The 60,948-nt window shown below is 42.5% G+C and overlaps 3 protein-coding genes across 4 annotated transcripts; 2 read left to right on the top strand and 1 right to left on the bottom strand.

Annotated features, from left to right (window-relative positions):
- The first annotated feature begins 380 nt into the window (after positions 1-380).
- Positions 381-7,608, top strand: LOC129863705 (ankyrin repeat family A protein 2-like). The gene is made up of 8 exons (XM_055935893.1): positions 381-1,314; positions 2,520-2,678; positions 2,900-2,965; positions 3,130-3,227; positions 3,448-3,573; positions 3,741-3,807; positions 3,980-4,060; positions 7,218-7,608. The coding sequence occupies exons 1-8, from the start codon at positions 1,032-1,034 to the stop codon at positions 7,271-7,273; spliced, it is 936 nt and encodes a 311-aa protein (XP_055791868.1). The 5' UTR covers positions 381-1,031; the 3' UTR covers positions 7,274-7,608.
- An 881-nt stretch (positions 7,609-8,489) lies between these two features.
- Positions 8,490-15,509, bottom strand: btf3 (basic transcription factor 3). Of its 2 annotated transcripts, none has more exons than XM_055935894.1 (6): positions 15,390-15,509; positions 14,208-14,276; positions 13,912-14,025; positions 13,488-13,689; positions 13,007-13,063; positions 8,490-8,810 (listed from the first exon to the last, which is right to left on the bottom strand). In XM_055935894.1, the coding sequence occupies exons 1-6, from the start codon at positions 15,492-15,494 to the stop codon at positions 8,764-8,766; spliced, it is 594 nt and encodes a 197-aa protein (XP_055791869.1). In that variant the 5' UTR covers positions 15,495-15,509; the 3' UTR covers positions 8,490-8,763. The 2 variants fall into 2 exon arrangements, with proteins under 2 accessions (XP_055791869.1, XP_055791870.1); XM_055935895.1 differs by lacking the exon at positions 15,390-15,509 and adding an exon at positions 15,239-15,383.
- An 11,322-nt stretch (positions 15,510-26,831) lies between these two features.
- On the top strand, positions 26,832-28,647 carry LOC129863704 (forkhead box protein D1-like). The gene has a single exon (XM_055935892.1). The coding sequence runs from the start codon at positions 27,112-27,114 to the stop codon at positions 28,129-28,131; it is 1,020 nt and encodes a 339-aa protein (XP_055791867.1). The 5' UTR covers positions 26,832-27,111; the 3' UTR covers positions 28,132-28,647.
- The last annotated feature ends 32,301 nt before the right edge of the window (positions 28,648-60,948 follow it).

Below are 60,948 nucleotides of genomic sequence, written 5' to 3'. Positions count from 1 at the left end.
CTCACAGCAGAGTAACCAGTGTAGCCTAATCTATTATCCAAGCTTTCGTATTAAAATGGATTAACAAAAACATTGCAAAATGTCATGGTAAAACTTTAATTCACCCAGGTTAGGTTTTTGGAGCTGACACACAAGTAAAACACAGGTCCCCAAGGCCTCAAAGATTTGCATGCGATTAGCCTCCACCACCAGAATATGGACAACAAAAGAGGATTGGTTATTAAGTGTCATTCATTGTCAAATTTCCTAAAATATAAAATATTTTTCTGTATGTTTTCAATAATTGTAGGTGTCGCGCTAGAATAAAGCATGTTATCGACTGTTTTAGGGTTCATATACCTGGTTTTACAGTCTGGCACTTTATGAAAAAAATAAAAACAACCTTTAGTGCTCATGCGCGAGAAACAAGTGAAAAGCCAGCTATCAAATCCTTGTACCATCGGTGGACATTACATAAAATGTGTTAGCTACTTAGTAAGAAATTATTATTAATAAATGTAAATCACTAACAACGGTGTTAGTTGTGCTTCTAATCAGTACGTTAGGTTGCATGCAATGGATTATACTGGGTCTGTTAGCTAGCTTGCTAACACTTAGCTAGCTAACGTTACGTTAGCTAGCTCTCGTTCAACGAGTTGGCCCATCTTGCGCTAGCTAACACTAGTCAGTCAGTTCGGTTTCGTCTATTTATTTCAAAGTATTAGCTAACTACCAGTAATGGTAAGTCAGACAGCATTTGGTAGTAGCTAGCTAGGCCCTAGAATTGAACGATGTAAGCCTCTGGACTGATTTGATCCTATGTTGTTAATTAGGAATGATCCTTGTCTGTTTTCTTGCAACCACTCTCCTGTGGGTTTACGCATATTAGCACTAACCCTCGGCCTACCCAATGCTGATGTTACGTTTTAATTCATTCTAGCTTTCACTGACTTCTCTTATGGCACACCCGATGTGGTATACAAAGCCTTTATTAACCAGACAGTCGCCATCACATCCACCTAGCACTGAGTCGACCCTCTGACTACTCAGTCATGGACAAAGGTTTGGTACCAGGTAGGACCAGTTCGGTCTCAGAGGAGATGGAGGGGATATGTGTGATGCCAGATATGAGTGGCATCAAGTTGGAACACCCGGGTGGGAGTGCGGGCAACACAGGTGCACAGAACGTGGCCATGGGGATCAAGTTCATTCTGCCCAACCGCTTCGATATGAACGTGTGCTCAAGATTCGTCAAGTCACTCAACGAGGAGGACAGCAAAAACATCCAGGACCAGGTCAACTCCGATTTGGAGGTGGCTTCTGTTTTATTTAAAGGTACCAACTAACTACCAACTGTTGAAGCACTCATTGGTATTACAATGCAATTTCTATATATCACCCTTCACTGGTCACGATGGCTACACCCACCCGTAGCACGCGCTCCAGCAGGTGTATCTCACTGATCATCCCTAAAGCCAAAACCTCATTTGGACGCCTTTCCTTCCAGTTCTCTGCTGCCTGCGACTGGAACGAATTGCAAAAATCCCTGAAGTTGGAGACTTTTATCTCCCTCAACAACTTTAAAAATCTGCTATCCGAGCAGCTAACCGATTGCTGCAGCTGTACATAGTCCATCTGTAAACTACCCACCCAATTTACCTACCTCACCCCCCATACTGCTTTTATTTATTTACTTTTCTGCTCTTTTGCACACCAGTATCTCTTCTTGCACATGATCATCTGATGATTTATCACTCCAGTGTTAATCTGCTAAATTGTAATTATTCGATGTATTGCCTACCTCATGCCTTTTGCACACATTGTATATAGATTCTCTTTTTTTCTACCATGTTATTGACTTGTTTATTGTTTACTCCATGTGTAACTCTGTGTTGTCTGTTCACACTGCTATGCTTTATCTTGGCCAGGTCGCAGTTGCAAATGAGAACTTGTTCTCAACTAGCCTACCTGGTTAAATAAAGGTGAAATAAAATAAAAAATTTAAAAAAACTCAGTACTCAGTGCCTACCGTTACTCCTCAGTCAAGGTCCAAAGCCCTTTCATATCACATTAAAATTATTTCACAAACGCTAAATATAACCGGCTTTCTCACAGTTGCAAGCCGACCGTATTTTCACTGACATGTTTCTGGCGGCCTTCTTCCGTTAGCGTTACACACAGGTGTTCGGAGCATGCTAGATAACGAATTAGAACAGGTGGTCCTTCGGTCTTCCTCAAAACACGCGCTGTAACATGGAGAAATGGCCACGTAGGAACACTAACCCTATAAAAGTTAACAATTATATAATTTTTCTCACTGATATGCTTACAAACCCTTAGCGCAAGGGATGCGTGTTAATGTTCAGGCCGAGCGTTGGGGGTCTTAGAAGACGCCTTCGTCCAATGACTTAGTTATGTGTAATGTAGTGGAACTGAGAACCATGATCTTAGGCTAATTTTATCCCAGTTAAATCAACAGGTATTTTGCTGCTCAATTGAACTAAGCTAATGGTTGATGCTGTCTCTTTTCCCTCTTTCAGCCGAGTGTAATATTCAGACGTCACCCTCACCGGGGTTACAAGTGCGTCATGTTTATACCCCGTCCACCACCAAACACTTCTCTCCCATCAAACAGTCGACAACACTCACCAACAAGCACCGTGGTAACGAGGTGTCCTCCACACCTCTTCTGGTCCACTGTAAGTACCTGAGCTCATCTTAAACTAAAGGTGGTTTCTTTGTCCAATGTACACAGACTTCCAACCCCTCTGAAAGATAGAGGTCGGAACAGTGGGCAGCTATATGACTGCGTTCGTCCTAGATTTGTCACACATCACTTAGCCTCAAACATGACTACAACACAAAACATACCTGAATCGAACGATGGCTGCTTGACCTCTGACCTATGATGTCTTTCCAGCTCTGTCCATTCACCAGCTAGCAGCACAGGGCGAAATGGTTTTCCTGGCCAGCAGGATTGAACAAGGTGAGGATGTCCTCAAGGTGGAGTTATAGAACCATGCAGAGGCACATAATTAACAGTTGGTAAGAACAATATGCACTCGAGAATGTCTATAATAGGGCTCTCACTGGTTGACTTGAAAGATGTGGAACATGTTGCTGATTGCATTAGTGTTTGTATGGCTGTAGAGAGCGTGATTAACCTGCAGGATGAGGAAGGCTTCACCCCCCTGATGTGGGCTGCAGCACACGGACAGATTGCAGTCGTAGAGTTCCTGCTCCAGAACGTAAGCACAATGACATGTTGAGACCAATAACTCAGCAAATTACTCAATTTATTTGAACATGGTACAGAAATATGCAGCAAAATAGTCCCGATATTGTTACAAAATGCACATACTACATAAAACAGCAAAATATATTGTTGAAATCACGTTTTGACTAATAAATGGGCCGCTTAGACCTGACTCTTTTCTCACTTATGGTCTCCATGTTCTCTTCCTTTAGGGAGCGGACCCCAACCTGTTGGCTAAAGGCAGAGAGAGTGCTCTGTCTCTGGCATGCAGTAAGGGATACACAGACATCGTGAAGATGCTGGTCGACTGTGGGGTGGACGTCAATGAATATGACTGGGTAGGAAAGTTAGCCGATTCAGGATTTTAAACTGAATTCTTGTGTCTGGCTTATGTAAACAAATGGATATGCATCCCCCAAATGAGTGATGTGAATGTGGTGAGCTTACCTTTCTGGAGGCTATCACATTGCCCGAATGTGACGCAGTGTTTGTGGGTTGGTTTCAGAACGGCGGGGCTCCCGTGCTCTACGCTGTCCATGGGAACCATGTGCCCTGTGTGGAAATGCTCCTGGGTAAGGACTGACTGGCTGACTGACCTTCCACTCAGCAGACATACTGTACTTATCAACAGCAGTGGCGGTTCTGAAACGGACTTTTAATGTTTTGGTAAATTATGTTTAGATGTAGGCTGTATTTGTGTAGACAGGTCTGTCATCTGATGAATTCAAACCTTTACTGTCACAGAAAGTGGAGCCGACCCCACCATTGAGTCCGACTCTGGCTTCAACGCTATGGATATGGCTGTGGCAATGGGCCATAGGAATGGTATACAAATATGCATTTCATATCATTTTAAGGCTATATACACTGCTCAAAAAAATAAAGGGAACACTTAAACAACACAATGTAACTCCCAAGTCAATCACACTTCTGTGAAATCAAACTGTCCACTTAGGAAGCAACACTGATTGACAATAAATTTCACATGCTGTTGTGCAAATGGAATAGACAAAAGGTGGAAGTTATAAGCAAGTAGTAAGACACCCCCAATATAGGAGTGGTTCTGCAGGTGGTGACCACAGACCACTTCTCAGTTCCTATGCTTCCTGGCTGATGTTTTGGTCACTTTTGAATGCTGGCGGTGCTTTCACTCTAGTGGTAGCATGAGACGGAGTCTACAACCCACACAAGTGGCTCAGGTAGTGCAGCTCATCCAGGATGGCACATCAGTGCGAGCTGTGGCAAGAAGGTTTGCTGTGTCTGTCAGCGTAGTGTCCAGAGCATGGAGGCGCTACCAGGAGACAGGCCAGTACATCAGGAGACGTGGAGGAGGCCGTAGAAGGGCAACAACCCAGCAGCAGGACCGCTACCTCCACCTTTGTGCAAGGAGGAGCAGGAGGAGCACTGCCAGAGCCCTGCAAAATGACCTCCAGCAGGCCACAAATGTGCATGTGTCTGCTCAAACGGTCAGAAACAGACTCCATGAGGGTGGTATGAGGGCCCGACGTCCACAGGTGGGGGTTGTGCTTACAGCCCATCACCGTGCAGGACGTTTGGCATTTGCCAGAGAACACCAAGATTGGCAAATTCGCCACTGGCGCCCTGTGCTCTTCACAGATGAAAGCAGGTTCACACTGAGCACATGTGACAGAGTCTGGAGACGCCGTGGAGAACGTTCTGCTGCCTGCAACATCCTCCAGCATGACCGGTTTGGCGGTGGGTCAGTCATGGTGTGGGGTGGCATTTCTTTGTGGGGCCGCACAGCCCTCCATGTGCTCGCCAGAGGTAGCCTGACTGCCATTAGGTACCGAGATGAGATCCTCAGACCCCTTGTGAGACCATATGCTGACACATGCACATTTGTGGCCTGCTGGAAGTCATTTTGCAGGGCTCTGGCAGTGCTCCTCCTTGCACAAAGGCAGAGGTAGCGGTCCTGCTGCTGGGTTGTTGCCCTCCTACGGCCTCCTCCACGTCTCCTGATGTACTGGCCTGTCTCCTGGTAGCGCCTCCATGCTCTGGACACTACGCTGAGACACAGCAAACCTTCTTGCCACAGCTCGCATTGATGTGCCATCCTGGATGAGCTGCACTACCTGAGCCACTTGTGTGGGTTGTAGACTCCGTCTCATGCTACCACTAGAGTGAGAGCACCGCCAGCATTCAAAAGTGACCAAAACATCAACCAGGAAGCATAGGAACTGAGAAGTGGTCTGTGGTCACCACCTGCAGAACCACTCCTTTATTGGGGGTGTCTTGCTAATTGCCTTTAATCTCCACCTTTTGTCTATTCCATTTGCACAACAGCATGTGAAATGTATTGTCAATCAGTGTTGCTTCCTAAGTGGACAGTTTGATTTCACAGAAGTGTGATTGACTTGGAGTTACATTGTGTTGTTTAAGTGTTCCCTTTATTTTTTTGAGCAGTGTACTTATCATGAACAGGTTGAAATATCATGAATCTTTTCACGAAAGAGGTATTGTACTCTATGCAAACACAGGCTACATAAAGCAGAAATGTAGCAGTTCATTACTCGTCTTTTGCCAGGTCTACTTTCATAAAGATACATATGGTGCAGACAGACAACTCTATTAACTACATATTAGAAAATTTTGAAAGAAACAAGGGTATTTGGTGAAAGTTCCTTCTAGTCAGTGTATAACAATAGGCAGGTTTCCATTGACCCTGGTTTATTTGACAAAAGCAATGTCGCAAAAAAACACTGACATGTGTACTGGAAACAGCAGCTATAGGAGAAATATTCTAAAGACCGACTTGTATTTGTTCGACGGGTGGATGTTTAATTTGTCAAACGTTTTATTTATTTATTATTTTTAGAGAAACAAATAAACTTAAATGCTGATTGCAGAATAATTTAGAAGGTACACGGGGCACGTGATGTCATCACATAACTACAAAGCTCCACTCAACATTTAATTCTTAAAATGCATACTGCTTGCTAAATATGTAACTACTGAACAAAAATAAACATGTAAAGTGTTGGTTTCTTGAGCTGAAATAAGATTACAGAAATGTTCCATGCGCACAAATTTGTTTACATCCCTGTTAGTGAGCAGTTATTTGTCAAGCTAGTCCATCCACCTGACCGGAGTGGCATATCAAGAAGCTGATTGAAACAGCATGATCATTACACAGATGCACCGTGCCAATACGTTGGCACATGAGAATTAGAAAGTCAATTCTTGCATTCTAGTCATGCTGGCTTTCCCAGTGTACCTGAGACAAAGCCTGTATGCCCTGCCACCACCTGTCGGCAATTTAATGCACAATTTTCCTAAATGGATAATGTTAACACTCCACCACTATTTTTATTAGACACTAGGTTTTTGCGAGTATTATTTTTAGGTGTGACATTACATCCAGCTGTTTTTAGTGACACAAGACCGGTCAATGGAAATGCACCGTATCCGGCAATTGTCACATCTATTTTCTGTCAATTTTTCTAACAATTAAAATCGCTGGACAAGTTAGTGGAAACATAGCTTGTAACCCCCCGCCCTCCCCTACCACATCCTCTTCCGCAATCAGACTTTGTGTTTTGATACATTTATGTGTAAATTAGCTAGCTCAGAATGATCACCTTCTGATTCTGGGTCTGTTTCACTAGACCTGACTAGGATCAGTCAAACCAGGAAGTTAACAGTTCATGGTGCTGTGTATGCCGAGGCTAGACATGTCATCTGTTATGGAAACATATCCCAATCAAGCCATGCTCAAACTAACCCAGTAGCTGTTACAATTTCATGACTTGGATATTTGTACTCTGGTAATAAAGAGACGTAAAATTTCAAATGGCTGCATTTTGGAGCTGTGATCTGAGGATAGCATTCTGTCCTCTTTGTCAGTTCAGGTTTTAAGCAACCTAGCTTTCCTATTTACCTTTAACCAACTCTACAGGATACTTGCCTTTTTGATTTCGTACAATACTCAAACTTTCATGGAACGCCTCTATGCTCTGATCAGTTCAACAGGTGATGGAGGCCCATCTACTGAAGCTGCTTATGGGGATGCGAGATTGACCAGATCCCAGGGAAAAGCCACTAACCTGGGGGACATGAAGGACTGCCTGGGAATGGAAATACAGTATACGCCATAATGAATTAAGAAATATGTCTGAGGACAAACGTGAAGCACGTCTACGAGACTCACCTGTTAGGCTCATGTGTGAAACGTTTAGGAAGAATGTGTGTGAGTATTTAGGCACCCCATGTATGTTTTGGGTAGACATCCTATTGAGTTTTGTATCAAACCATGTAAATAACTTCTGAGCAAAATGCCAATGTGAGAAACTAGTGCATAAACCCAAACGTCTACACTAATCATGCATTAATAAATGGGGGATGTTGAAAGTGGAGTTAATTGCACACGTCATTTGAGAATTCTGCCCCTCATGAAAAGGGTATTAGCATGAAAGTAAACAGCCTAGTGTGTCAACTGCTGCAACTATTAAGAGTGTCAACTTTTATGCTGTTTTGGTGCCCTAGCTCCCACGTAATGGCATTCAGCGAACCCGTGCACATACTGTGTGTGACGGAACAAAGTCTTGCATCTCAATATCTGCAGTGCTGCTCGTGGTAACGTCATTTCACGGGCTACTTTTAACACTAAAGTTGTGGTGAAATGAAGTACATCGAACAATAAATATAAAAATCAACAAATTGTTGGTCCCATGTTTCATGAGCTGGGAAAAAAATATATACATTTTCCATAGCCACAAAAAGCTTCTCAAATTGTGTCCAGAAAAAAGAAACCCGCACACTGCTCTTGGTAGTATCACTGCTCTTTATTAAGCTTTACGTATCGGCCTCATTCAGAGCTTTTTCAAATATACGTAAAGCTTAATAAAGAGCGGTGATTCCAAAGGGGAGAAATCCTGCTGTAGGTAGGTTGTAGTTTAATGTATATTTGTGTTTATCTGAGCGACTTCATTGGAAGATATGGTTGAAATGCCATCCCAGGGTACATTAGTGTTGTAGAATGTTCCTTCAGATCTTTGCTGGTGCTGCTTTATTGTAAATAAACAGTGTAAACCATCTTCACCAAATGTACTGCACAGATCATGTCCCATTTATCTGTACACGTCATTTATTCAAAGTAAATGCTGTGCACGTCGGCGCAAGTGTAAATGACCTTTAAGTCACATTGTCGGCAGTCCAGCGCACTGCTCTGTACCATGCCTTAGTTGACCATGGGGTGCAATTAAAGTGTTTTTTTACAGTAATCGGAGATAAAATATAAATTGACAATAGCAAATGTTTATTCCAGATATGGTTTCAGCCAGACTGCAAAGAAATCAGGTTCAGTAACATGGAAGAAACAGCTGAAGAGAATATGAAGAGCACGAACCTCAGACAACCCGTACAATCTCTCACGGACTCAAACTGGACACAGACACCACAGTGCACAAAATAGCATTTCAGAAATAAAAATACAAACAAAAAATAACTCCTAGTGCCCCTATCCAACCCAGTCCTGTTGAGACTCCTGAAGGTCTGTTTTTTTTTCTTCTTTAGTTTGCCTCATCCTTGGAAGCCTCATCGAAATTCTCCACCAGATCTAAAAACAACACAAGAGCCAATGGTGGGTAAGTGACGTGTCAGTAAGGTTAAGAAACAGGCCTAACTACAAACATACATGCCTCTTTCTACTAATCTCAGATCACTCAAGGAAAAAAGGACAGTGTTTATCTGAAACATGATCCCAGGTACAACCCCCCCCCCCCCACACACAAACAGCTCTCCCTTTAGACTCAGAACGAGTCTCGCTCTGCAAGGGGAAGGTACACAGAACTCCAGAAAACAGATGGAAAAATCATGGCACTGAGGATCAAAAAGGGGACTGAGGATCACAAGGAGGGTCCTACTTTTTCAATGAAGACTGAAATCTGGCAAGTCCATATTTGTCTCAGAGGGGTTGAGGGTTCAAATGGAAACAATTCCGACGGTCTGAATATAATATATTTTAGTGGGGGGGGTGGACACAAAGGGAAACTAAACACCAGTAATAACATGATGGCATAGACATAGACTGTCATCGGGCTTCAACCATTCCCCACACTGAACGGGAGTGTAATCGTTTGAGAAAACTTTGGGTTACGGGAAAAGGATAGCCCTGGGAAAAGCTGTGGGTAATTGTAATGGCAACCGCATGTGTTTGGACCCATTTTCTCCAACAAAGAAAAGCAAACTGCTTTCAGAACTCATAAACAACGAACACAACGTTTCAAACACTAAACCCACCACCCCGACTCCCACCCATCACCAATTACTCTAGTCATTGTTGGATCCCCTGAGCATGACCCCCTTCAATTCCCAAAAATAAGCAAACCTGGCAAGGTTTTATTAATCAGAGGGAAAGTAAATGCCCAGATGTAACTTATTCTGGAGTCAGACTTCAGAGAAAGTATAACATGTATACTAACTAGACATGTGGGTGATGTTGAGTCACTGAGCAAATTTACAAGAGGCCAAGAACATGGTTCATTATTGAATATACCTACACAATCCCTATGGTCAAGTAGAAATATGCAGGGAGGAGAATAACCAATAACTAGAGATGTGTCCATCCATGCCAAGAGGGTGGGAGTGGGACAGCGTCATATGTACTGCCAGAGGCTGGTGTGATTCTCACACACGGATGCCTCCATTGCTACACTTCCACCTAAAGTGCTCCACACAGTATGCAACGGATCTGACATTGCTTTGTTTGCTTAGTACCACGTACTTTTGCGCAGCCGAAATTTTGGGATCGCTCCGTTTGCAGAGACTGAAATGACTGGAGAGCTCTTAAAGGAATGATTCACCAATTTTGAATGTTCAATTGTTTTTGTGCATCTGAGTGATGTTCTATCGATTCCCTGGGTCATTTCATGTTTGAGTTATTGGCATTCAAGCAGGCAGAAATCCAGACGGTATGACGAGGCACTGTGATAGTTGCTCTCGCTACACTAGGAAGGTAATAGGAAAACGACTTTTAGATTGCGAAAAGGTCTGTCATACATGTCAGACTTCAATACTGGCCAATGTCATAACTCGGGAGGATGTCTTCTCTCGAATGAGCCATTGATCATATTTTTGCAATATTCCTACCTCAAGATATGTGTAATTTAACAGAGGGTCTAGCACAGTTTTCCTATTTGTCTGCCTCTTCAGTCCAGGGTGCATATCATGGTGCAGTTGCCAGAGATACCAGAAAGGCGATAGGAATCCAATGAAGGAAGGAGCGTAAACTCAACAAAAAAAGAAACATCCCATTTTCAGGACCCTGTCTTTCAAAGACAATTTGTAAAAATCCAAATAACTTCACAGATCTTCATTGTAAACGGTTTAAACACTATTTCTCATGCTTGTTCAATGAACCATAAACAATTAATGAACATGCAACCTGTGGAGCGGTCGTTAAGAAACTAACAGCTTACAAACGGTAGGCAATTAAGGTCACAGTTAAGACACTAAAGAGGCCTTTCTACTGACTCAGAAAAACACCAAAAGAAAGATGCCCAGGGTCCCTGCTCATTTGCATGAACATGCCTTAGGCATGCTGCAAGGAGGCATGAGGACTGCAGTTGTGGCCAGGGCAATACATTGCAATGTCCGTACTGTGAGACGCCTAAGACAGCGCTACAGGGAGACAGGACAGACAGCTGATCGTCCTTCGAAGTGGCAGAACACGTGTAACACCTGCACAGGATCGGTACATCCAAACATCACACCTGCTGGACAGGTACAGGATGGCAACAACTGCCTGAGTTACACCAGGAACGCACAATCCCTCTACCAGTGCTCAGACTGTCCGCAATAGGCTGGACTGAGGGCCTGTAGGCCTGTCGTAAGGCCTGGTCCTCACCGGCAACAACGTCACCTATGGGCACAAACCCACCGTCGCTGGACCAGACGGGACTGGCAAAAAGTGCTCTTCACTGACGAGTCGCGGTTTTGTCTAACCAGGGGTGATGGTTGGGTTCACATTTATTGTCGAAGAAATGAGCGTTACACCGAGGCCTGTACTCTGGAGCGGGATCGATTTGGAGGTGGAGGGTCCGTCATGTCTGGGGCGGTGTGTCACAGCATCGTCAGACTGAGCTTGTTGTCATTGCAGGCAATCTCAACGCTGTGCGTTACAGGGAAGACATCCTCCTCCCTCATGTGGTACCCTTCCTGCAGGCTCATCCTGACATGACCCTCCAGCATGACAACGCCACCAGTCATACTGCTTGCTCTGTGCGTGATTTCCTGCAAGACAGAAATGGCAGTGTTCTGCCATGGCCAGCAAAGAACCTGTATCTCAATCCCATTTAGCATGTCTGAGACCTGTTGGATCGGGGAGGTGAGGGCTAGGGCCATTCCCCCCAGAAATGTCCGGGAAATTACAGGTGCCTTGGTGGAAGAGTGGGGTAACATCTGGCAAATCTGGTGCAGTCCATGAGGATAAGATGCACTGCAGTACTTAATGCAGCTGGTGGCCACACCAGATACTGACTTACTTTTAATTTTGACCCTTTTAGTTAACGGACACAATATTCCATTTCTGTTAGTCACATGTCTGTGGAACTTGATCAATTTGTCTCAGTTGTTGAATCGTGTTATGTCATACAAATATTTACACAAGTTAAGTTTGCTGATTATAAACACAGTTGACAGTGAGAGGACATTTCTTTTTTTGCTGAGTTAACGCCCCACCAATTGCGTTCACGTTGTCATGCTGCGTCCCGCAGTTGCTAAGCTAATCGTTACGTAATCCCTTCTCAAACTGACTTTGTCGAGAAACGTGCCAATTTTCCTCGAGAACGCAACGACACAAATCCAAAGTTACACGATATTACAGATAGCAAGTTAATTCTCACATCTTGGACAAGATTTGTAATGTTGTACTTCTTCATGAAATTGGTGCCAATGTTGGGTTTTTGAGTTAGCGCCCAATAGACTCCCATTCACTCCTTGAAGAGCGCTCGTCCCAGAATCGCTCAGAGCGCACCGCTCGGTCCATTGACGTAGCATGGGCAACGTTTCCCCATCTCCTCAAAAGTATATCTGCTGTTGCGAATGTCCGACTCCACTGAACAACATCGATCTGCAGGTTGAACATGGTGAGTTTGTTGACTCTTAAATTGATAGTGCAGTTGGTTTAGGCGATTTTACAGCTAACTAGCTCCTTCACATGCTGATATTGTCTTTGGTATTATTGTGTAGCTACATTTGCTAGCTAGCCCATAGAGAGCATTGTTTTGACGATTTTGTAGTCGACCTGAGCTGCAACAGACTTCCACAACGATTTCCCATGTTGCTACCAACCTTATTGCAATGCCAAAATGAAACATTTGTTCACAAAAAAATTATGTTCTCACTGTAAATTAAAGGAATGAGTGGTTTTGAGGGGGGGGGGTTCCTCTAAGACTTAACCCACACCAGTGTGTCACTAGTGCTTCTTGTTAATGAAAGCTCTAGTGTAATTGTGTTTCCACCAGGAGTGTGACTAAAGACTTGGGGTGAGCAGAATCAACTACTTTTACATCAAGACAGTTACTTTGTGAGAAAGTGTTAAAGTTCAGCTAGCCATTTTTATGCGAATGCCAGAGGAAAAGTACCAATGGCCTGACTTTGGCATAAAGTCAGAGCAGGTTTGCCGGAGCCACGGGCTAGTGAGAAACAGGTGCCCGCCCACATGAATGGAAACAGAAGTCTGAGCTAAATCTCAGATTGAAACTCAAACAATCACAACCTCAGCACGTTGAGACTGCTCTTCATATAACCCACCTGGAACATCATCATCCTCTTCCTCTATGGGGGCAATTGGTGCTTTTCCATCTCCAGCTGTGAGGAAGAAATAAGAAATGTTACAAACTTCTTGCAGAGCAATGTACAAATGCCTTGCGTCTTCAGGAAGATTTATCCAACCATGAAGAATAAGTAAAACAAATTGCATTTCTATTACAATGTCAGTGCCTGCACAGTGATCAAAATTCATCAAAGAAACTCCAGCCCTACTTCAAATCCCAAACATTACAATTACAAGTGCAAAAACGTTCAAATTATTACTGTGCATTTCTGTCTGTTTCGATTACCAATCCACCTCCTCACACACTAACACTACAGAAGTCTCTGGTACCTGTGGCCAAATCAAACAGATGAGGTGAAGACTATTTTTGAAATGTCCCCCAGACGCATGTACCCTGTTTGGGCAGCGCCTCGGCCAGTACCCCCTCACCATCCAGCTACCTCCCCCAGGAACACGTACCCTGTTTGGGTAGAGCCTCAGCCAGTCTCCGGAGGCTTGTCAGGCTGTCTGCTCCCAGCTGGTTGAGGATGCTGGGCAGCATCTCTGTCAGCTGCTTGGTCTCGGCGTGGCCAGTGATGGTGAAGGTGTTGGCTGCCAGGGAGGCCTGCACTTTGGGGTTGTTGAAGTGGATCACTGTCCCCTGGTTCGTAAACATGTTCACCTGCGAGGAATGAGAATGGTTATGCCATGTTACTTGCAGTCGCACTAGACATCTCCATTTCTGAAAACTCACAGACCACAGCTAGCTAAGTTGTGCCTTGAAAATAACCCTCTGCTTTCAAAGAAATCAACGCGTTCCAATTCAAGTACTCTGGCATACATTTAAAAAGAGATGGTTACAGAGAGTTTATGGGTCAGTCTTTAACCATTGACCAGACCTTACCTCTTCGATACCAGAGATGTTGTTGACGCCTAGTTTCTTTAGGGAGAACTGAAGTTTCTTGTCATCTGCTGTTGCGGTTCTGTGCACGACCTTCTTCTTTCTGCGAGCGGTGCCCTGTATAACAGAAGACAGATCCAAGTGCATGCTCTTTTAACACCAGGTGCAAGATGAGCTTTACAATGACATGTTATTTTTCTAAACATACTGTTTTAAATAGTGCTGTGTTACTAGGTGGAAAAACATGATCGGAGTATAATAGGAAGAAATTGATTGGTGTTAATGGCTTATATTCTTACCTTGCCGCCAATACGGACTTGTGCCTGAAGTTTGGCAAGTTTTTCTTGGTTCATTATTATTTCTTTCATCTGAAATAGACAGCATTTGGGTTACTGGTATTATATAATTAGGATTATTTGTTTCTGGTTAACTAAAGTTACATTTGTAATACCTTTGTAAGCCCCGCCTCACTTAAGCCTGTATTTTTCTTACTGAAAATATTTTCTACAAACATCTGACTACCGCACCTCTCAGATTCAGAAGGGTTGGGTTAAATGCGTCAGTTGAAGGCATTCAGCTGTTCAACTGACTAGGTATCCCCCTTTCCCCTTCCTTACACCAGTAACGTTACATGTAGCCTAAATTAATTTTTGCATGAAATACAAGTTGAAGGCACACCCCCACACGTGAGTGTACTGTTGATGTACAGTAAATTAGCAAAAATCCCCAAAACAGTAAATCAATATTGTGGTTGAGAAGTTTGAAAGGCAACACTACGATATGTCACGTTAGCAACCAAACTGCATGTTGAGTAGTATCAGCTAGCAAACGTTATAGAACATAAAAAAGTTAGATGCTTAATTGCTTGCCAACGTCGTTAAGACGCAGTCCTACAACCAAAAAAAGCATAGACGCCACGGCTTAAATCAATGAACTGTAGCTAGCTAACAACGTTAGCTATATGTTGTCTAAGTTTAGCAGACAAACTATCAACAAACTTACCAGTACTTAGCTAGTAAGGTATTTCTGTTTAGATATGAGAGCTAACGTTAGCTAGCTGGATAATAACAGGCACGTATGTAGCTAGCTATGCTAATAGGCCGTTGTAACTGTTGATGTCAGCGAACTGGAACATGTCGAGAAAATGAAAAAAACACTACCATCTACACCACTGTTAGCTAAATATCTACATACATTTGACATGTCGACGATGACCACTGAAACGTAAAAGCCAGATAAACAATGTATCGGGCTTTTTGCCTCTGACTAGCTACCAAGTTGCTAAATTCGATTAGCGCCAGCGGTATTGGGCCTGTCACTCAAACCTCACCTCCCAGCTCTCAACTCTATTACCAAGTCCACTTGTGCTCAAACTCCACGATTTTTACCGGTCTGATAACCAAGTACATTGTTCACCGTGTGCAGTTGGAGAAGAGCAGAAACAGTGCAGGAAATAAGGTATTTTAGAGCTCCTCACTGACCTGCACATTAGCAGCGAGCACACGCGGGGAGCAAGATGGAAGCGAGAGAGGCTGGAGGAAGTGACGTGCGGGCAGACGTGCAACCGCAAAAGTGCCTGATGTCATTCATATACCTCAGTGGCTGATGGGCCAGTTCATTCATGGGAATGAGGAATGGATTTATCTGTAATAATCCATGGAACTCTTTATGCCTTAGAAGAAATAAGGCAGTAGCTCTTTATAAACTGATTACTTTCTTATTAACCCGGAGCATGGTGTAACAGGCAGACAGTCTTAGCTGCACTCAATGTGTGTATTGGTGCGCCCCAATACTCTAACAATGATTATATGTACTCATTTTAAGTGCTACAGACCTGGTGGCGTGTATGTGTAATGACGTGTTAATACCACATTACCACATTCCTCCTCCCTTATTAAGATTTCAATATAAAATCTTCCCCCCCCCAAATTTTTTTTAGGATATACAACATAAGAAGACATTCCTTATGCTATTTTATTGCATTAATGAACTAATGCTGAACTAGCGTTCCTTTAACTGAAACAGCATTCTTTTTAACTTGTTCTGTACTCTACTGAACTAAACAAGTCAGTGTAAACAATAAGCATGACAATAGACATTACATTTCACATGTTCACAAGCATTTTAGTTTACCCTGTTCACAGTTCAAAGTCCTTTAAGCAGCTTGGAAGCTTTGTGACGAACACTAGGGGTAGTGTCCATTCTCAACAGTGGAGGAGCCACCAGCTGTTTCTGAGCTGGGCTCAGTATCTGACTCTGAAACTGGGTTCTCTTCTTCTTGAACTGTTCCCTTTGTTACGGTCTCTGTCTGTGGAATGTGCACCATAGAAGCAAGTGGATAGCTAGAGAACAGCCTGTCCTCTGCCATCACAATTAGTAACTCACTTGTTGTTCCCTCATGTCTGGTAAGAATCTGATCAACATATATGCGAACCACTTTACCATCTCCCATTATTACCTTGTTGGAGAAGGGACCAGTCACTGAGTCTATGAATCCAGGAATACATTTTGGCCCATGACTGACATTTCTGGTAAGGATAGGGTCCCCCTCTCCAAAACTTCGGCCCTTGGTTTGTCATGGTTCTCTTTCTGTGTGTATTGCTTGCGTTTAACTTTCCTTTTCAGGTCTCAATGGACTAGGTCCAGTGTGGAGCGTAGTCTACAACCTAATAACAACTCAGCAGGAGAAAGTATTGTTGTCGATTGAGGTGTTATTCTGTAGCTGAACAGAACAGGTGACACTTTTGCTGCTATGCTCCCTTCTTCACTTTTTTTCATACTTTCTTTGAATGTGTGTACTGCGCGTTCCGCCAGACTATTTGAAGATGGTTGGTATGCAGCTGATGTCACATGCACAATGCCATTGTTTTTGAAGAATTCTTGTGCTTCAGTGCTCACGAAACAGGTTGTGTTGTCGCTCACCACCATCTCCGCTATCCTTTGGTTACTGAAGCGCTGTCATAGGCAATCTATAATAGTGGTGGATGAAGCAGGACTCACAGGATACACATCCACCCATTTAGAATGCGCATCAACAGAAACTTTTCCCCATGAATGGTCCTCTGTAATCTACAGTTGAAGTCGGAAGTTTACATACACTTAGGTTGGAGTCATTAAAACTCGTTTTCAACCACTCCACAAATTTCTTGTTAACAAACTATTGTTTTGGCAAGTCGGTTAGGACATCTACTTTGTGCATGACACAAGTCATTTTTCCAACAATTGTTTACATACACTAAGTTGACTGTGCCTTTAAACAGCTTGGAAAATTCGAGAAAATTATGGCACGGCTTTAGAAGCTTCTGATAGGCTAATTGACATCATTTGAATCTATTTTATTTTATTATTTTTAACTTTATTTCACCTTTATTTAACCAGGTAGACTAGTTGAGAACAAGTTCTCATTTGCAACTGCGACCTGGCCAAGATAAAGCATAGCAGTTCGACATATACAACAACACAGAGTTACACATGGAATAAACAAAACATCAATAATCAGTCAATAATACAGTAGAAAAAAAAGGAAACAAAAAGTCTATATACAGTGAGTGCAAATGAGGTAAGATAAGGGAGTTAAGGCAATAAATAGGCCATGGTGGCGAAGTAATTACAATATAGCAATTAAACACTGGAATGGTAGATGTGCAGAAGATGAATGTGCAAGTAGAGATACTAGCGTGCAAAGGAGCAAGATAAATAAATATATACAGTATGGGAATGAGGTAGTTGGATGGGCTTTTTACAGATTGGCTATGTACAGGTGCAGTGATCTGTGAGCTGCTCTGACAGCTGGTGCTTAAAGCTAGTGAGGGAGAAATTAGTCTCCAGCTTCAGTGATTTTTGCAGTTCGTTCCAGTCATTGGCAGCAGAGAACTGGAAGGAAAGGCGGCCAAAGTATGAATTGGCTTTGGGGGTGACCAGTGAGATATACCTGCTGGAGCGCATGCTATGAGTGGGTGCTGCTATGGTGACCAGTGAGCTGAGGTAAGGCGGGGCTTTACCTAGCAGAGACTTGTAGATGACCTGGAGCCAGTGGGTTTGGTGACGAGAGTGAAGCGAGGGCCAGCCAGCGAGAGCGTACAGGTCGCAGTGGTGGGTAGTATATGGGGCTTTGGTAGCAAAACGGATGGCACTGTGATAGACTGCATCCAATTTGTTGAGTAGAGTGTTGGAAAATATTTTGTAAATGACATCGCCAAAGTCGAGGATCGGTAGGATGGTCAGTTTTACGAGGGTATGTTTGTCAGCATGAATGAAGGATGCTTTGTTGCGAAATAGGAAGCCGATTTTAGATTTAATTTTGGATTGGAGATGCTTAATGTGAGTCTGGAAGGAGAGTTTACAGTCTAACCAGACACCTAGGTATTTGTAGTTATCCACATATTCTAAGTCAGAGCCGTCCAGAGTTGTGATGCTGGACGGGCGGGCAGTCATCGGTTGAAGAGCATGCATTTAGTTTTACTTGCATTTAAGAGCAGTTGGAGGCCACGGAAGGAGAGTTGTATGGCATTGAAGCTCGTCTGGAGGTTAGTTAACACAGTGTTCAACGAAGGACCAGAAGTATACAGAATGGTGTCGTCTGCGTAGAGGTGGATCAGAGAATCACCAGCAGCAAGAGCGACATCATTGATGTATACAGAGAAGAGAGTCGGCCCGAGAATTGAACCCCGTGTCACCCCCATGGAGACTGCCAGAGGTCCGGACAACAGGCCCACCGATTTGACATACTGAACTCTATCTGAGAAGTAGTTGGTAAACCAGGCGAGGCAATCATTTGAGAAACCAAGGCTGTTGAGTCTGCCAATAAGAATGTGGTGATTGACAGAGTCGAAAGTCTTGGCCAGGTCGATGAATAAGGCTGCACAGTAATGTCTCTTATCGATGGCGGTTATGATATCATTTAGGACCTTGAGCGTGGCTGAGGTGCACCCATGACCAGCTCTGAAACCAGATTGCATAGTGGAGAAGGTACGGTGGGATTCGAAATGGTCGGTAATCTGTTAATTAACTTAGCTTTCGAAGAACTTAGAAAGGCAGGGTAGGATAGATATAGGTCTGTAGCAGTTTGGGTCTAGAGTGTCTCCCCCTTTGAAGAGGGGGATGAACGCGGCAGCTTTCCAATCTTTGGGAATCTCAGACAATATGAAAGAGAGGTTGAACAGGCTAGTGATAGGGGTTGCAACAATTTCGGCAGATAATTTTAGAAAGAGAGGGTCCAGATTGTCTAGCACGGCTGATTTGTAGGGGTCCAGATTTTGCAGCTCTTTCAGAACATCAGCTATCTGGATTTGGGTGAAGGAGAAATCGGGGAGGTTTGGGCAAGTTGCTAAGGGGAGTTCAGGGCTGTTGACCGGGGTAGGGGTAGCCAGGTGGAAAGCATGGCCAGCCATAGAAAAATGCTTTTTGAAATTCTCAATTATTGTCGATTTATCGGTGGTGACAGTGTTTCCTAGCCTCAGTGCAGTGGGCAACTGGGAGGAGGTGTTCTTATTCTCCATGGACTTTACAGTGTCCCAGAATGTTTTTGAGTTTGTGCTACAGGATGCAAATTTCTGCTTGAAAAAGCTAGCCTTAGCTTTCCCAACTGCCTGTGTATATTGGTTCCTAACTTCCCTGAAAAGTTGCATATCACAGGGGCTATTCGAAAGGGGCATGCTTATTTAAGATGGTGAGGATGGCACTTTTAAAGAATGACCAGGCATCCTCTTCTGACGGGATGAAGTCAATATCCTTCCAGGATACCCGGGCCAGGTTGATTAGAAAGGCCTGTTCGCTGAAGTGTTTTAGGGAGCGTTTGACAGTGATGAGGGGTGGTCGTTTGACCGCGGACCCATTACGGATGCAGGCAATGAGGCAGTGATCGCTGAGATCTTGGTTGAAAACAGCAGAAGTGTATTTGGAGGGCAAGTTGGTTAGGATGATATGGTGATAAGGTGCCCGTGTTTATATGATAGGGTGCCCGTGTTTATAGATTTGAGGTTGTACCTGGTAGGTTCATTGATAATTTGTGTGAGATTGAGGGCATCAAGCTTAGATTGTAGGATGGCGGGGTGTTAAGCATGTCCCACTTTAGGTCACCTAGCAGCATGAGCTCTGAAGATAGATGGGGAGCAATCAGTTCACATATGGTGTCCAGGGCACAGCTGGGGGCAGAGGGTGGCCGATAGCAAGCGCCAACGGTGAGAGACTTGTTTCTGGAAAGGTGAATTTTTAAAAGTAGAAGCTCGAATTGTTTGGGTACAGACCTGGATAGTAAGACAGAACTCTGTAGGCTATCTCTCCAGTAGATTGCAACTCCGCCCCCTTTTGCAGTTCTATCTTGTCGGAAAATGTTATAGTTAGGGATGGAAATTTCAGGATTTTTGGTAGTCTTCCTGAGCCAGGATTCAGACACGGCTAGGATATCCAGGTTGGCAGAGTGTGCTAGGGCAGTGAATAAAACAAACTTAACGAGGAGGTTTCTAATGTTAACATGCATAAAACCAAGGCTTTTACGGTTACAGAAGTCAACAAATGATAGCGCCTGGGGAATGGGAGTGGAGCTAGGCACTGCAGGACCTGGGTTAACCTCCACATCACAAGAGGAACAGAGGAGGAGTAGGATAAGGGTTCGCTAAAAGAACTGGACGCCTAGTACGTTCAGAACAGAGAGTAAAAAGAACAGATTTCTGGGCAAGGTAGAATAGATTCAAGGCATAATGTTCAGACAAAGGTATGGTAGGATGTGAATACAGTGGGGGTAAACCTGTGCATAGAGTGACAATGAAAGAGATATTGTCTCTAGAAATATAATTTAAACCAGGTGATGTCACCGAATGTGTTGGAGGTGGACTCAACCTGTAGAGAGAAAACAGAGAGACAGCCTGGTGCAGGGGGCTGCCACTGGAGGACTGGTACGTGGAGGTGGCACCAGATATACCGGACCGTGAAGGAGTACAGGAGCTCTTGAGCATCGAGCCTGCCCAACATTACCTGGTTGAATGCTCCCCGTAACCCGGCCAGTGCGGCGAGGTGGAATAGCCCGCACTGGGCTGTGCTGGCGAACCGGGGACACCATGCATAAGGCTGGTGCCATGTACGCCGGCCCGAGGAGACGCACTGGAGACCAGATGCGTTGAGCCGGCTTCATGGCACCTGGCTTGATGCCCAACATAGCCCGGCCGATACGAGGAGCTGGAATGTATCGCACCGGGCTAAGCACGCGTACTGGGGACACCGTGCGCTCCACCGCATAACACGGTGCCTGACCAGTACGACGCCCTCTCTCTCTCCACGGTAAGCACAGGGAGTTGGCTCAGGTCTCCTACCTGGCTTAGCCACACTCCCCGTGTGCCCCCCCCCAAGAAATTTTTGGGGCTGACTCTCGGGCTTCCAACCGCGTCGTCGTGCTGCCTCCTCATGCCAGCGCCTCTCTGCCTTCGCTGCCTCCAACTCTGCCCTGGGACGGCGATATTCCCCTGGCTGAGTCCAGGGTCCTTTGCCGTCCAGAATCTCCTCCCAAGTCCATGAATCCTGTGTCTTCTGCCGCTGCTAATGTCCTTTACCACTCTGCTTGGTCCTTGGTTGGTGGGTGTTTCTGTAACGGCTGATTTCCTCCTCTTCGTCTGAAGAAAACAAAGGAAAATAAAGGTCAGAACGTGACACCTTGTTTACCACACTTATGGCACTTTTCATCCTGAAAATGGCACTCACTTGCCATGTGATCACCTTTACATCTGTAACATGTTTTCACGTGCTCACCTTGTGTCGGTTTCTTTATCTGACGCATGCTTAGCTTGTGCACACGTGCTCTAACTGAAAGACCAATGGAGTGCCCTGCCCTCACCAAGACAGCGCTTGTTTCAGTGAAATTATATTATTCTTATGACTAGATTGAAAAGCAAGCCTTTCTAACCGGTAGGTAGCCTAGGGGTTAGAGAGGCGAGCCAGCAACCGGAGGGTTGCCAGTTTGAATCCGAAATCTAGTGGGAAGTGAGCTGGCAACTGGAGGATTGTTTAATTGCTAAATTGTAATTACTTTGCCACTACTGCCTATTTATTGCCTTACCTCCCTAACCTTACCTCATTTGCACACACTGTATATAGATTTTTTTCTATTGTGTTATTGACTGTACGTTTGTTTATTCCATGTGTAACTCTGTGTTGTTGTTTTTGTCTCAATGCTTTGCTTTATCTTGGCCAGGTCGCAGTTGTAAATGAGAACTTGTTCTCAACTGGCCTACCTGGTTAAATAAAGGTGAAAAAAAAAAAAAAAAAAAAAAAATGTTTTATAAGGCGATGAGCTGCATTACATCCTGCATTATCAGTCAAAATGTAATTTTGAAGGCCCTCTCATTCTGTGTGTGAGAACAAGGTGGAAAGTGTCACCATAACCTAGACCTAGACCAAGCCTAGCCTGTACATAATGGTATTATAATTTCAATACAGCATAAAACTTGGATCCCATACCTAAAGCCTGTTGCAATGCAATAACAGTAAGCCTAGACGTAACCTACACAGACTGCCAAACTGGTATACCTATTTGTGGAATGCTAATATTCAAAGAATTACAACAACAACAAAAACTCCAGTCCAGTACAAAACTCCCATGGTAATGAGCGCACAAAAAATGTAGCCTAATGTAGACTAAACACTATGCAACAGAAAAGCAAATAATGATAGCCCACCCATTTTGTCCAAAGTGTCTCTTTGTCCAGATTTGAATAGAACTTCCTAACATAACCCTCCACAGTGGGCTAGCACATGAGGCATCATGGCTCTTCCTGTGATGAAAACTTTGTGACACCTTGTCAATCTATTCACCTTACCTGTAGAAGCCATTTTGGTCTGCTTACAAGCTCATTGAATCTGTTGTGTATATGTTGTCTGGCTAGGAATGTTTGAACTTGGTTTTGTACAGTAGTGACACTCTCACATGGGGTTATAGGTCACTGGTCACAAGTAGCCTATACAGGTACACAGATTAGCTGACCAGGAGACCAGGAAGTGTTCCCACAGGTGAGAGGAGAGAGCAGACGGTTCTTATTGTCTCACTGGAAGAGTATGGTAAATCAAACTTGTATGGTAAATCAAATATATTGGAACTCTGCATTTGATAATCTGCCATAGGCCTAAATGCATGGGATGGGAACACCAACCAACTATCTAAGTTAGGAAAGTAAATTCTGTGGACACATCTTGAACTGATCTCAAACTGTGCAAATAGGGTGTCATTTTGAATCACCACTACATTACCAGATCAAAGTTAGCAATGTTTATTTTGTCCCAACAAAATATTTTCACAAGTATTTGTCAAGTAGCCTATTTATTTCTCAGGTTATTCACAAATATACTATATATTACCTGAAGTAGCCTAAACTGTACACACACACACACACACACACACACACACACACACACACACACACACACACACACACACACACACACACACACACACACACACAAACAACACTTTACACATTAGCCCTAATCATGCACACGTATAACCGCACGCACTCACAATACGTGCACTGATATTGTCTTGCCCTTTATGCATGTGATACATATGAATCACAGGCTACCAAGTCCCCGGAGAGAGACGGACTGTTTTGGTGACATTCATAGGATTTGTCAGAGCTAGAGGCAGGGATTGCGTTCAGCAGTAAGTGCTTTCTTGGTACCCCGTGGCACGGAAACACCCTCCGATCGCAGAGGGGAATTTAGAAACACTTTTAGAAGTGGTTTACCACACATGCGAGCCCTGCTTTTAAGTGTCAGTTTTTTTTTTAAATCACCCTCCTTTAGCTATAGGCTAAACCTTGCCTATACTAATAACTTAACGAAATGATGTCAAATGAGTAATTATAGAAAACATGATACAAACTGGCTAAATGCTTTCCCCATATAGACCAAATAATGTAGGCGACACTCGTGACATGTCAGTCCGTAAACGTATAGCGCAAAACACATTTCAAACATCTTCAGAGAGTTTCAGTGCAGATTAAAATTATTCATTAAAATAAATTATTACCGTTTTTATCAACTTTCACCTATTCATTTGTAAGTGTCACTTACCAGAGACACAGTCAATCGAATTTATTTGATTGAATCGTTATTCGATTTATTTTGTCTCAAAGTGATTGATCATTTATCATTTAGAAGTCCATCCGTAGCCTTCTCCAAGACTAGGTTATTGCAAGTCTAAAATAGGCATTTGAAAAAGGAATAGGACTATAACGAAAGTATTTAAAGTGATTTGACCTCTCCACTGTTCAACAAGGCTTCGTTTCCATATAGTGACAATTCAGTTGCCAGAAACGGTCAGCATCAACTGAGATTCTTTATGAGCCTAATATTTTTTTTACAGGAATAAAACATAAAATATTCAAACCACGTAGGCTTACCTTGCTATTTTACAACCTAAAACTGCATTGTGTCCATATAATGTAGTGCGTGTGGCAATAAGTATGCCTAATTGTGATCAATCTTATCTATTTTCCTATAAAGACAGCACAATATCCCTCTTAGGCCAATGGCTATTAGTGTATACATTTGATATTTAGCACAAACAAACTAATAAACAAATACTAGTAATTTTCAAATAATTCAAAAATGTCTGTATGCATGACTAAAAAACTATTTCATATCACTGCTGTGTTAATTTTGAAGAGTTAAATCGAAAGGCCATTATTTCGATAGTCATCAAAAAATGGTGTTAATACCTGTCTGAGAGAGATGTGTGTATTTGAGAGAGTTCTATGGCCTTATGGCGCGGTTTAGGCCTGAGCCAAATGTCAGCCAACAACTGGTTAATTTGTGAGAATGCAAAGGCTTGCACGTAAATCATAAACTGTTAGTGGAATATAAATATTATGCAAATGACATAGAAAAGAACGAAAGGGGAAATAAAAGTGTTGTCAATGTCCCATTTTTGAAAGCTGATGTTGTCAAAGTAGTCGTCTGTTGAAAGAGTGTGGACTTTTTATCCGCTAGATGGTGCTAGTCCAGCAGAAACGCTGCAGTAGATAGGCCAGAGTAAAATAAACATAAGTCGTCATACAACTCTGAATCAGCCATGGGGTAGCTTTATATGGTCATCAAAAAAGCACCAGATATTTTCATACTGATATAAAGAGAACCTGAACGCATTATTTATCATCTGGATGCTATTGGCCTACAGGCTCTATTGTTGTTGTAGTGCTTTGGTAGGCTATAGTTGTTTCTGAATTTACCAACATAACTTAGTGGGGGGGACATAGAAAGTGACCTTATGATAACAACATTAATTCATATCCTATTTGCATTCAAATGTACTTTTACTTGTTCTTTATTGTAGCAAAAAGGCACGCTCTTTATCGACAGATAATGACGTTGAGTAGGTTTTCAGCGCTTTGAAAACGTATTTTATAAGTTTTATTTACTGATTTATTTTCACGCACCCCATACTGGTGTGATATATTAGATATGATCATCTTTCACCTGCGTCAAGAGATATGTCTTACATTTGTCTAGATGTGGGTGCAATACATGCATGATTTAGGCTAGCCTAGTGCCATAACAAAGTGAGTCCCAGTTTAGATTGTTATTGTCACATTTTTTGGTAAATTCACTAAAGAAAACAAATGAACCAAGTTCACTCAACTAAAAATGGGGATTCTTCACAGTTGCCCAACTTCATGAACGTAACTGTCTCCGAGTTGTTAAAGGGGGTTCTTTAGAATGAAACATGTAACCATAGCCTGTCATTTAAAATTGATTGGCGAGCAGGAACACTTTTAGAAATCATAACTTATATCCAATTTTCGTGCCTATACTTCTAGTGCAAAGGCAATGAAAGGAACACCACAATTGGGAAGATGTTCTGAAATATCAGTTCAGATCATGAAAAGTTCCGTTTTACAATATAATTATACATTATATATTCTCTAGGCCTATATATTTCAAATTAATTCATCAAAAAGCATCATATAAGCCTATGTTGGTGTAGTTTCAAAATATATTAGCTGGTGCTGTGCATAAAGCAATTACGCACGTGTAGCCTACGTTCAGATTGTACACCTTTTAGAGATATGCTCTACACACTCTTTTGCTAGAGCCGTACCACGCAAGAAAGTTTCACACGGGTACATGCAGGCAATTACAATATATTACAGCAGATAACATGGCCGAGATAACCCAAATAACGGATTTTGTACCATGCGTAAACATTACGATCTCATCAAAAAAAGTATATAAACTCATCAAAACAGATTTATTCGATTTTCTTTCTATATTATCTCGAGCATCTTCCTTCAGTGTTATAAAGTCTGTGCATGGGAGATAGAGGCCCTTATTTTTTCGAGCTGCTCGCATGCTCTGAGTGACCCGTGACTGATGCAAGTTAACAGCTGACTGTTTTCCATTACAAATGGCTCGCGGATAATCTAGATAACTACCGGATCACGCAAACTACGATGCGTGGAGAGTGGGACATGAAATTCCGTCTGTAATAATTTATTTTTAAAAACGCAGATAATTTAGTTTGATGTAGGCTATAAATCATTAATTAATCTGAACCATTACTCATTTTTGGTGAAACGGAATTTCTAAAATGCCATAACTTTATACATAGGCCTACTTCTTTCAAGCATAAAATTCCATTATCATGTTAGAGCTTTTTATCACAATAAATTATTAGCTAAAAGGGATTGTCCTGCATTGGCTTTGTTCTGCATGCAAGGCTTAGGCTGCATGCAGAAATGAAAGCTGAAATGAAAGTTTAGATTAACCATATGTGTAGCCTATACCAAGATGACCACCAAAAGAGAACCAAACTTTTTAAATCGTCCACCGTTCTTTTTCAAATACAATTGTTTGCTTTTCCCCCCTCTATTCATTTGCCTTGGTGACGTTCCTTCGCCATGTGATCAGAGCACCGTATAAAGCGCGATGGAAGATCCGCCCTCTTTAGGATTCAGGTTCGGCCTTTTTCAGGTCCTTTAAACACACTTCAAACTACCATCCGAATGGTGCGCTACTGAACAACGGAAAAAAATCCCTAAAACATATGAGAGTGCTTGGAAAAGGGGACATCTCTTACCGCCGGCGTGCTCCTCTCATCCCCTCATATGAGTTGTCTTGAAAGAGGGCAGAGTAGCACGGGCAGTATATCCTCTTCCTATCCGCCGTAGCTTCTGGGAGCGCACAGCACAGTGCAGCGCTCTGCACAACCAGCCGTGAGCCATGACTCTGAGCTCCGAGATGTCGGATGCCTCCATCCTTTCGGAAGAGACCGACATCGACGTGGTCGGCGAGGGGGAGGATGGGGACAGCCAGACGCGCTCCTACGTAGACGAGGTGGCGCAGATGCACGATGATCTCCTGGCTGGCTCCCCGCCATGCCTAGACATCTCCTCGTCCCGGGATCCGTACAAACCAGCCAGTAAGAACATCCTGGTGAAGCCCCCATACTCCTACATCGCCTTAATCACTATGTCCATTCTCCAGAGCCCCAAGAAGCGGCTCACCCTCAGCGAGATCTGTGATTTCATCAGCAACCGTTTCCCGTACTACCGGGAAAAGTTCCCCGCGTGGCAGAACTCAATCCGACACAATTTGTCCCTAAACGACTGTTTCGTCAAGATACCGAGGGAACCCGGAAACCCCGGGAAGGGGAACTACTGGACCCTAGACCCGGAGTCCGCCGATATGTTCGACAACGGTAGCTTTCTGAGACGACGGAAACGCTTCAAACGACAGCAGCAGCAGGACTTGCTGCGGGAACATAACAGTTTTATCCCCGCTGCTGCGTACGGCTATGGACCTTACGGCTGCGGCTACGGTATCCAGCTGCAGTCCTACCACACACACTCTGCGCTTTTCGCGTTTCAGCAGCAGCAACAGTCCAGGCATTCACACACTGGGACCATTATCTCGGCACCGTCCTTGCCCACCGCCAGTGACTTAGCGAGGAGCAGGTTCTTACCCCAGCTCAGTCCCAGCCTGGTTTCACCCATACACACTGCAGCCAAGTCCAGCTCGCCTGTTCAGCGCTCTACCTTCTCCATAGAGAGTATCATTGGGAGTTCGCTGAGCCCTGAGCACTCTCACTGTGCTTCGCGGACTTCCACCGTTGTTCCAATGTTATCGTCTTCCCTCGCGCCACAGTCGCCCAACCAGCCGCTGAGTATGCACCCAGGAACTGTTTTACATATGGTCGAGAACTTTCCCAACATAATTCTGAACGGTACTAGTGGCTGTTAATTTCTATAAACTAACTTCAAAGTTTTCAAGAAACACAAACAAAAACGCCCCCTCTTTGAAGGTAGGATTATTTTTGTATGGTTTTTTTTGTAACACGCAGCTGAATGATGGACATCAACACTATTCGTGCCAATTCATTCTGTAAAAAGATATTAGGCTATATTTATGTTAATACAATTTTAGTGTCAATCTAATTTTCTCTCCACGAACTTTCATTGTTTATGAAGTGATTCATTTAAGTCTAGGGCGTCTCAGGATATCGACTTAATGAAAGGTTATACGTGATCACGTCTCAAACAATGTATATTGTGTCAAACACACTCATGTTTTTTAGTTTGGCAAATTTTAATTTTTTTACTGTTTTGATTTGTGCTTTGTATTTAAAAGACACAAAGATGAAAGTCGTTCATTTATATGCAGTGTGTGCTTATTTCAGTAATAAAACATTGTACATTCTTTGGCAAGTATTGTATAATCGGAGTGTGATACTTTTTACACGGTTTGTTTTTCAATGAGAATAAATATTGTTTTACAAAAAAAAGACATTTGCCTGGAAAGTAATTTTTTGAGTAAGTAATAATCTCAGTCTAGAAATTAGCCAAATGAAGGCCCACAGTAGATCACGTGCAGGAAGTGTTGCTGTTTTATAAATACCTATCATTTTAATTTTTGATAAGAATCCTATTCCCAAAATGTAAAAGACAATGTAGGCTATTACTTATTGAGTGGAACATGTAAAAATAGGGCTGAACAACAGTACACATAATACTAATATCAATACTGCCAGGCTACTACCTTTAGAATAATAAATTAATAGTCCTACTACAACTACTCGACTGCTGCCCTTTATAATAATAATACTTAGTACTACTACTAAATATAATATAAATACATCTAGGAATAGCTGTTACAATTACCCATGGACATTGTTATTTGGTTCCCATATACAAAGCAACAACGGACTGTATTCCTCTGTTACTTCTTTTCCAACTTTTACTAGTGGTTCAGCACAAATACTGAAAGAGATAAGTGCGAATCAGTTGTCAGAACATTATTATTACATTAAATAATAATTCACTTTCAGTGTACACAAACTAGAAATATTACTTTCAACCGGCCCTGGGCTGCAGGATCAACTTCACACTTATAGGCCTAAATAAGAGACGTCTATGTTCTATACTGTGTGTGTGTGCGCGTGACTTTTAGAACATGTGCAATTCTACGATTAGCATTCTGAATCAATATTTGTTCAACTTTTTCAACATTTATCTTCATGCACAAAAGCAGCCAAAGTGTAGGCCTCTTCTGAGCTGCCTATGTGTGTGAATGTAATTCCATGCTCCATGCACGGGCTGGATGATAAAACCTTGGTCCTTACAAGTCCATTTACCCTCTCATACATTTATCCTCGTAATTACTCGTGGTGGACAGGGCGGTGTCACTGGGGGTGACAAAGACTGTATTTTGCAGGACGATGATCATCACGGGTGATCAGAGGCAGCTGGCTCGGACTCTTGAGTAAACACTCCTTCTCGACCGTTTCATTATCTCCTCATAGGTCTACTTGTCACAGTTGCCACGAGAGAGCGAGATGTATTGGCCAGAGAGGCTATAGCCTACTCCTTCACATCCATAGCCCACAGGCTAGGCTTTTTATAAAAAAGCAAACAAAGATCATTAAATGATAATTAGGAGACATGAGCACAACGTATTTATCATGCAATTATGCATCATTAAATATTAGGCCTAACCCGTATGTCATGGTAGAAGAAGATCCATGAGCCACTGTTCACAATTATGAGCCTATGGATAATAGTAGGATCATGATGTTTAGGTTTTGGCTATATGATCTTAATTGGGATGATGCTAAAACAAAAGACCAGCATCTCTTTATTAAATATGCCAGGCAATATTCAAAGCAGGTGTTTGTGAGGAAAGGCTGGGAAGCTGTTTTTTTAGGCCGATATCCTCACAACATCAATTGTGTGGCGTGATGGGCGGGCGATAAGCGAAGAGAAAGGTCTCCTCTCTCTCTCTGATGGGAGGACCACTGTTTGGAGAGTGTGATCCATCCGTGACTACAAATGCGCATCCCCGTTGCCCGGCCGCGTGTTATGGCGCCACGACTTGCTTCCCCTGACGCAGAGGAAATACGCGTAGTAGAGCTAGATCCACTCCGCGCAGCGCACTGCTCAGAGACAGTTCACTAGGCCATCGGAGGACAGCAGCATGCGTGATGATGTAACACGCAAGCCAGACAGCCAATGCAGAGAGCGAGAGAGCGTCCATGACCTGGGTCGCGACCTGCTTATTGGAGGTTGAGGTCACATATTTTATTGTGCTAAATTATACAAATAATTCGTAAAAAAAAGGTCAAGCAGTGGCGGAAACATAACTAATTCTTACGACTGCCATTTCACAGGCGATAAATATATGCAGGAGCCGCCCGACAGACTGAAATATATGCTTTTCATTGGCTGTAAAATGAGTCAATTTACTTTTTTTTACAGGCAAATATTGCTATGCAATGCCATACATACTCAGAGTGGGAAAATTAAAGAAATTACCCATATAGCCCTGAAATTGTTAATATAGTACATGTATACAGGTGTGTTAATATCTGCCACAACTATGATTTTATTACTTTGCAACGTAAATCTTTTCGCCCCACGGGCCACGTGCGTAGTAATGATCTTGTTTGAAATAGCCATATTATATTGTAAATGTTGAGTGTTTTCATCACACACGCACACACACACACACACACACACACACACACACACACACACACACACACACACACACACACACACACACACACACACACACACACAATCAAATATAAGGCCTATTGTTACCATGAACTGTCCCCATAATATAATGTTTTTTAGGATACCTTTAGTAATGTAGTTTATGTTTTCTTTTATAAATATGGGCGACTTAAATACACAAATATATATTCCACTTTTATTGGATTTCAGGAAATATCTCACTTTTTGTTTGTCTTTGTATGACTGAAAACATTTGGTTGGTAGGTCTACAGGTTCTGAAAATTAGAGAGAGCCTGTGCGGCCAAACCAGGCCTATAGCATAGCCTACCGTTGAACATCGTTGGATTGAGAAGTGAGACTAAAATGGTGAACGAAAATTAGTTCAAGAATAGAATATATTACAAATACCTGAAAAACACGAAAGGTCTGGAGAAAAGTCTTCACGCAATGACACTGCAGACATTAGACATATATTTTATTTTTAACTTTATTTAACCATGTAGACAAAAACAACTACACAGAGTTACACATGAACAGACGTACGGGCAAATCAACTCACCAGTGTAAAAAGTAGGCTACAACGTTCAAAAAGCCACATAGGATACAAGCCAATAAAATGCTAAAAATAAATAGGCCTACATGAATGGAATGGATACATATTTATTTATGCTGAATCCTTTGGAATATGCTACATTATTTCCTCAAAATGTTGTTTTGCAATTGCCATTCTATTGGTCTTTATTAGGCGTAGCTGTGTTATGCCTGGCAGTGTTCGGGTGTCAATCTATTTTACCAAGTTGTGTGTCATGCAATAGGGCTTCCTCTTTCCACCGAACCTAATATAGACCATCAGTCACTCTGCTCCCAAAAGTAGAGTGAAGTACAGCCTACAGCCTTCCCACAAATAGAAAATGAGATCAAATTCATGTCTATAACGAACACGAGTTATTTTCTTGAGTGGCTTATACGCCCCACGATCTCATGAATAATTTGTTGATCTGTCTGTATGCATGTGCATGAAACCCCACTAGCGGACTTTTTCATTTTTCTTTCATCCATAAAAGTATGATGCGAATAAATACATCTGCAAGTGGATTGAGTACTTGATCCATTTATGTCATATTTTATGTTTTTTTTTGTGGACCCCAGGAAGTGTACCCTGCTGCTTGAGCAACAGCTAAATGGGGATCCTAATAAAATACAACCAGAAAATAATAGGATTCACGCTGAACTAACTCCCTTTTACCTTTATAAAACACGTCACAACCGAAAATAATTAAAACTCAATCAATAACTCAACTTCATTTCATAGGCTAAGTCCCTTTTACAGTTTTTATAAAGTGCTTTAGAGGGGCAATCTACTGTTGCTACCTCCATTTTTTTTTTTTTTTACTTTTAAATGAATGATATATCCATCGATTGTGAAAGAATATACCTTGTAAATTCCTCATGAGCCTAGTTCTAATGTCACACCCCATCAGAATCTCACAAATAACCTTATTTTACTCTAATGTTTCTAAACATTGTAAATGTAAGCGAACACTGTATAGCTCTGTCTATGAATTTGAGAGTGGTTGCATTTCTTCAGGCACTCCCTCGGTTTTTTTTTTTTCGAAACAGAGGAGGGTATCCGCTTTGTTATTGCTTCAACTGCGGATTGGCCTTTAAAGATACCCAGCCTAAAATGTATAAATTACGCTAAATTGATGTGAATAACTTGGGTAAGTGATCACAAGAGTTACCGCACACCTGCATGATCTTAATGACTTGCTTTCTACTGTTGATATGGCCGGGGTGCTTGGTTAGCTAGGACTTCTATGTCTATAGCCTGGTTGTTCTGTGTTGTTATTACACCTGCATGGCATAACTGATCAGCTTTTATTTATTGCCATTCTTCGATATAAACCCTTGTTGGCTTTCTTAGGTGATTTACCCTTTCTACAAAGTTTAGCCTATAACCAGCCATAGGCCTATTCACTTTGAAAATGTTTGACGTTAGAATCATTATATTCTCACCCCAATTTATATGAATGTTGATTGAGTAGGCTATAGTCTATTGTAAAAAATGTTGGCCAAAGTAAAAGTAGGCTAACTTAATAACTGATCACTAGGCCTAAACTGAATTATTTCTAAATTAATCTGTCCAGTTTAATTTTCAAATTTTCTAATAAAATAAATAAATAAAATAGTATAACATAGTAAGCTACAGCAGCGATTGAGTAGAAATCTCAAAAGATGGTAAAATGTCGAGTAGGCTTTCTGTCGATTAACCGAAAGGCTATTGAATAATTAGCCTACAATTTATATTTAACAAAATCTGTGAGAGTGTGTTTGATGATAGATGTCAGGAAATGAACCTATGGGCTACAATAAAATAATTTGAAGTCAGACAGAAAATAAGAAGAAACGTTTATTGTTATAGGCCTAGTTAGGTGACTGAGCGGTAAACACGCGCTTTTCATAAAATGTCACGGATTATGTGGGCATCAGCCTCCTTGAGCGTGACTGAAGCTCTGCAGTTAACAGTTTATCGTTGGCGGGTCACACAGGTCACGAGGAACGGGGTTACAACCAAAACACTCATAGCTCACAAAGCAACCCGAAGGTGCTGATAGTGCAACGCGTATTATCACAAACACTAGACTAGAAAATGAGAAAAGTTAGTTTTCGTTAACCCTAAATTAAATTCAGGAACAAAGGCATTTATTCAAAGTGGTTATTTTAGTCATACTTCATTTAAAATAAATGTTGCTGTGAAACATGTCTGCATATCCTAAACCTCACATTTAGCCAGTCCATTGAAAACGAAAGATCTGCATTATGGACTAATGCTGTGCAGATGAAAATACAACTAAGAGGTTTACAAAGACAAATGATTGATGAACAACCATTAGACAAAAGTCAAACTATCTAAACTTAAATCCACCTTATGGACTCAGTGTGTGTACAAGTTGTGTGCTGCATGGGCTCAGTGGTGTACACGTATTCACAGAGTATTTTACTATTTTACTATATATTCCCAATTAGAAGAGTGGTAGCCTACACATTCCAGAATGGGTGGTTGAGCTACAGTACATTCGGAAAGTATTTAGACATCTTCACTTTTTCCACGTTGGGTTACATTACAGACTTACTCTAAAATGTATTACACATTTTTTCCCCCCTCATCAATCTACAGATAATGACAAAGTGAAACTGTTTTTTTTTACATTTTTGCAAATGTATCAAATTTAAAAAAACAGAAAACCTTATTCACATAAGTATTCAGACCCTTTGCTATGAAACTCGAAATTGAGCTCAGGTGCATCCTGTTTCCATTGAGCATCCTTGAGATGTTTCTACAACTTGATTAGAGTCCACCTGTGGTAAATCCAATTGATTGGACATGATTTGGAAAGGCACACACCTGTCTATATAAGGTCCCACATTTGACAGTGCATGTCAGAGCAAACACCGAGTCATTAGGTCGAAAACTTGTTTGTGGAGCTCCTAGACAGGATTGTGTTGTAGCACAGATCAGGGGAAGGGTACCAAAACATTTCTACAGCATTGAAGGTTCCCAATAACACAGTGGCCTCCATCATTCTTAAATGGAAGAAGTTTGGAACCAACAAGACTCTTCCTAGAGCTGGCCGCCACGCCAAACTGAGCAATCGGGGGAGAAGGGCCTTACGGAGGTGACCAAGAACCCGATGGTCACTCTGACAGATGTCCAGAGTTCCTCTTTGGAGATGGGAGAACCTTCCAGAAGGACAGTCATCTCTGCAGCACTCCACCAATCAGGCCTTTATGGTATAGTATCCTGATGGAAACCACTCCTCAGACATCCCGCTTGGAACTTGCCAAAAGGCACCTAAAGGACTCTCAGAGCATGAGAAACAAGATTCTCTTGTCTGATGAAACCAAGATTTAACTCTTTGGCCTGAATGCCAAGCGTCACACCTGGAGGAAACCAGGCACCACTCATCACCTGGCCAATACCATCCCTACGGTGAAGCATGGTGGTGGTAGCCTCATGCTCGGGTGATGTCTTTCAGCGGCAGGGACTGGGTGACTAGTCAGGATCGAGGGAAAGATGAACGGAGCAAAGTACAGAGATCCTTGATGAAAAGCTGCTCCACAGCGCTCAGGACCTCAGACAGGGGCGAAGGTTCACCTTCCAACAGGAGAACGACCCTAAGCACACAGCCAAGACAACGCAGGAGTGGCTTCGGGACGAGTCTCTGAATGTCCTTGAATGGCCCAGCCAGAGCCTGGACTTGAACCCGATCGGACATCTCTGGAGAGACCTGAAAATAGCTGTGCAGCAACGCTCCCCATTCAACCTAACAGAGCTTGAGAGGAACTGCAGAGAAGAATGGGAGAAACTCCCCAAATACAGGTGTGCCAAGACTCGAGGCAGTAATCGCTGCCAAAGGGGCTTCAACAAAGTACTGAGTAAAGGGTCTGAGTATTTATGTAAATGTGATATTTCCTTTGAACCTGTTTTGGGGGTATTGTGTGTAGATTGATGAGAAAAACAGCAACAATTTAATCAATTTTAGAATAAGGCTGTAACGTAACAAAATCTGTAAAAGGTGAAGGGGTCTGAATACTTTCTGAATTCACTGTGTATGGAACATTTGGGGCCTAGGGACTCTCAGATCCTTAGTCTCCTGGTGTCTCAGACTCTGGCCTCATCTTTGCACGTGTACTACCATCACTTAAACCACAAAGATAACACAGTCTCAATAACTTTGACTCCAACATTGTATGGTAATATAGCACTATACTGGATGTGATAAAAGCAATGTTATGTTTTTTTATTGCCAATGCAAGTGCTTAGCTCATGGTATTTCAGTTGAATGTTTAGAATTATATTTCCAAATTCGTCCTTGTGTGTATGGAGAGACAATATAGTTTAAACCTGTTTTGAAAAGTTTGTATTTTATTTGAAATGACATTTGTTGCTCCAAATTCTTGACTTGTATAGTAACTTAGTTTATTGAGACATAAACCTTGAATGTCATTTTCACAGCTACATTTGCTGTAATGCACACCGATACTACAGTAACTACATCCGTAATCTATAAAGAATTCACAACAGATCCATAAACAACAAGTAGACATGACGTCAAAGTGTATTTTCCATCCACAGTTCCATCTGACTATTAGATGCATTGTAAAATACGTTGTAAACTTTTAGTGGTGCTCTGCAGTGTATAACTATTACATCATTTATATCTAGTGCTCACGGGTGTGTTATGTATGCTTTATGTAGATGTAAATCTCTACCATGTAAACAATAGGAAAAATGAATATTTGGAGTCAGTGTATAAGCTTTTCTCTCTCCATCCTCCCTCCGCATAGAGTTAATCAATCATTTGTGAATTATAGCTTTTAAGAGAAAGTTCTTGGTTGGTCTGACACTTGAGCTGGGAAAAAAAATCTTATTTTATGTACATGGTTTGAATCAATTACTTTCCATACTTCTAATTTCCATGGTTTCTAACTCTCTCTCCCTAATACTGAAAAGCACAACATCTCATCAGTCCCTACTGCAACAGTCGAGAAACGTTCCTCGACAAATATTGAACCATAAAACACATGTTTTTCACAGATGTACACTTCTGTCAAATTCATACAGGTGTCCAAAGATTATTGTTACACTAAAACTCAAATTCAAAACCATCCTCTAACGACCAGAATCAAAACCTCCCTGAGTAAGGCAAAAAATATCAAAATAAGTTGTTGCTCAGTGTTGATTGGAATGGAACATCATCTGAAAGTATGTTGGCTCTTCTCAGTGCATCGCAATTCCTGTTATAATGAGTCTAATTAGAGAAACATGTAGAGATGTGTACTCTGTTTAACATGATTTGTTGCGTTGTGTTTTTTCGTTGGAGTGAAGAAAAAGCATTCTGTGTGTGTGTGTGTGTGTGTGCATACATGCCTCCGTGCGTGTGTGTACAAAATCTAAAATACACAGGGAAAAGAGAGGAGAGAAGGGGGAGGCAAAGAGAGAAAGGAGAAAAAGCTGAAAAAGAGAGAGAGGGAGTGAGAAAGAGAGAAACGAGAGGAGTAAAAGGAGGGAATACCTCCCAGGGAGACGTAGAATCCCCCCATCTGCTATTCAGCGTATAGAACACTCCCTACCCTTATCCCCTCTCTCAAAAAGGAGCTCCGCTTTCCGCCCCATTAAAACGTTTCGAAAAAAATGCCACCCCTGAATACTAGTCTAATTAGAGTACCCAGAGCTACAAGGTCCCAGCTACACAAGAGGAGGCTGAGGCTCTGCGATGGATTCTTCCATTTCCCTTTTGTGGAACCCATCTTTTTTGGCGTTCTTTTTTGCTCTTTGTTCTTTCACGTTCCGACTCTCTTTCTCTGTATTCTCTCTATTCATTGTGTGTATAGAGAGCAGGAATGAGGAATCCTGCTACAACTGAACAGACCTTTCATCCTAGAGGTAACGTTACTTTTGATCTGGGAGACAGGTCCAGATGGACTATGAAAATATGAATGGTGTCGGTCTCCATGAGGCTACCCAGGATACCATCACTGGCCTTTTGGGGGGTCAGTGAAGAGTAAGGTGTTTATTTTGAGAAGTATGAATAGAATGGAATGACTACAAAAACAAGGAATTGTGATATAGTTGCTTTTCTTCTCCCAGGACCCTCTCTGGTGTGATCTGAGTCATGGGTTGAGTTCCTGCTTAACCAAATTGCAGACGTGTGGATAGGTGTAACCACTTCTAACCACATCATATGATATAGCAATCTGACGCACCGCCTTGCGTCCCAAAATGGCACCCTATTCCCTTTGGGCCTGGGTCAAAATTAGTGCACTTACATAGGGAATAGGGTGCCAATTGGGTCTCAGTCTGAATGCTTTGTTATGTAGAGGCAGACTGCTTGGAGTAACGCATTATATGCTCTATTCGATGGCTGGCTTAATAAACTTATTCACACACCTTAATACACTATACACAGGGTTGGCCTTTATTGATAATAACCCCAAACTGTTGATTAAAGAATATTTTAATCCTAAAAACAAATCTCCCTAGATTTCACATAATGGAGAGAGATCATGGAGATAGAGAGATCGAGATAGAGGGAGGGAGAGAGAGAAGAAGAGATGTTCAGTTATATCAACAACTCGTTGAGAGAGAGGGTGAGAGAGGATAGGGGAAGCTGAGAGAGAGAGGGGGAGAAAGAGAGGAGAGAGATAGAGAGAAAGAGAGAAAGAAAGAGAGAGATGTCGTGTTTGATGAAAGGATGAAAGGTTGTGGCAGTCTGGCACAACCTTCTGTTTCTGGTTCCTCCAGACAGGCCCTGGTCTAGGGAATAGGGTGCTATTTTGGACACAGACACCTTACTGGCCACACATTGGTTGAATCAACGTTGTTTCCACATCATTTCAAGGAAATGACGTTGCACAAACTGTGCCCAGTAGGACGGCCTTCCCTGACTCCCCACGTAATCCACGCCACCACCTCCATCGCATCCATCATTTATTTTGATGAAGAGTTTGAGTTCGGGAGTTGGGGTTATTATTCCTACATCTTGGCTGTCTCACCTCGAGATGAACTTGTTCAATCTGAGATTCCGCTGCAGAATTATGTCTCTGCCTCTCACCGACCGGCCGACCACGCTTTCTTTCTTCTGCTCTCCTTCTCTTTTTCTTTTCCCCCCTCCCCGGGCTTGTTTGCCTTGGCATGCTCCGTGCCCGTACAAACAACCCAGAGCCCATAGCCCTATCCATCAGGCTTGTGCAGAATGTGATGATAAAATAACAGGCGGGCTGAAACAAACCATTTGTTACAACTCACAGATTTATTATTCTGTCCACTTGAAACGAAGCACAGAGGTTAGCGAGGCATCTCCTACTTAAGCTACAACAATAAATATAACAAAAATGTGTTGCCGCCATTTACGCGGTTCGGGCCCTGGCCACATGGAAAGTTCCGGAAAGTCTTGGGTCTTGTGTCCTAACTCTCGGTCACCATAAAGAGTCTTGAACTGATGCCAACCGCCAGCAGCTGTCTGTTGTCACAGCTAGCAGCGAACAGCTTTCCCTGGCGGTTTGCATCCAACACATCATTTAGCATCCCGCGTTCTCCCCAGCGTTCACACCCATTCAGGGGGGTTCTGGCAGAACGTCTAGCCGCTGTAGCTGGTGGACTGGAGCGGCTGGCTACCAGTCTGGGACCTGGTTAGTTACATGCAACAACGCCACTGGGTTGTAAACACTTCATCAACCTCAAGCAGCCCGTTCATCATAGTGACACCTGCAGGTAATGCACACTGCCCAGTTACAGCCCAGCTCCTTTCAACCCCAGACCCTAGTTCTACTATCCAGTACCCAAACACTGTCCAATATTAACGGAGGACTGCCAGAGATCGGACCAAACCAATTTAAACATAAAGCTAAGATAACATATGCATCCATATAAATACACTCATGTCAAAGATCAAATATCATTTAATTTCATGATATGGTATCAGGTTCATGTACTATACCATACATTAAATATATATTTACTGAATCAACACATCTTCATGGGAAAAGATATAGGCTCACATAAATATGTTGTTTGGGAATAATATGTGTGTGTGTGTGTGTGTGTGTGTGTGTGTGTGTGTGTGTGTGTGTGTGTGTGTGTGTGTGTGTGTGTGTGTGTGTGTCTTTTCCCTCTCTCACCATGGCGACGCCCCTGTCACTCAAAAAGCAACAACAACAAAAAACATCAACACTGGAAGCCACCCATGAAGACACTCTCCCCTCTCTCTTAATGTTCCCCCCTAATTAGCTTTGGTAGCACTTCATTTATAATGGTTTAGTAACTAGTTTATTCATAATTTATGAATCATTACTCAATTCACAAGATGTTTAATATAGGTCTAGTTAAGTCTTTTTGCATGGCCTCATCTAAAGTCTGGGCTATTTCTATTTTATAAATACTTTAGAAATGGTGTGAGGGACCAGTGTAATTTCTCACAGCAAGATGGACATGCCATTGGGAGACATTCCAGCAGAAGATGACGCTCCTTGTGGTCTCAAAGCAACCTAGAACATATTGGTAAAAGAATAAGCACACAACGCAGGATGTTAAAGAAAATATATTGGATATTTCACAAACTGGAACTCCCAGTTTCTAACACGTATGAACCCAGAACTTAATAACGCAGCTGGAGATTTTGGTTCTGGGAGAAACGAGATTCAACCGCTCTAAAGAGTGACTGCAATCTACACTTTAAAAGTTTATGTTAGCATTTTCGGACTAAAACGTTATTTTACTCAGCATAAAGTGTTGGAAGTTACACCACACTATTACAATAGTGTGACTGTTTTTGAATAAAATTTTAAATATACTGTATTTTCTTAAACATACTCTGTATTGCGTGCTTATTGTTTAACCATTGCAATGTTCTGGTACTGCTGGAATGTCTACCAGTGGCACGTCAATCATTTTTTAGAAATTGCAATAGTCACTCAAAACGTATAAAAAGCCCACACTTTAGATTAGGATACTCAAAAATACTTCACTAATGATTAGTCAATTGTTTATAAGGACCTATATTAAATAACTTATTATATTATCTTATGAATCGTTATTAAATACTTTAAAAGTTGTTTATGAATGTGTGAATAACTGGGTGGCAAAAATTTACAAATGCGGGAGAATAAATGATGAAGAAACTATTTACTAATCCATTATAAATGCTTTATTACGTGGAGTTATTATAAAGTGATAGCTTTCACTCCCTCTGTCTCACTCTATCCCTGATTCCCACTCTCCACTCTCTCTCTCTTCCCTCCCTAATTTCTCACTATCTCTCTTTCTCCCTCGTTCCCTGCCTTCCTGTCTCTCTCCGTCTCTTTCTCTGTCTCTCTCTCTCTCTCTCTCTCTTTCGCTGTCTCTCTTTCTGTCCCTCATCTATCACTGTCTCTCTTTCTCTCTCGCTGTCTCTCTTTCTCTCGCTCTCAGCCTCTTTGAGCCACAAAGTGTCTGCTGCAGATGCCCAGAGCCTCTAAAAGGACTAGCGAGACACCAGAGCTAAGCGTTTAAGTGGGTAGATGCTGCTGAATACATCCCCTCCTCTATGTGTGTGTGTGTGTGTGCGTATATGTGTGTGTGTATATGTGTGTGTGTGTGTGTCTTCCCAGCTTGTTCCTAGTCTCCTGGAGGCATGCCCAAAACTCTCCCGACCCGGGGATCAGCATTTGAGAGACGTGGTGTTCTCATAGCGGTAGATCGACACCACAATTAGATCCAGAGGCTTTGTGATACACACAAGACCCCTGTCCCAGGGCCCACCCCTCTGCCAAAAAGTGAGCCACATCAGAGGCAGCACCACGACCTTCTGTAACACATTAGAAGGGCTTGGGGCTTTGATATTCTGCAAGATACTGATCTTAGACCGTAGGTTATGTATGGGGTTTTCGAGGTGGGAATCCCTCAGAAGTATGTGTGGTTTAATGTTACGCCGGTTGATGATGTATGACGGGCTAAAAGCTGCTATGTGAACTGGGTGACATGCTTTAAAGCCCTGTAAAAGAACTTCTTGATCTACAATAAAGATTACCCCAAAATCTGACAGTTCTTTGCACTGTGAAAGAATAGGCATTCTTAGTGATAATCTCATTTCAGAGAGGCTATTTATTTCATTGATCCATTTTCTTAAATGATTGTAACACCAGTTATTTAAGCTGTGTGTGTGTGTGTGTGTGTGTGTGTGTGTGTGTGTGTGTGTGTGTGTGTGTGTGTGTGTGCGCACATGCTTTTGATGTCTCTTAGATTGACAGATCCAATAAGCCCTGAAATAGAGCAAGCAAACATTGATGACAAGTTAGTGTAGTTTTGCTGTATTTCACTCCACAAATCACGGGCTTAAAAAAAATGTATGGCACTTTTATTGTTTAGTCCTTTCAATTTTTCATTAGTTAATTCATTAATTCATTAACTAATTCAATCATGTGCTTACCATATGTTGAGTAAGTTGCTGTAACTTCTGTAAAAGCTCAAATTCAGTCGCCAGCACTTCTGTGGTAATATGAAGATTGACTCAAATCAAGGAAGTTCTCTTTCCTTCTCGCCATCTGCCTCTCCCTCCCTCTGTCTACCCGTTCTTCCACCACTCTCTCTTCCCCTCCTGATATAATCCCCAAAAAGAATCCCCAAAAATCATATACCTAGTGTGCAACATCAACATTGACTCTCTCAAAGGTCAGAAAGAATACCTTAAAACAACATAGTGTTTCCTATAGGAGGAGGCAGGCTGAAAGCCCCCTTTTATGTGGGAGCAGAACACAGACAGACACACACACACAAACACGCACAGCTCATCTCTCGTTCCGACAGAGATTTTCACAAAGCCCAGGCAGAAAGCGTTTAACCAGAGAAGTCTCAACAAAGTGGAAAAAGATGCTGTTTGATTTGATACTTCCTCGGTGGTAGGAACTTCCTGTTCCCCGTCACAACTGTTTCTGGAACCCCCGTGAGAGTTTTTTTTGGGGGGGGGGGGGGGGGGGGGTGTAAGGAGGGTCCCTGTGCTTCGGGGAGGTCAGGGCAGCATATATTGAGCGGATCCCTGTTGGAGATGTGAGGTTGTTTCATGGTCCCAGGGTGGTGGTAACTGGATATATCAGGCACATGTAACACATGCAGGGCACACTGGGCTGTAGCTAGTGAGCTGCTGGGGTTCCAGTGTGTGTCACAGGAGGCTGGTGGCACCTTCATTGGGGAGGATGAGCTCATGGTAATGGCTGGAGTGGAATGGTATCAAATACATAAACACATGGTTTCCATGTGTTTGACGCCATTCCATTTACTCTGTTCCAGACATTATTATGAGCTGTCCTCCCCTCAGCAGCTTCCTGTGGTGTGTGTGTGTGTGTGTGTGTGTGTGTGTGTGTGTGTGTGTGTGTGTGTGTGTGTGTGTGTGTGTGTGTGTGTGTGTGTGAGTTCTGCTCTGTGTTACGGAGTCAAAAAGCTGCACTGAGAACTCACACTCGACTGATGCAGAAAGCGAGTGGTGAAGAGGTAACGGTCCCACCTCAAGTTTGTACCAATGCTGCCATCATGATCAGAACCCTATTCCACTCATTCCCATTGAATCGTTGATGAATCTGGTTGATTTTCATAATTGTGTTTCTGCTCCTAGCTTTTAGTGATTCACTTAACAGGTTTCATTCTGCCCCTCTTCTGCACAGCCAGGCTAATTGGTAATTCAGCCACTATCCACACTATTAGAAGTGGATTACCGATCTTCATCCTCAAAGGGCTTGTCTTATGAGTATTGTTTTTACTCTATGTTGATGATGCTCTGAATTGTAAGCTCCCCCCCCCTCTTTTTTTACACGAGTACAATGTGCTTTAACTCAAACCTCTTCCTATTAGGAATAAAATGGCATAACAACACTGCATGGTGGGATGTGAAAATGATTTTGAATGTATGAATTTAACTGAAGCTTTTCCGATCCATTTGATTAGTCAATTTGAGATCTGTTGTTTGAAGAGAGAGAAGAAGCCTGGTCCAGACCTGGTCTGTATTAGAGAGATGAAAGAGAAACTTCTTTAAAGAGGCTGTAGGGTCAGAGGTCATCTCCCATCATCCTCTCTGTCCAATGTTTGGTCAGGTGTTTACCCATAGTCCTCAGGGGAACATACTGTACTGTCTGTCTGCTGTGTCTCTTTCTGTTTGTTTTCTAATGATTTAACAGTAAACTTCTGAGAGTTGGGCACACACATTTTTTATTCTTCTAAATCGTACCAGAAAGAGGTTCTTTGGCTTGTAACCATAGCGGGACCCTTTTTGAGGCTATATATAACCTTTTTTTGAACATTTAATAAAGAACCATGCTCATCAGGTTCTAAATGGAGCCTGTACGGTACTTTAAAGAACCCTTTCCTAATGTCCTATAAATAACTATTAAAAAAGGTTCCGCTATGGTTACAACCCTATTTGGGGGTACAATGCTTCCGGAATGTATTCAGACCCCTTGACCTCTTCCACATTTTGTTACGTTACAGCCTTATTCTAAAATGTATTAAATTGTTCCACCCCCTAATCAGTCTACACACAATACCCCACAATGACAAAGCAAAAACAGTTTTTTTGAAATAGTTGCAAATTTATTATAAGTAAGAAACGGAAATGTCACATTTACAGAAGTATTCAGACCAATTACTTAGTACTGTGTTGAAGCACCTTTGACAGCGATTACAGCCTTGAGTCTTCTTGGGTATGACGCTACAAGCTTGGCACACCTGTATTTGGGGAGTTTCTCCCATTCTTCTCTGCAGATCCTCTGTCAGGTTGGATTTCGAGTGTCGCTGCACAGCTATTTTCAGGTCTCTCCAGAGATGTTCGATTGGGTTCAAGTCCGGGCTCTGGCTGGGCGACTCAAGGACATTCAGAAACTTGTCCCGAAGCCACTCCTGCGTTGTTTTGGCTGTGCGCTTAGGGTCATCATCGTGTTGGAAGGTGAACCTTCGCCCCAGTCTGAGGTCCTGAGCGCTCTGGAGCAGTTTTTGTTTTATCAAGAATTTCTCTCCACTTTGCTCCATTCATCTTTCCCCTCGATCCTGACTAGTCTCCCAGTCCCTGCTGCAGAAAAACATCCCCACAGCATGATGCTGCCACCACCATGCTTCACCGTAGAGATGGTGAATGGTTCCTCCAGACGTGACGCTTGACATTCAGGCCAAAGAGTTCAATCTTGGTTTCATCAGACCAGAGAATCTTGTTTCTCATGGTCTGAGAGTCCTTTAGGTGCCTTTTAGCAAACTCCAAGTGGGCTGTCATGTGCCCTTTACTGAGGAGTGGCTTCCATCTGGCAAATCTACCATAAAGGCCTGATTGGCGGAGTGCTGCAGAGATGGTTGTTCTTCTGGAAGGTGCTCCCATCTGCACAGATAAACTCTGGAGCTCTGTCAAAGTGACCATGGGATTTTTGGTCACCTCCCTGACCAAGGCCCTTCTCCCCCGATTGCTTAGTTTGGCCAGGAGGCCATCTCTAGGAAGAGTCTTGGTGGTTCCAACTTCTTCCATTTAAGAATGATGGGGGTCACTGTGTTCTTAGGGACCTTCAAAGCTGCAGAAATGTTTTGGTACCCTTCCCCATTTCTGTGCCTCGACGCAATCCTGTCTCTGAGCTCTACAGACAACTCCTTCGACCTTATGGCTCGGTTTTTGCTCTGACATGCACTGTCAACTGTAGGACCTTGTATAGACAGGTGTGTGCCTTTCCAAATCATGCCCAATCAATTGAATGTACCACAGGTGGACTCCAATCAAGTTGTAGAAACATCTCAAGGATAATCAATAGAAACAGGATGCACCTTAGCTCATGGTCGAGTCTCATAACGAAGGGTTCCGAATACTAATGTGAAAAAGGTATTTCTGTTTTTTATTTTAAATAAATGTGCAATAATGTAAAAAAAAATCAGTTTTCACTTTGTCATTATTGGGTATTGTGTGTAGATTGATGAGGAAAAATAATAATGTAATCCATTTCAGAATAAGGCTGTAACGTAACAACATGTGCAAAGAGGGATGGCGTCCGAATGTACTTGATATTTAACCATTTTCGATGGTTCTTTATACAACCTTCATGGAACCTTTCTCAATCTGAAAGGTTCTTTGTAGATAGATCCTTTTGAAGAACCACACAGGGTTTTTAATTCTGGTCAGCCGTATTATGCTGTTAAAAGGTGTTCTTGTTGTGTTAACTGATGAGCTGAATCAAGTAAGCTACCTCTCGAACAGCTGGGGGTCCCTGAGGAAACAATTGAGAACCACTGACTGAGTCAACAGTTCTCAATCGACACAAGGCCATATACGTTAGTCGCTGGACATAGTAATATATAGTGTATAATGGCATGACAAAACACAATAGCTAAACTGGAATGGCACTTTCACGGTTGCACAAAAAGAGCTGTGCGCAGACCATGCCCGAAAATACACTACATGACCAAATGCTCGTCGAACATCTCATGCCAAAATCATGGGCATTAATATGTAGTTGGTTCCCCCTTTGCTGCTATAACGGCCTCCACTCTTCTGGGAAGGCTTTCTACTAGATGTTGGAACATTGCTGCAGGGACTTGCTTCCATTCAGCCACAATAGCATTTGTGTGGTCGGGTACTGATGTTGGGCGATTAGGTCTGGCTCGCAGTCGGCGTTCCAATTGATCCCAAAGGTGTTCGAATCGGGTTTAGGTCAGGGCTTTGTGCAGGCCAGTAAATTCTTCCACACCGATCTCGACAAACCATTTCTGTATGGACCTAGCTTTGTTCATGGGGCATTGTCATGCTGAAACAGGAAAGGGCCTTCCCCAAACTGTTGCCACAAAGTTGGAAGCACAGAATCGCCTAGAATATTATTGTATGCTGTAACGTTAAGAATTCCCTTCACTGGAACTAAAGGGCCTAGCCCGAACCATGAAAAACAGCCCCAGACCATTATTCCTCCTCCACCAAACTTTACAGATGTCACTATGCATTCGGGCAGGTAGAATTCTCCTGGCATCAGTCAAACCCAGATTCATCCGTCGGACTGCCAGATGGTGATGCTTGATTCATCACTCCAGAGAATGTGTTTCCACTGCTCCAGAGTCCAAAGGTGACGAGCTTTACACCACTCCAGCCGAGGCTTGGCATCGAGCACAGTGATCTTAGGCTTGTGTGCGGCTGCTCAGCCATGGAAACCCATTTCATGAAGCTCCCAACGAACAGTTCTTGTGCTGACGTTGCTTCCAAAGGTAGTTTGGAACTCGGTAGTGAGTGTTGCAACCGAGGACAGACCATTTTTATATGCGACAGGCTTCAGTACTCGGCTGTCCCGTTCTGTAAGCTTGTATGGCCTACCACATCGCAGCTGAGACGTTGTTGCTCCTAGATGTTTCTACTTCACAATAACAGCACTTACAGTTGACCGGTGCAGCTCTAGCAGGGCACAATTTTGACAAACTGACTTGTTGGAAAGGTGGCATCTTATGACGGTGCCACGTTGAAAGTCACCGAGCTCTTCGGTAAGGCCATTCTACTGCCAATGTGTGTTTATGGAGATTGCATGGCCGTGCGCTCAATTTTATACACCTGTTAGCAACGGGTGCGGCTGAAATAGCTGAATCAACTAATTTGAAGGGGTGTCCATATACTTTTGTAAATATAGTGTATTTTAACTAGCCGCCTCCCCTACATTTGAATTATCACTCAAATAGTAAACAAGCCTTTTGTGAACTGTAAAGAACCATTGAAGAGCTCAAAGGGTTATTTGCGTCACTATGCTTCCTCGTAGAACAACCACCCTTCCCTAAGAACCCTTGAGGAACTCTTATTTTCAAATTCATCTAGAGAAACTAGGATAATATTTGGTTTCTGTATTTGACAGGTTTTGCTAAACATATGCTGTGCTTCTCCTAATTGTGGCCCACAGTATCCGAAGCCTAAGACAACATTCCCTACATTTGTTTTAACTTTGTGTTTGTTGGTTTAGCCAGGGAATCAGTTAGCCTCTCCATACTCAACAAAGTCTCGGGGTGGACGATTGTAACGGACTTTTCCTACAGATTCATGTACTCTAATTCATGCTGCCAAGTTAAACAAGGAAGAATAATACATTTGGAAACTTTCAACAAATCTCTACAGGAATTAAATGATGAGTTTATTTTTCAATAAAAAATGGATTTGATTAACTGAGCTGAGGTATATTTTTAACAGATATACTTTAGATGACTACAGTGCATTCGGAAAGTATTCAGACCCCTTCCCCTTTTCCACATTTTGTTACGTTACAGCCTTATTTTAAAATGGATGAAAACAATTATATTCTCATCAATCTACACACAATACCCCATAATGACAAAGTGAAATGGAGCTCAGGTGCATCCTGTTTCCATTGATCATCCTTGAGATGTTTCAACAACATGATTGGAGTCCACCTGTGGTAAATTCAATCGATTGGACATGATTTGGAAAGGCACACACCTGTGTATATAAGGTCCCACGGTTGACAGTGCATGTCAGAGCAAAAACCAAGCCGTGAGGTCGAAGGAATTGTGCGTAGAGCGCCTAGGCAGGATTGTGTCGAGGCACAGATCTGGAGAAGGGTACCAAAAAATGTCTGCAGCATTGAAGGTCCCCAAGAACACAGTTACATCCATCATTCTTCACCCTTGTGTGGTGTTTGGGTCTGTGGGACCCATTTTCAATGTTTCCTAAAAGAAAAATGATACTATTCATTATTTTTTCAACCTGAGACTCATTGACCTTACATGTTCTTCACAGAAAATAAGCTAAAAGAACACAGTTTCATTGAGTCCACACTGTGCACCCCCCCCCCCAATACATTTATATTACATCTGTGGTGTTTGGATCCACTGGACCCGAGGGTAATAAAAGTGTGGAAAAGTGTGTGTGTAGGTGAAAACAAGTAAAAATGAAACAAAAAGGTTTGCTGTGTGCCTTCACTCTGTCTTCCTCCTCCCTGGGCCTGCTGTTTCAACATAGCACAAAGAACCTGTCTGTCTCCCTGTCTGCCTGTCTCCCGCTTTTCTCGCACTCTTTAACCTTTGTAGTGCGTGAAACTACACAATGCCTTGCGGGAACTTGCACAATGTTATTACAATACATTATTTTGATACATTGTAAGAAATTCAGTATTTTCCCACATTCTAACCCAGCCAGATGCAAATTGGGGGAGGGACACAACAAATAAATTGCTTTGCATGTGTGGCTCCTTACCACAATCAATCGGTATGGCAAAAATAACCTCTTCTGAGAGGGCCTTAGAAGTAATTTTTGCAGCGCGAAAAGCTAGTATGGAAGGAGCGTCTTCCACTTCGGAAGATGAAGAATTTTCGGTATATGAGGATCATGTCTCTGTCAATTTGTCTAACAGTCAGTTGGAAGAAGAGAATGAGATTTACCCTCAGCCAGCCCCAGGACCAGCCCGTCAGCTGCCACCCCCAGGACCCGTCTGCAACCAGCTCATCAGCAGCCTGTTGGAGGAGAAATATGGATGTAAAAACAAAATATATATATTTTTTTTGAAGTCTTCTTGCCCAAGGAATGAGCCACCCCGCATCGCTGCCAATGTGATAAGGATGCAACCAGGGCCGACACGGATGGTGGTTATTCAAGTGCAGGACATTAAGTCTTCTTTTGAACTGTCCATCACAGACACCATCCAGATAATCATTCTGGACTGCACAAATTTGGAGGGGAGGCGTGTTTTTGGAGAGAGATGGAAGGAGATGGACCAAATTCATTTACATGCATACTTTGGGGTTCTAATCCTTGCTGGTGTTTTCAGAATCCACAGAATCCCCGTGGGATGTAGAAACGGGCAGATAACTTTTCCGTGCAACAATGTCTCTGGAAAACTTCCACATTATTTCCAGGATTATCTGCTTCGATAACAGAGACACCAGACCAGCTCGGCGGCAGAGAGACAAGCTAGCTGCAATCAGGTCAGTGTGGGACAAGTGGGTGGACCTCCTTCCCCTGTTTAACTACCCTGGGCCCAACATTACTGTTGATGAGCAGCTTATGCCATTTAGGGGCCGTTACCCCTTCAGTACAGTGCATACCGTCTAAACCCACAAAATATGTAATCAAGATCCGGGCTGCCTGTGATGCTGCTTCATCATATGCGTGGAACTTGCAAATGTATATGGGGAAGCCCCTGAGAATAACCAAGGGGGCGGCAGCGTAGCCTAGTGGTTAGAGCGTTGGACTAGTAACCGGAAGGTTGCAAGTTCAAATCCCCGAGCTGACAAGGTACAAATCTGTCGTTCTGCCCCTGAACAGGCAGTTAACCCACTGTTCCTAGGCCGTCATTGAAAATAAGAATTTGTTCTTAACTGACTTGCCTAGTTAAATAAAGGTAAAAAAAAAAAAAAATGTGGGTTGTCTTGGACGTGACACAGGGACTTCATGGCCACAACATCACATGCAATAACTTTTTTACTTTGCACAAGCTGGGACAGGAGCTCCTCAAGAGGAAGCTGACGATGGTAGGAACAGTACAAAAAAAACAAGCCAGAGCTCCCACCTCAGCTGTTGAATATACGGAACCGGCCAATCAATTCCCTCTAAGCTTGTGTTCACGGCCGACACATCCCTAGGGTCCTACGTGACCAAGAAAGGTAAAAATGAGTACGCTTCATAGGGATGGGAGAATCTGTGGCCAAGAACATCTAAAACCAGAAATTATAATGGATGACAATGACACAAAAGAAGAGTGGACAATTTAGACAAGCTGGTGACTGGCTACAGTTGCAAAAAAAGAACCCTACGCTGGCCGCTTGTGATATTCTTCAACATCTTGGACATCTTGGCATACAACGCGTTTGTCATCTGGATGGCGTTGAACCCAGATTGGATCAGAGGGAAGCTCCAGAGGAGACGGCTCTTTCTCGAGGAGCTTGGCAAGGCATTGGTTAGAACTAAAATCCAGAGGAACAAACATATCCCAAAGATCTCAGCTTCTGCAGCCATCGTGAAGATGATTCAGGAGGAGGATGCTGGTGCCCCATCCGCCCATCCGCCCATCCGCCCGACCCACAGAACCAACAACTCCAATACCGGAAGTAAATGTGAGTGATGTTGTTGCATGTGTGTATGTCTGACTCTCCTACCGTGGCCTGCTGTAACTATATATGTGAGTGAGATGTTAGTACAATTCCTGAACTAAGTGTTTTCATCATTCTAGATTGCAGCCGGTAGCAACAAGAAGAAGCCCTGCGATGTTTGCGGACACAAGAAGGACAGGAAGACACAGTACACATGCATCAAGTGCAAGAAATACATTTGCAACACATACACAGTAAAAATCTGTCCCTCATGTGGTGTGTGGACCTGCCTTCATTTGTGTTCAATGGGGCTCATTTATCATTTCCATAAAATATCTGTATGTAAAATTTGTCGTTCCACTTTGTTCAGTTCACAGCAATAAACATCAATAGTGATGAAAACCTTGTTTCATTTATATTTTTTCAAGATTAACATGATTTATTCCGCCCATGTCTTGATTATAATTGATTTTTCTTTGCAAAAATCACATTTGATCAAAAAAACAAATGTGATCTCTCTCTCTCCCCCTCCCGCTCTCCCCCACTTCATCTCTCTCTCTCTTTCCCTCTCATCTCTCTCTCCCACTTCATCTCTCTTCCTCTCCCTCTCTTCCCCACTGCATCTCTCTCGCTCTTTCCCTCTCTTCCCCTTCATCTCTCTCTCCCTCCCTCTCCTCCCCCACTTCATCTCTCTTCCTCTTACCCACTGCATCTCTCTCTCTCTTTCCCTCTCTCCCCCTCCCTCTCCTCCCCCACTTCATCTCTCTCTCTCTCTTTCCCTCTCTTCCCCTTCATCTAGCAGAGGTAAATGGCAAATATTAACCATGTATGATGTCTATATAGCTTGTAATTGATATGAGTCAACATCTAAGTATTAAGTATTTTTACGTAAATTATTATGGCTGTATTGATGTAAAACCCCCAAAATGTTCTGGGTCCATCAGACATTGGGTGAATAACAAAAACATGAACAACACACAAGGGTTAAATGGAAGAAGTTTGGAACCACCAACACTCTTCCTAGAGATAGCCGCCCGGCCAAACTGAGCAATCGGGGGAAAGGGCCTTGGTCAGGGAGTATACCAAAAACCCGATGGTCACTCTGAGAGAGCTCCAGCGTTCCTCTGTGGAGATGGGAGAAACTTCCAGAAGGACAAGCATCTCTGCAGCGCTCCACCAATCAGGCCTTTGTGGTAGAGTGGCCAGACGGAAGCCACTTCTCAGTTAAAGGCACACGACAGCCCACTTGGAATTTGCCAAAAGGTACCTAAAGGAATCTCAGACTATGGGAAACAAGATTCTCTTGTCTGATGAAACCAAGATTGAACACTTTGGCCTGAATGCCAAGCGTCACGTCTGGAGGAAACCTGGCACCATTCCTACGGTGATGTATGGTGGTGGCAGCATCATGCTGTGGGGAAGTGTTTTAGCAGCAGGGACTGGGAGACTAGTCAGGATCGAGGCAAAGATGAACGAAGCAAAGTACAGAGAGAACCTTGATGAAAACCTGCTCCAGAGCGCTCAGGACTGGGGCGAAGGTTCACCTTCCAACAGGACAAGACAACGGAGGAGTGGCTTCGGGACAAGTCTCTGAATGTTCTTGACTCACACAGCCAGAGCCCGGACATGAACCCAATCGAACATCTCTGGAGAGACCTGATAATAGCTGTGCAGCGTCTCTCCCCATCCAACCTGACAGAGCTTGAGAGGATATGCAGAGAAGAATGGTAAGAACTCCACAGAGGACTCAAGTCTGTAATCGCTGCCAAAGGTGCTTCAACAAAGTACTGAGTAAAAGGTCTGATTACTTATGTAAATGTGATATTTCAGTTAAAAAATGTTTTATACATTTGCAAAAATTTCTAAAAACCTGTTTCTGCTTTGTAATTATGGGTATTGCTTGAAGATTGATGAGAATCAAAAACGATTTAATCCATTTTAGAAAAAGGCTGTAACGTAACAAAATTTGGAAAAAGTCAAGGGGTCTGAATACTTTCCAAATGCACTGTACATCAAAACATACAAACATACTAACAGACCGGATTTGACACAAACAAAGGCAAAAGCTCCAGTACTCATGCAGGGTGCACACCCATATACACGCAGATGCACACACGCATACATAATAAAATATAGATGGCAATAAATACAGTACACGTTCAATTAGAACAGGCAGGCCAGATGTAGGAAGCACAACCTGACCGCAGAGGAAAAGGCTTATGGAATAATTACCCTGGAAAGAAGTCAAATGTGTGTGGCAGCACTTAGCTAGAGGACTCAGAAGAGCAAGGAAGAAAGACAGAAATAATCCAGGTACTTGTGGTTAGACCTTGTGTGAGTAAAAGTGTCTTGTCAGGGTTGGATGCCATATGTACTATTATGTATGGTATAGCGACAAGCCAGTTAGATTAAAAAAAAACTCCCAGTCTTATCCTTTTGTTTTCCAGTGGAAGTCACAGATACATACAATATATTTGAAATATTTATTGGCAATTTTGGGTGGCTTATGTAGTAATAATACCGGTATGGTAGTTTTTATCATTTGTGCTGCAGTGGTAGCAGTGGCACTTGTGTTCCTTTTGTGTTGTGAAATGTAACAACGTATGAACTTTCAAGTAGATGAACTCCCATCTCCATTACTTCTGCCTCCCTCTGTATTATTGAAAACATCCACCTGCCAAATTTGATTTCAGTCATGAAAATTTGAGGAGAGTTGTGTGGAGATGTGTCACTTTGACAAGTGTTACTAGTTCTAATTTCCTGTTAGTGTAGCAGTAAACAAAATGCATTGTTTGAATGTGAGACATCTGTGATTTAGTGGGAGGCAAAATTGATATAATTTTGACATAGGACAGTGTAAAATTGAGTATTAAAAAAATATATAAATATGAATGCTTTTTTTTTTTTTTTTTTTTAACTTAGTACTGAAACAGAGCAACTATCCCCCAACTCTTGTGGCAGAGTTGAGTTGGTGTAAGTCGGGTAGCAGTGGACATTCTAGTGACACTGATCCTGCTGTAACTTCTCGACCTGTCTGTCTTTGCAGGCCCCATTGTTTTTACACTGTGTAATTGATTCCTACGGCGTTCGTCCTCTCCTCTTGATCGCTCCATCCTCTCCTGTCATGTCTCACTCAGGTGGAACTGACTAGCAGGGGGTCCAGCACCACTCTGCGCCCTGCCGTACTCTCCTCTCCACACATGTTACACAGATCAGCGTGTTTCCTTCCTAACCCCCCTCCCCTCCCTCCCCGGGTGCGTACGGATAGAGTTTCTGTGAGTCGACGAGGGAAGAGAAGTGAAATGTAGTGCTGGTCGGATGGCGCTAGGATGTCACAGAGCAAACACATAAACCTGAACACCAACCCTTTGTTAGCTTTAGAGTTTTTCCCTCCCCTAGCTACATGAGCCCAGAGAGACCTGGAGCACCCCTCTCTATTTCCCCGTATTTGGAGACCATTGGCTGGTGTGCTGAGTTTTATATTTGGAGTTGGTTTCACGGGGTGAGGAGGAGACTGCTCATTGACAAAACACAACTTAATGATGATTATAGAGAAATAAACTTGGTAATTTACAGACATAAAGAAACAACACCACTGGCCAATTTTTTTGGAAGTTGGTCTTTCCTGTTTCCTCAGGGTCGATAGAAAAACCTTTTATGCACTTAACTCATTTTGCCTTATTAGCCTGAGTAGCATGCGTCAAATCGCCAACACGTTTTCAAAGGGTTCTATAGATCAGGGATTCCCCAAACTCGCTCCTGCCCACCCCACCCACTCCTGGGTGCACGTTTTGGCTTTTGCCCGAGCAATGAACAGCTGATTCAAATAAGGTTGATGATGAGTTGGTTACTTTAATCACATGTGTAGTGCTTGGGCAAAAAAAACAAATGTGCACTGAGGGGGGTGGGGGTTGACCGCGCTGTAGATGAGTATCAAAGCGTTTTCACACCCAGAGAGTTGTCATTGCAGAAGAGGAGTAGTAGGGCTGCATCCCCAATGCCACACTATTCCCTACAAAATGCCTTACGTTTGACCAGAGCCCCCCGCATGAAAAAAATACTACAGTTTACATTAGAATAATACACTACTTACTATTATATAGTAAACTATAGCATACTGTAGAATACTATACTAGACTCTGCAGTATCTCTTGATCATGTATAGATCATATGGGGTCCCATGTGGCTCCGTTGGTGGAGCGTTGCGCTTGCAATGCCTTGGGTTTGATTCCCACAGGGGAGAAAGGTTGAAAATGTATCCACTTGCTACTGTAAGTCGGTCTGGATAAGAGCATCTGCTAAATGACTAAAATGTAGTACTTACTATAGAATGTTGTAAAATACTACAGTATTATCTGAAGAAAAAAAACATGTAGTAAATAATGAAGTAATGTCCACAAATGTTTTAAACTTTTTTTTAACTACAGTATTTCATGTGTATATATCTTGTCCATTCCCCTCCCCATATCGCAATTTGTGCTACCCATAAGTGTAAAACCTGCATATCAAGTATAGACCATATTGTGTTCCCTACAGGTTATAGAAAAGAGCAGAAGCGCTGAACTCTCTGTTCAAAACCCATTCCTACCTACAGGTTATGGAACATTTGCTCTTTTAGTGTTTTCCAGTAGGTTTCCTGAAGGAGAAAGCCTCCACGTTTATGTCAAAGATAATGAAACAAAATAACTATATTAAATACTACAGTAATGTCTGCAAACCCACTACAGTAAATACTACATTATACTACAGTCCGCAAAAACACTACAGTAAATACTACAGCATGGTATATTGAATTACATGAATTACTATAGTATATACTACAGTTTTCTTTTCCTATAGTTTTTATAATATAGTTAACTGTAAATACTACAGTATACTACATAAGGACTTTAGTCCACAAAAACACTACAGTGAATAGGGAGGGAGTGAGGAGTGGAGGAGACGAGAGAAAGAGGGTTACTAGGGAATTTATCCTTCTACAGTAACGTCCACAAAAAAAACTACAGTGAATACTATAGTATTTATACCATAGTATACTATAATACTTTTTCATGCGGGCCTATGGCAATATGGAATAGTGTGCTATTTGGGACACAGGCCAGAGGTTGGTTGGACCAGGCTGGGCCTGACAGTGTAACAGCCTGTCAGATTGATGCTCCATCGTTAATGCTTAATGACTTTACCAGTCTAAACAAATAATCAGTCTCACAGAAGCTGAAGACAGGGATTCATAGGCCTATAAATTCACAGTCTATAGGGGTGGAGGACAGGGAGGGAGGGTTTAGGGAGAGACGGAGGGACTGAAGAGGTGGAGGAGGGAGGGAGGAGAGTGGAGGGCAGGAGAGAGGATAGAGAGTGAGTGAGGAGTGGAGGAGATGAGAGAAAGAGGGTTACTAGGGAATTTATCCTTCTTGTCTTGGACTTTCTCCAGGGTGCTCCTGAGAGGCCACCAGGCTGGTCAGTGGGGTGACCTTTCCCCATGTAGGAGGGGTCTGGTGCTGACCCCTATATTCCCCCCTGTACACCCCTCCTCAGCCCCTGCACCCCTTCAACCCCGGGCTCAATGCAGGCCATTCATAGCTGTGTGTTTTTCCTGGGGATGTTCCGTAGGGACGCATGGCTATCCACTGGCATTTTATGGAGCTGGAGCGAGAGCGAGCGAGAGCGAGCCAGAGAAAAGCTGTTGGCAGAGAGGGGCCTCCCAGCAGCCTCGGGACCTGGAGGAGGAAGTCGGAGAGGTTTAACTACCCTGGATACAAGCGTGCACGCACACACGCAAACAAACACCATTCCAACACTTCTGTGCTCCCCTTAACAGACTACTTCATGTCAGTTGCTTTTCTAGTTCTTGCTCTACCAAATAGTGTTATACGGCACATATGAATCCTGACATTGTGTTGCCAATAGGCTTTTTTCTAACTAGTGGGGTGGATGATGAAAAATGAAAGGAAGGATTGATATGCATTAAAGAATAACACACACTTTCTCTCCGTCACACTGTCATAAATAAACACACACACACACACAGAACTGTTGAAGTGTGTCCTAACACATAAAACCATCTAAACCCTGGAGGTATTTGGTTTGCTTCAACCCAAACTCCCACATCCCCATCCACAAACATCTAGGAGAGGTGTTCCTTGCTCCCCCACCACCCCACCCCACCACCCCTGGGACCCACGCCTGGATGTGTGGGTGAGGAGAGGGGTGGGTGCACCAACTGTTTTTACAGCTGAGGTCATACTTAGAGAGTGCATGCAGCATTAGACACACAGAGATACTGAGTTAAATCTCCAAACAAGGTTTGGGAAAAGTGTAATCTCTTGTGGACAACGCACGTAACATAAATGGTATTGTAGTGTATGTCAACAGACTGTGGGATGTGATGACTAAAGGGGAGGGGACGTTGATCCATTACCTGAAACATGCATAGACAGTTTCTGTTTAGAGGGGCGGATACTTCACAAGTCATGTTAATATTTTTCTCTTACTTTGTGAAAGTGTGAAAGTTTTGTTATGGTTATTATTTAAAGTTTTCTTAACACTATAAGAATTAAAAGTAAAGTTTATTTGGAAGTTTTTGAATAACTTTAAACTTTGTGGGGGGGTTAACTGTTTGGAACTCCAAGCAGTGATACAGTAGGACACATAGAAATACATTTCCGTAGGCATTAATCATGCAAAACATTTTTTTTTTTATTGTGTCACAGCATCGGTGAGATTCAAAACTATGATCTTCTGTTCTCTATCCTTGAAATTAGTCCACTGCGCCAACAGGATGGAGCTAGCATGCCATGTTGTTTTTACCCATTCAAAGCTGTTCATTTTAGTCTATTGAACTCAACCTAATTTCAAAGGAGACAAGCACTCATTGAGATCAGGTGTGGCCAATTAGTGGGGGCACGGCCAACACACCTGAACACACTTAACAAGATAGAGGATAGAGAGAGATTTGTTGATGCTGAGAACAGAATGTATATGTTTTGAAATAACATTCTTAGAACGTTTATTGAATGTTACTAAAATTTTGTTGTGGTTTTTATGGAAAGTTTTCTTCATGTTAGGAGAACAGAATTTAGAGGAAATTGAAATTAATTTGTCGATTTTTTTTATTTATTTTTATTTTCAGATTATTGCCAAGAACTGACATAAAAGAGAAATATACATTATCTGAACATTCTGAGAACATCACTTAAGTCACACCATTTTTTCAGAACATTCCCATAATGTCGTAAAAATATGACATTAAACAGAACCACATGGGAATTTGTGTGTAATATTATGTGGAAGTACTGAAATTCCCATAGAAGAATGTTGCTTCTTAACGTCTCGTAAAAATTTGAGAACATGACTTAAATAGAACCACCAGGAAACCTTTAGGAAACGTTATGCTGAAGTACTAAAATTCCAACAGAAGAACGTTGTTTCTTACATTCTCTGAATTATTTTAGAACATTTCCTGTGTCAAACCAGTTGAGGAACTTTCCTCGACCATTACCAAAAAGTATGTAAATATCTTTGTACTTTTAGAAAATGTTCTGTTAAAGTAATGAAATACCAATAAAATATATTTTTGTAAAGTTCCTTAAATGTGCTGAGAATGTTCCAAAGCCAAGCAACACAGTATGAGTCATAATACCCATAAAACCTAGTGGTCAAACAAGGAAATGGCTCCAATTGTTTTTCCAACATTCATTTTTCCCATAGGGGATTTTAGAAACACTTGAAATAAGGGCTGTGTTTCATGTAGGCTTACTCTGGCATGACGTTTTTATAACCCGTTTAAATGTCTCTAGAACAAGATGCCTTTTATCAATATATTCACCTGTACTCACCCCCCAGAAAATAAATGCAAATTAGCTACTAATGTGGCTATCATAATGAACTACAATGCCATGATGACCTGGACAAGACTGCAGAATTGAGGCAAAGATAAGAATCTCCGGATTAACTATCTAATGTTAGCTAAATTTAGTAATGAATAAATTGGCAACATTTATACCTGTTAGCAAAGGTGTGAAGCTAGAGATGACGTGCAGGAGCTTGCAGGGATTTGTTGTCTTGCATGATGTCTACTTTGATGCTAACTATCATTTTCAAATCTTAAGAGTAAATAGAGCCGAATATATTGATAAAAGTTGTATGAAGGTTGTATGCAAAATAACCATAGAACAACTGCACTTTCACCAAGCTCTAAAAAAACATATGCAAAAACAATGCTGGGTTAAAAACAACCACATTTGGAATTGTGTGAATAACCCAACAAGTTCGGTTGTTGCGATTAGCCAACCATGTGTTAACTTAACCATCAGTTGGGTATTTTTGCTCTCATGCTAGGTTGACATAGCAGCTGGGTGTTTTTTAACTTAATCCTTAGGTTATTTTCAGGAGGCACGGCTTATTAGGGGTGTGTCTTTCAGCTAGATCTTATTGGCCACCTGTGAGAGTAAATATCATTCTGGTTCGTTATGTTAAGTTTACATACCGAAAAGTATCCTATTTTTTGTTGTTGCATTTTGCACAGCCTTCTATAATATTACAATTATATTTTTTTACATATATTAATATGGTATACCACTTAATTGCATATTAAAGTATACCACTTTACTGTATCCCAACAATGGATTAACATAAACTTCTTATAAACTCATTCATACCTGTAATCCTAACTGAAGCTACAGCAATGCCAATGTTTGCTCTTAACATATGATAACTATACAACTGAACAAATGAACAGGAATGACATTTACTCTCATGAGTGGTTAAAAAAAATAATCTGAAAGACACTCCCCTACTAATCTACGCCTCCAGTCATATCCCAATAACACAGCATTTCTTAAAGAAAAGAACCCAAATAAATGTCCCATCGCCTTCAACCCAGCAGTTGGGTCAACCAAACCCAGAATTTTTTTTGAGTGTATGGTTCTCAGAACGTTATGTGCTAGCTAGGTTGGGAATTATTACACTCTGCAAAGTAATAATCACTAACTTGAATAATGGCTGTAATGCACTTAATGGAGTTTCCAATCTCATGTGCTCAAGTCAGTGTGCTGATAAAATCACAGAAAACCCCTTTCCAACATTTGACTGTGTATGATGAGTGACTATGACCATTCAAATGTACACAATCACAGAGCAAACCAAGGGAGACTGGATTGTAACATGTCTACACCTCCACACTGTATACAGTTATTTCAATTCTGTGTGCATTCCTCTCTGACATGTTGTAAGTATAAATCCAGCCAGCTGAAGGCTCCCATTTTTCTTCAAGTAGCTCGCTTACACGCGCATGCACGCACACACACACACACACACACACACCTGCGAGGCTGATCTGAGGTTTAGATAATCCTAGAGCTCTATCAACGCCTTCGTGGGGCTGTTTTTACACTCCCTCACAACTCCATCACAGACGGTGTCCCAAATGACACCCTATTCCCTTTATAGTGCACTACTCCATAGGGCTAAGGTTTAAAGTAGTGCAGTGTATAGGGAATACATATGACGCCATTTCTCCCAGACTGTTCAGTGTGGAGGGAAGTCTCTCAATCCCCATTTATACCTGGTTCTAATATGCATTTTTTTGTCCTAAGCTTGTCCACATTCGGATTATGCCCTTCATCCAAGATGGCGTAGCAGTCAGACGTCCTTTGTCCTCGTCTTGTCGTGTCCTGTGTATATATATTTTTATATCCTTTTCTTCGCATATCTTTTTTTTTTTTTTTTTCTAAAACTCAACTTCAAAACACTCTCCTGCAACCCGCCTCACCCAATGTGGTGCGGATCTGTTTTTTTCTCTAAAGTATTATTCACCTCGAATCTGGAATCCCCCAACAGAAGCTAGCCAGCTCACTAGCTACTAGCTAGCAGTCAGCTAATTACTGCTAGCGGTCATCAGCTAACCTTTAGCTCGGAAAGCTCTCGCCAGTTTGTACAACGCGTCTCAAACCAGAGCATACCGGACCTATTTTCTCTCCATATCCCCGTATTCCTACCGCAAGCTCTGGACATTTTCACCTGGATCTTTGCAGCTAGCGAGCTGCAATCCGAGTACTGGCTAACGTCGGTCCTGGAGCAAGCACCAATTAGCCTGGAGCTAGCCCATGCTAGGCCCTTTCTCCCGGCTTGCTAAAGAGGCCCATCAGCCACTCCTGGGCTACAATACCCGGACACCTTCTACTGCCGGTACGGGGCACGGAACCTCGCCGATCCTTCACGACTGGACTACGATTTAATCTACTCAACTGGCCTCTACATCGCGACCACCCCTGAATGCCCATCTGCAAGCCGCGGCCCACTAGCTGCTAGCTGTCTAGAGCATATTGGACTGTTAGCTGTATAGATCCATCGGCCAATTTTTTGGCCACTATACTTATTTTGCCAATTGGACTTGGACCCCTCTGCTACTCGGAACCCTACTAATCCATCACGACTGGTCTATCGACGTCAACAACGCGGAGGTCAAAACAGACTTTACTCTGT

Source organism: Salvelinus fontinalis, chromosome 10 (genome assembly GCF_029448725.1).
Source record: "Salvelinus fontinalis isolate EN_2023a chromosome 10, ASM2944872v1, whole genome shotgun sequence".
Taxonomy (NCBI): Eukaryota; Metazoa; Chordata; class Actinopteri; order Salmoniformes; family Salmonidae; genus Salvelinus; species Salvelinus fontinalis.
This window is presented reverse-complemented; position numbering and strand designations above follow the sequence as displayed.

Bases quoted from the DNA above. Each gene is read 5' to 3' on its own strand.
- LOC129863704 (XM_055935892.1), top strand. From the start codon at position 27,112: ATGACTCTGAGCTCCGAGATGTCGGATGCCTCCATCCTTTCGGAAGAG.
- LOC129863705 (XM_055935893.1), top strand. From the start codon at position 1,032: ATGGACAAAGGTTTGGTACCAGGTAGGACCAGTTCGGTCTCAGAGGAG. The intron at 3,228-3,447 runs GTAAGCACAATG...CTCTTCCTTTAG, and splicing joins TAGAGTTCCTGCTCCAGAAC to GGAGCGGACCCCAACCTGTT. The intron at 3,574-3,740 runs GTAGGAAAGTTA...GGTTGGTTTCAG, and splicing joins ACGTCAATGAATATGACTGG to AACGGCGGGGCTCCCGTGCT.
- btf3 (XM_055935894.1), bottom strand. From the start codon at position 15,494: ATGACATCAGGCACTTTTGCGGTTGCACGTCTGCCCGCACGTCACTTC. The intron at 13,690-13,911 runs GTAAGGTCTGGT...CATTCCTCGCAG, and splicing joins ACATCTCTGGTATCGAAGAG to GTGAACATGTTTACGAACCA. The intron at 13,064-13,487 runs GTACGTGTTCCT...TCTTCCTCACAG, and splicing joins TGAGGCTCTACCCAAACAGG to CTGGAGATGGAAAAGCACCA.